This window comes from Leptodactylus fuscus, chromosome 4 (genome assembly GCF_031893055.1).
Source record: "Leptodactylus fuscus isolate aLepFus1 chromosome 4, aLepFus1.hap2, whole genome shotgun sequence".
Classification (NCBI taxonomy): Eukaryota; Metazoa; Chordata; class Amphibia; order Anura; family Leptodactylidae; genus Leptodactylus; species Leptodactylus fuscus.
In genome coordinates, this window is record NC_134268.1 from 88,238,138 (window position 1) to 88,310,226 (window position 72,089).

Consider the following 72,089-nt stretch of genomic DNA (forward strand, 5'->3'; position numbering starts at 1 on the left):
TCTTGGGGATGATGTACGGCTACTGTCATCGCTAAGGCTGAGGCTTCCATCTGCTGAGATGAAATATGATTCATTATTACATAGAATGCCAGGACATACAACTTTATTATATAGAAGAACATTAACAAGAACTGTGTGATATTGTATATATTATATAAAAATGTATATATAGATATATATACATTATATCTATCTACCAATTAGAAAAACATTATCCTTGTTGCCCATAGCAACCGGCCAGAGCTTAGACTCGGCTTCTTAGAATGTTCTGGAACTTTGATAATGATTGTGACTGCTTGCTATGGGCAACAAGGACAGTTTTCATTACTTTTGATAAATAAGGCCTGATATATATATATATATATATATATATACTATATAAGTGGATCCCATTTCACCCGCCCCATCCCTAATATACTGAATTATTTCTGTCTTACCTGGTGACTTGGACCTTCTTAAAGCACCATTTCCATTCACTATTGGTTTGGCATAAGAGAGACGTCTTCTACATTGGACAACCCAGTCTCTGTTGTTTTTGGTTCTCCGCTGGGCTGCCTCTCTTTGCAGATTTAGAGTCTCTTCAGTCTCAGAACTGGAGACAGAGACATGTCTTGGTATTTCCTGGAGAACTTCTTCCATCTCGAACTCTGAGCTGATGATGTTTCTCCGTTTTTTGAGGATTGAGTCTTTGTTGATCCTCCTTCTGCCACGTACCAGTTCTCCGATTTTTCTCATCGTAGCTAGAACGGTCCTTTGAAGATCAGCATCGCTAGAGCGAGATTCTGTAAAGTTCTCCATTTTCCTTTTCTCTGTAAGGATTGCATGTCTCTTGATCTTTCTTGTTTTCTCCAGGTTCTGTCTTTTAGACGCCATTTCTGAGGCGTTATTGTCCATATCCGGTATTTTAGAGTCTTTTCGCCCTAAAGCGAACAGTGGTTTCTGCTCTTCAGTAATTCCTCTCCTCTGTCTGAGAACCCGATCTCTTTGGGCTCTTCTCTTCTCCTCCATTACTTGAGCAGTTTTTGGTTTGCTTTTTTGAACAGCAAATAATTATCAACCTCACTCGCAAAAGTCTGTAAGGAAGTGATTTTCTCCAAGTGGGGACAGTGATATAGAAGGTAGAATGTGATGATGTCACAATGCAGTTACCATGGCGATCTTTCAACTATGATGTCATAACACAGGTGTTCTACATGATGTGTATGTAGATATATTCTGTAAATGTATGTATCCATAGTATAGTTGTATATTAGTTGTATATATGTAGAGAGGATTGAAGTTCATAATTTTTTAATTTAATGTTTAGTAAAATTCCATTACTCCAGAATCATCAAAAGTTATCAAAAATTAGTTTGGGGAATTTTCTTGTAAATCTGAAAAATCGCTGTTACACTTGTAAGCCTTGGAACATCCAAAATAAATTAAAATACAATGAAAAGATGATGCCAGTATAAAACAGACATATGGTAGATAATATTTATTCATGTATTTGGGTGGTATTACTATCTGCCTGAAAAGCAGAAAATTTCACATTTTGAAAATTGCAGGCATGCATGGCAGGGATCAGAGTGGAGAGACCTCATTTTGGAAGTTGCACCCCTCAAAAAATTTATCAAGGGGTATGGTAATAATTTTGATCCCAGAAATGTTTGCTGAAAAGAAATGTGCAGTGGAAAGTACAAAATAAAGATTGAAATTTTCCCAGATATATACTATTTCAGTGCCCGATAATGATGGCCATCTTGTGGCACAGTGAGACGCTCTCTAGATGTTCTGCTGTTTCCTAATTTTGGGAACATGCAACCCAAATATTTTGAATGGAAACATAACAGTGGTTATTTTACACTGTATTGGCAGGTATATGTAGAGGCTCTGAGATAAACTTTTAAAAATGTATCCTCAAAATATAACCCCATTTTAGAAACTACACCCCTCAAAGAATTTATCAAGGGCTATAGTGAGAGTTTTAAATCCAAGAGAGCTTCCTAAAAATGAATGGGAAAATTGAAATTTTTAAAGAAATATACTATTTCAGTTCTCAATATGTTGTGCTCAATTTTTAAGCAGGTTATGCTGTGTACAAAAAAGTTTTATATGTGAGCACACAGCAGGGCTTAAAAGGATGGGGTGCTATGCTTTTTGGCTTCTGGAGTTTTGGACACCATGTCGCATTTGCAGAGCTTCGTTAAGGTGAAATTCTCTAAGAAGAGACCCCATGTTTTAAACTGCAAGGGTCATAATGACCATTAATTTTTGAGATTTTAATGCATAGTGGAAAGTGAAAAGTAAATAAGTAAAATATATAGATTATGTTGGATACACTGGATTCCACACTATTTTCTAAGGGATATGGAGGCATTCAGGGGTTGAAGGGAGATCAGTTCTGGTGTCTTTTTCCATGAGATATCTAAATTTGGGGTGTACCTTGATATATGATTGTACATTTTATACATTTCTGTTCCTGCTGCAGCCAGGGTTGCTATAGAGATTTGGCCTCTTGAGGGCAGTCTATCTGGGACTCCTCCTCGGAGAAGCACTCCTTCAAAACCAGACCTGGCTAGTAGAGTTGGGGACTGCTACAAAATTCCATAATTTAATACAAACCGGCACTACTATGGCATCACATTGAAGTAAAAGATAACTTTTAATAAAACATTAGAAGCCAAAGAAAAAACTAACAAAAAGAAGAAAAAAAAAAAAAAAAACATTTTAAAAAATAGTAGCCTCTATGTTTCAGGGCTATTGAGCCCCATAGTCATAGCGTAATGAAGCATTGACATTGTTTCCCTTAAATACCCTACAACACATTAATCAACTACACATGAAGCAATAAATAGTTAACTCTTTAAGAGAAAAAGAAAACGCCACCTATATACAGTATTGGCACCCCTGCAATCCTGTCAGATTATACTCGTTTTCTTCCAGAAAATGATTGCAAGCACAAACTCTTTGGTATTAATATCTTCATTTATTTTGCTTGCAATGAAAAAAAGAAAGAAAAGTCAAATCATTGATCATTTTACACAAAACTCCAAAAATGGGCCGGACAAAAGTATTGGCACCCTCAGCCTAATACTTGGTAGCACAACCTTTAGACAAAATAACTGCGAACAACCGCTTCTGGTAACCATCAATGAGTTTCTTACAATGCTCTGCTGGAATTTTAGACCATTCTTCTTTGGCAAACTGCTCCAGGTCCCTGAGATTTGAAGGGTGCCTTCTCTAAACTGCCATTCTGAGATCTCTCCACAGGTGTTCTATGGGATTCAGGTCTGGACTCATTGCTGGCCACTTTAGAAGTCTCCAGTGCTTTCTCTCAAACCATTTTCTAGTGCTTTTTGAAGTGTGTTTTGGGTCATTGTCCTGCTGGAAGACCCATGACCTCTGAGGGAGACCCAGCTTTCTCACACTGGGCCCTACATTATGCTGCAAAATTTGTTGGTAGTCTTCAGACTTCATAATGCCATGCACACGGTCAAGTAGTCCAGTGCCAGAGGCAGCAAAGCAGCCCCAAAACATCAGGGAACCTCCGCCATGTTTGACTGTAGGGACCGTGTTCTTTTCTTTGAAGGCCTCTTTTTTTCCTGTAAACTCTATGTTGATGCCTTTTCCCAAAAAGCTCTACTTTTGTCTCATCTGACCAGAGAACATTCTTCCAAAACGTTTTTGGCTTTCTCAGGTAAGTTTTGGCAAACTCCAACCTGGCTTTTTTATGTCTCTGGGTAAGAAGTGGGGTCTTCCTGGGTATCCTACCATACAGTCCCTTTCCATTCAGACACCGACGGATAGTACGGGTTGACACTGATGTACCCTCGGACTGCAGGGCAGCTTGAACTTGTTTGGATGTTAGTCGAGGTTCTTTATCCACCATATGCACAATCTTGCGTTAAAATCTCTTGTCAATTTTTCTTTTACATCTAAGGAGGTTAGCCACAGTGCCATGGGCTTTAAACTTCTTGATGACACTGCGCACGGTAGACACAGGAACATTCAGGTCTTTGGAGCTGGACTTGTAGCCTTGAGATTGCTCATGCATCCTCACAATTTTGCTTCTCAAGTTGGTCTTCTTTCTTTTCTCTACCCTCACCGGCCACTTTATTAGGTACACCTGTCCAACTGCTCGTTAACACTTAATTTCTAATCAGCCAATCACATGGCGGCAACTCAGTGCATTTAGGCATGTAGACATGGTCAAGACAATCTCCTGCAGTTCAAACCGAGCATCAGTATGGGGAAGAAAGGTGATTTGAATGCCTTTGAACGTGGCATGGTTGTTGGTGCGGGAAGGGCTGGTCTGAGTATTTCAGAAACTGCTGATCTACTGGGATTTTCACGCACAACCATCTCTAGGGTTTACAGAGAATGGTCCGAAAAAGAAAAAACATCCAGTGAGCGGCAGTTCTGTGGGCGGAAATGCATTGTTGATGCCAGAGGTCAGAGGAGAATGGCCAGACTGGTTCGAGCTGATAGAAAAGCAACAGTGACTCAAATAGCCACCCGTTACAACCAAGGTAGCCAGAAGAGCATCTCTGAACGCACAGTACGTCGAACTTTGAGGCAGATGGGCTACAGCAGCAGAAGACCACACCGGGTGCCACTCCTTTCAGCTAAGAACAGGAAACTGAGGCTACAATTTGCACAAGCTCATCGAAATTGGACAATTGAAGATTGGAAAAACGTTGCCTGGTCAGATGCGTCTCGATTTCTGCTGCGACGTTCGGATGGTAGGGTCAGAATTTGGCGTCAACAACATGAAAGCATGGATCCATCCTGCCTTGTATTAACGGTTCAGGCTGGTGGTGGTGGTGTCATGGTGTGGGGAATATTTTCTTGGCACTCTTTGGGCCCCTTGGTACCAATTGAGCATTGCTGCAATGCCAAAGCCTACCTGAGTATTGTTGCTGACCATGTCCATCCCTTTATGACCACAATGTACCCAACATCTGATGGCTACTTTCAGCAGGATAATGCGCCATGTCATAAAGCTGGAATCATCTCAGACTGGTTTCTTGAACATGACAATGAGTTCACTGTACTCCAATGGCCTCCACAGTCACCAGATCTCAATCCAATAGAGCATCTTTGGGATGTGGTGGAACGGGAGATTCGCATCATGGATGTGCAGCCGACAAATCTGCGGCAACTGTGTGATGCCATCATGTCAATATGGACCAAAATCTCTGAGGAATGCTTCCAGCACCTTGTTGAATCTATGCCACGAAGAATTGAGGCAGTTCTGAAGGCAAAAGGGGGTCCAACCCGTTACTAGCATGGTGTACCTAATAAAGTGGCCGGTGAGTGTATGCTCAATGTGGTACACACAAGGACACAGGACAGAGGTTGAATCAACTTTAATCCATTTCAACTGTCTGCAAGTGTGATTTAGTTATTGCCACCACCTGTTGGGTGCCTCAGGTAAGTAACAGGTGCTGTTAATTACACAATTAGAGAAGCATCACATGAATTTTCAAACTGTGCCAATACTTTTGTCCACACCCTTTCTTATGTTTGGTGTTGAATTATATCCAATTTGGCTTTTTGACAATTCTTTTTGTGGTTTTCCATTGATGACAAATTAAATGAAGATAATAATACCAAAGAATTTGTGATTGCAGTCATTTTCTGGAAGAAAAGAGTATTATCTGACAGAATTGCAGAATACTTTTGGCCAGCACTGTTTACATAAACATCATAAAGTAGTCAAGAACTACTGGGGGGACAGCTGCTCTCCTTTTGGTAGATCTGGCTTGCTAGCGGAGACAACGCATGGGTCCAAAAGGTGGTATTAACTAGGTACTCCATTGAGTTCTCCTTTTTTCCATCCACTTTGCCTTCTTCCCCAGCTCGAGGGCCAGGTTCAGGCAGTCCCTGCTCTACAACAGCAGGGCATCATTATCCCTATCCCCGCTTGAAGGGGCTCAACCGGGTTGTCCATATCAGCGTATTCCACATGGAGTCCCTGTGGTCAGTGGTGGCAGTCCTGGAAATTAGCATGGTCCCCTTCAGGCTGGCCTCCGCCCCCTGGGTATTTACCAAGGTAATGGCATCCTTTATAACTATCCTCCTGAGGAGTTGCGGTGATTTCATACTTGGATGACCCCCTGATGAGAGTGCCCTCCAAGATGGACTATCTGACCAGCCTATGGATCACTTTGCTAATCACAGGAGGAAAGGAGGGAGAGGAAAAAACAGCCCATATGTTGGAATAGAAAAATAGAAAAAATTCAAGGACTCATTCACATTTTGCTTGTAAATCCGGGTGCACGGATGTAGATTCTGTCGGTCCAGAATGGGTCCTTTGCAGGAAAATAATGAAAGCAGGATCCAGCAACCACAGATTACTAAAATTCCACTTTTATTTGGGGCTACGACTAAAGAGTACGTTCCGATTCACGTCAGTCAGTCAAGCTGGGACGCTTTTCTCATTCATGGAAATTTACTTGCCACACAGTGTTATTTCTTGCGTGTTTGAATTTTAGAATGAACAAATAAAAGTGGAATTTTAGTAATCCGTGGTTGCTGGATCCTGCTTTCATTATCTTCCTGCTATGGATCACCTTGGACTTCCTTCGCCAGTTCGGCTGGCTCATCAATGAGGAAAAGTCTTATCTCGTTCCTTCTCAGCACATGGAATTCCCAAATCCTTGCCCTCCAATCTAGTGTGTCTTGCCTTTAGAGGAACTCTCCATGCTCTCCAATTTCTGTTCTGTGTGTGGGTCCTGGGCATGATGGTCTGAACCTTTGAGGCCGTCTCTTATACTCAATTACACTCACATCCCCTGCAATTAGCGGTTTGGGCCTACTGGGCAAGTCTCCCTCCTTCTTCCTCAGGCTCGCCGAGAGCTTCTTTGGTGGCTTTCCTCCCCAGGGGAAGTCTTTTCTCCCCATCCGGTGGCGGGTGATTTCCACCAACACCAGCCTTTGTACTGGGAAGTGGTTTCCAATGCCAGAAAAGTGGTCAAAGTCAGATTTCTCCGTCCAGATGAACTTGTTGAAACTGAGAGCCATCTTCCTCACTCTGTCTCATTGGACCTATCTCCTCCAAAGGCAAAGTTCAGACCGACAACTCTTGCCTACTTGAAACATCACCTGGAGTTGAGAGGCTAAGCAAGAAGACTACTGCTCTCTTCTTTGGGTGGAGCAACATGTCCCGACCCTGTCGGTAATTCACATTCCAGACATGAACATTTAGTTGGCAGCCTATCTAAATTAAGAAAAGTTTGACCTGGGCCAATGGGCGCTTCATTACCAGATCTTTCTGCAGTTGTGCTCCTGGAGGGGGGGGGGGGGCACGCCAGATGGCGACCTCTTCGACTCCCACCTGAACCACAAGCTTCTCTGCTGCATGGCTAGGTCCCAGGACCCTCGAGCCATTGCAGCAAATCGTCTTGTGATTCCCTGGTCAATGAATCCTATTCTCAAATTTGCCTACAAGCGTTAGATAGCAATTAAGTACCAGGAAGTGGGGTACAAACTCCTGACCAGATGGTACCACATTCCAACCAAATTACATAAATTCTTGCGGTCCACCTCTTCAAGGTGTTGGCGCTGTGGCACGGAGGAGGGCACTTTATTACATATCTTCTGGGAGTGTGCTGGGCTGAGAGACTTTTGCGAAGGGATCCATCGGGTGATTTGTAAAGTATTCCAAGTCACTCCTTGCATGCCAGCTTTCTTTCTGCTCTACCTCTCGGACTACTCTCTTCGCACCTATTGCAAATCTTCCTTACAGCACATGATTAATGGTGTCAGAGCATGCATTCTTGTGCTCAGTAAGTCGCCCAATTCACCCCCTCCTTCACTGGGTCTTCCAGGAGGAGTATATACAGGGCATGGGGGATCTCACCCTGTCTCTTTGGGACATGCATGGGTCTTTCATGGACGCCTAGACCCTCTTCCAGGGTACCCAGGACTATAGAGACCTGGTGGGTTGAATTCTGCTAAGTAGGTCTCACTCACATGGAGTGCTTGCTGGGGCTGTTTGCTTCCCAAACTCTCCCTCCCTCACTCTTTGTTCTTCCACACCCTCCCTTTTTTTGTTCTCTTTTCCTTTCTCTCACTTCTCTTTCTCCTCCGCACAATTTCTCTCTTCTCCTCTTCCCCATACTCTTTCTTTTATTTTCATTTCCTTTTCACCAGCTAAGCCAATGTCACCATGAGTTTAACTGATATGATGTATTATATTGCTTTACTGCTGTTCTCATTTGTTTGAGATGTTTACCAGCCCTTGTTGTTCTGTGCCCATTTCTATATTTTAGTATTGTATGTCTATGTGTTAGTTGATATAAATAAAGGATGTACTTAAAAATTTTTTTTTTAAAAAAGAAATCCCAGTGAACCCACCATTGGAGGAAGACAAACTAGCATACAGCCCACCCCACAAGATCTATATAGTCCTGTGAGCCCTGGAAAGAATCCAGGGCATCCAGGCCGCTATGAAAGCCTGGTATGTATTATGGAGACTTGCGGTGATGTCCTTTATGTTTTGGATATCTTTCACTTTGTGGATCTAGTGGAGGAGCAAAAGGGTAAAGGGGGTGAGGATTTCCAGAGAGCGAGAATGCAAGCCCTGGCCACATTAACTAGGTGTTTTAGGGAAGACATGCGGTAGGCACAGAGAAAGTGATCAGAGAGATAGAGGAGATTGGGACAGGCTGGTCTGGAATACCATAGATATCGGTGGACCCAATCCCAAAAATCCATAAAAACGGCACACTCCCAGAAAATGTGCAGGAGCATCCGTTCCTCCGTGCCACAGCGCCGACATCTCGAAGACGTAATGCTGGGAAGACCAAGGAGATGGTGGTGGACTTTAGTAAACGGAGAGGTGCTCCGACCCCGGTGGAGATCCAAGGAACATGTATTGAGATAGTCAGGACCTATAAGTATCTGGGCGTGCTCCTCAATAATAAACTAGACTGGGCTGATAACCTGGAGGCGCTGCACAGAAAGGGCCACAGCAGACTCTACCTGCTCAGGAGGCTGAGGGCCTTCGGAGTACAGGGGACACTTCTTAGGGCCTTCTTCAACTCTGTGGTTGCCTCAGCCATCTTTTTCGGTGTGGCCTGCTGGGGAAGCAGTATATCAACCAGGGACAGAAATAGACTTGACAGGCTGATCAGGAGGGCCAGCTCTGTCCTGGGGAGCCCCTTGGACCCAGTACAGGTGGTGGGTGACAGAAGGATACTGTCTGTGGTGACCTCCATGCGGGAGAATAAATCCCTCCCCATGTATGGGACCCTGATGGGACTTGGCAGCACTGTAAGTGACCGTCTGCTTCATCCCAAGTGTGAGAAGGAGCGCTATCGCAGGTCCTTCCTTTTAACCGCGACCAGGCTGTATAATCTACATCAGACCAAACGAAGATCACTCCGCACAGAGAACTAATGATTATGACAATGACCATGAGGTCTTCCTCTTTCTCTTCCGTTTTTCCTTAGCTGCCATGGACTCCTAGTATATCTTCTCTTCTCAGCTTATGTGTGCCTACGTCTGTAATATATTACTCTGTATTATCCTGTACCTGTATTACTATGCTGCTGTAACATGCTGAAATTTCCCCAATGTGGGACTATTAAAGGATTATCTTATTTTGCAGAGTTTAGATGGAACATGGTATCAGCTGGTTAACAGTTTGTAGTCTTTATGAGTGAACTGCAGAATTCTGGAACAATGCAAGTCGGACAAGACAAGTTTCAAGTCAACCTCCCACTTGGACAAGAAAACAGGTCTGTGGCTGGAGGAGGGGAAACCAGTAGCAAGTATAAGTCCGAAGGGGAGTGTTGAACTAGAGCAGGAACTCAAACGGAGAGAGTGACCTGCCGAACCCTGCTGAGAAAGGCAGCAAGGACAGGAAGTGACCAAGCTGCTTTATCAAATTACACAGATTTGGAAAAAAAAATTTCAAGAGCTGTTTTGTTTATTCCATGTAAATTTTTTTGGTGCATTGAATCCGAAAATGACCTTCATTTTGTCATAGGACAAAACGTTTCCTGACAATTTAGGTGACTGTTAAAGAGGACCTTTAATCAGATTGGGCACAGGCAGTTCTATATACTGCTGGAAAGCAGACAGTGCTCTGAATTCAGCGCACTGTTGGCTTTCCCAATCTGTGCCCCGGGTAAAGCGCTATCGGTCTCGGTACCGTAGCGCTTTACAGTCAGAAGGGCGTTTCTGACAGTCAGCCAGGGATGCCCTTCTGCCCCGCAGCGCCTACCGCGCTGTACTGTGGAGCGGGGGGAAACCCCCCCCCCTCTCCTGATAATACTCGTCTATGGACAAGCACTGTGAGCAGAGGGAGGGGGCATTCCTCCCCGCTCATACTGAACAGCGCGATAGGCGCTGCTGGGCAGAAGGGCGTCCCTGGCTAACTGTCACGAACGCCCTTCTGACTGTAAAGCACTACGGTACTGGGACCAATAGCGCTTTACCCGGGGCATAGATCGGGAAAGCTGACAGTGCGCTGAATTCAGCGCACTGTCAGCTTTCCAGCAGTATATAGAACTGCCTGTGCCCAATCTGATGAAAGGTCCTCTTTACGTAAGGCAATACCTCAAAATAGGTGGAAATAGACTTATAAAATTAATATTTTATTACCATTTTTTCATGAAAATCCTTTTTTTAACTGAAATGAGCTCAGTAACACACTAACCTCGATTCTTCCATGAGGCTCCTCTTGGTGCATTCACACTTATGAGTAGCATCTGGAAAGTCTCTCTGAAACATTTTCTATTATCTCACTCTGGAAGTTCTTTTCTTTGCGAGTTAAGGTTTTTTGGCATTTTATATCTTAAATGTATTATGTGAATTATTTGATAGTAATTTGGACTTTCAAATGCCAACGGGTTGCTATTCAGAAAAAAGGTCAAGGATCTCATCCCTGGGCCTATGCCTATATGATTCAGGATGGCAAATATCACTACTAAAAATGACATCGCAAATATTGATTTTTTAAATGACATTTTTTTATTAAGAATCTTAATCACATGTTGTAGTACAATATATTCTCTTAAAAGGAATCAACTTTAAAATTTCCTAAGTGCTACAAAGTAAATTATATTTAGGCTGAGGCCCTACGTTGTGGAAACGCAGATTTTTTTGTTGTAGATTATGCTACTTTTGTTTTGTCTTTTTTGAGTCAAAGCTATATCTACTTCTCAATTAACTCCTGGCTTTGGATCAAAAAACCACAGCAAAATCTGTAACAAAAAAAATGCAGCGTTTCTGCAACATGAGACCTCCGCCTTAAAAAGAGTTCCAAGGCCAAATAATTGATGACTTATCCTCAGTGTCCTGAACTGAAGATCAGCAATGACCCAACACCTAGGTCTTATGCTGATCAGCTGTTTGAGGAGTGCAGCCTCTTCTGTACTTAGCAAGCACAGCACCATACATACAGTACTTTTGTTATGTATGTCACTTTTGCACATTTGGTGAAAAACCACTTTGAAGTAATATGCAAATGTACTTGGTGCACTGGGGCCTTCAGCCCTGGGAGCGCTGCTTTTGCTGCTCAAGTAAGATGGGTGATGTTATATTTGTTGGAGGAAGTTGCCCCAGAAAATCAGTATAAGTATAAAAATGACTGGGTGGACCCCATTATGTGGTCTGTGAGTAACCGCTGTTTTAGCAGACTGATTCTCCATGGTTTGGAGAGCTCACGACAAGTGTGAGCTTAGCCTAAGTCATCCTGGCACAATTGATTTGCAAACTTATCTACCCTGACAACTTCAGTGTGATTCTGCATTTTAAAAAGCAACATTAACATAATTTCTGTTTACGTCATTCAATCCTCATTTTTCAATAGATTCTCATAAGAAAATAAAATTGTTTACAAAATATCAATCTATACAAATAATTAGTATTTATTTTACATGTATTTTCCCTTTATTCTTTAAAAAGCACCATGAATTAAAAACCCTTTATTGCTTTTTACTTAATGCAAATTTTATGAGAAACAATTAAGTTGATCAAAAAACTGTGGCATTCTAGTGGTATCGCTTTACCATATAACACATCATGTACGGCAATCCTGAATTGATTTATTGCTACATTTTTGCCAAACTGTAGTTTTTGCTAGAGTTTCACCAAAAAAATTAGCATAAAATATGACAAAATCTCTGTTTATAAATAAGCAATTAGAAGCAATGGAATGTGTATATTAAAACATAAATGTTAATGGAACAGCGAAGAAAAAAAACACACAAACATCACAGCTTTGCCTTCCGTTGGAAAAAACGTTGTATAGCATTGATGGCGTCCTCTGAATTTGCCATGTTGGCAAGAAGCTCAAACTCCTTCTGACAAACCGCATGAAGTTTCTCTTTCTCTAGATTTCGAATCAGTTGTTTGGACAGGGCCAAGCACTAGTGAAAAAAACAATATTATTTATTTCATGTGTTAAATATTTAGTTCTAAAGTCCGATCATTTTAGTTTATGCGTTTCAGAGTTTTAGACAATTTATGTGATGGTTTATATTACAAAGTAGTATCCTATGACAATATACAGGCAATTACTCTACAAAGTAAGGTTCCTACCTGAACAATAATGTATCACTAGTATGGTGACAACATGGTGAGACTTTATGTGACGAGCGATGTGGGAAAAAAAGTGACGCATTTCCGTGGAGCCTTAGCCTAAAGGGTTATTCCCATTCCCAGAAAATTGCTGCTGAAATGGGAATAGCTTCTTGCACTATATGATACTCCAGTACCCTGCAAAAACACATAGTCTGTTTCATTGCATTGGACAAGGTTGTAATTACATCATACAGCCACTATGAAACAGGCCACACTTTATGTAAAAAGTGAAGGGATCACAAAGCAACACAGCCCTTTCAAACAGCTGATCATGCTGGCATCTGTTGGTCCCCCACTGATCTCGTATTGATGACCTATCCTGATAGGTCATCAATAAAAAAAGACTAACTGCATAACTCTTTTAACTGCCAATGAGAAGATTCTGACCCTAGTTCCATAAATCAGTAATACTATCTGATACTGTTTCTCCTACTGCACTCTGGTCTTGGGGTGTGTGAAAATTGGAGGCCATCATAACACAGGATAGGCAGGGTAAAGGGTTAGGTGTCCTATTGCCACAATGCACTTCCTGCAAGTAGCTGTCAACTACTGTCCCCCTGGCTCACCCTACCAGTTCTTAGATCAGTTTGTCTTGTAGCTTCCAAATTTCCTATCCTATGAAATACCTTCCCTCATTATGGGTCATTTTAACATCTGCTATCTCCTATCACTAACCACCTCTCGGTCTGTCACAGCTTACTTCCTCTCCCACACACAAAGATGGTAATATTCTTGATCTGGTCTTTTGTTTCTGTTCTGACTCTAATAACACTAACCTACCAATTTCTGAACACAACCTTCTTTCTTTACTATCAAAGGCTCTTGTCCTTTGCAAAACACGCCAACCTACCGCACACACAGCAATCTATGGGCTGGAATCACACAGCACCTCTACACCCTACACTCATCACTTCTCTATCCTGTCCTGAGCACTACAATAAGACTTAAAACTCCCCTGGATAAAGCAGCACCTTTGACTGTTCAAAAATCCCAACACAGACACCATCAGCCTTGGCACACTCCTCAAACATTTTCCTTTAGCGCTGCTCAAGATGTGCTGAATGTCTGTGGTGAAAATCTAATACATCTACAGATTTTCTTCACTTTAAGTTTATACTCAAAGCGTAAAACTCTACCCTTAAGGGTCCATTCACACGGAGGAAAATGGTGAGGAATTTGGTGTGGAATTTCAGCGCTGAAATAAAGCCTCCCATTGACTTCAATGGGTTACTTTTTCTGCTAGCCTTCTATTGGAAGGCTTTTTTTGAGGCTGATTTTGAGGCGGATTCCTAACCATATTCCTGACCAAAAAACTCTGTGTGCCTCAATCAGGAAATAACTCAAACTCCAAGCAGCATCAGTGCCCTTCCATCTCTTGCTCCTCATTGTGAACTCTTATTCTTTGACCCAGATACAGAAGACAAAGTCTCCCAGCTTCTTTCTTCTTCTCACCCTGCTACTAGCACAACTGATCCTATTCCATCACACCTCCTCCAGTCTCTTTCCCCTGCTGTTACAACTCACTTTACTAAAAATTTAACCCCCTTCACTCTCTCTTCTGGAATCTTTCACTCCTCCTTCAACCATGCTGTCATAACCCCACTACTGAAAAAAACCTTCCTTGATCGATCCTGTGTTGCTAACCATCAATCCGTCTCTAACCTCCCCTTCATCTCTAAACTCCTGGAATGATTGGTCTATTCCAGTCTAATCTGCCATCTCTCTGCTAAGGTCTGGTCCCCTTCTAGACCCCTTACCAAAGCTGCACCAGTGGGCTTTACACTAATCAGATTAATACCAAACTACTACTCAGTTTAGGCAAGCTTATCACACAAAACAGTCCTCACAAAGGTCACCAAGGATCTCCTGACAGCTAAATCTAAAGGCAACTACCTATTTATTCTGGAACTTTCAGCAGTATTTAACACCATGGACAACAAACTCTTCTTCACTATGCTCTACTCTATTGGCTAAAGGGACACTGCTCTCTCTTGGTTTTGTTCCTATCTTTCTGACCACTCATTTAGGGTATCATTCGCAGTTGCAATCTCCTTCCCCTTGCTGTTGGTGTTCCTCAGAGCTCGGTCCTAGACCTTCCTCTTCTCTCTGTACACAGCCTCTATTGGACAAACCAGCAGTAGATTTGACTATCAATACCATCTATAAGATGATGACACCCAGCTATATACCTCATCCCATGATATCGCCCCTGCACTATTAAAGAACACCAATGACTGTCTATGTACTGTCTCTAACATCATGTCTTTTATCATTCTGAAATTGAATGTTTCAAAAACTGAACTTCTTGAGTTCTCTCCATCCACTACTATCCATTTCTGTTTGTGATCTTAGTAGTACACCAAGGCAGCATGCCCACTGTCTTGGGGTTGTACTAGATTCACATCTTACCTTCACCCCACATATTCAGACATTTGCTTGCTGTTGCCATGTGCACCTCAAAAAATCTTTAGAATTCACCATTTTCTCACTGTGGAAACATCAAAAACCCTCATTGCTGCTCTGATTCTCTCTTGTCTTCACTATTGTAATTCTCTTCTAATTGGGCTCTTACTAAACTTTCCCCTCTGCAATCTGTCCTGAATGCAGACGCCGGATTCCTCTTTCTGTCAAACCAGTACACAGATGCATCTATCTTGTGCCAGTCACTATATTGGTTGCCCATCCACCACAGAACACAATATAAAATTATCACACTCACCAGCAAATCCATCCATAGCGCTGCATCTCCCTACATCTACTCCCGTGTTTTCTACCCTAAACATCCTCCATCTTCTGCCACTGACGTTAGACTTGTATCCGCTATTATCCAAACATCCCACTCCCGTCTCCAAGACTTTTCTCAAGCTGCACCAGTGCTCTGGAACGCTTTACTCTGGACACTCAGGGTAATGCCCATCTACAGCAGCTTTACAAGTGCCCTAAAATTACATCTGTTTAGGAGAGGTTATCACAATAACTGATCATATTGTTCTTCACCTCCATACACTACACTTACATTTCTTATCCTATTCTATTCCTCCTCCTCTATTCTATCCTTCCTTAGACCCTGACCCCTCCATTTAGAATTTACCCTGCTCTTCATGCACTTAGTATAGGTATATTTATAGATACCAGCTGGTGACTGAGAAATAAGATCATACAACTCAAGCTGTATGAGTCAAAGATGGCTGGACCATTGTACTAAACAAGCCCTCTGACGTCGTATCTCCTTATTTCCTCATAGAATGCAAGCTCTTGTGAGCAAGGTCCTCAGTTCAACTGTTTGATATGTTAATCTCTTTAGCACATTGTAATGTCTCATATTGTCTGTTCACGTGTCATCTGATTTATAGTGTGCTACGGAATATGTTGGTGCTATATAAATAAAGATAATATTACTACTATAATAAAATTGTACATTTAGGGCACCATATTATTTAGTGCTCCTACCATCTGCAGAACAGCATATACATGGCTTCTCAGCTACTTGTTTGGTAGAACAGCTGTATAATTTGCTTACATTTTTTGGCAAAGTGGCATAATCTCTCAGTCTTGACCAAATTTCTTGCTGGAAAGTAGAGTCAGGAAATACTTCAGTCACTAGGCCTACATTAAAAGCTTCCCGTGCAGTTAACGTCTTGTTGAAGAGTAGTACCTCAACTGCCTGGATGGTGAATATATACAAAGTCAATATGTATTTCCAGAACATGGCAAAAAATAAAACCAAAAAAACATAACTCATGCAAGTACATAAGTAAATGAGAAATACAGAATATATACAGTAGAGAAGTATTGACACTTACCATACTTCTACAATCCAGAAGAGACACAATAAAGGATGATTGTCATATTTGTCTCTACATTCTTACATCTCTACATTTATATCTTATCTATTATATACATGATAACTGCAGAGCGCATGTTATTTTTCTATGCTATGCTTATATGAGAATCAATAGTAACAATATCGTAACTAGGAATAGCAAGGCCCCGTGGTGAACTTGTGACATGAAAAGACCTCCGAGTGTAATAATAGTGTTTGTAAGGCCCGCGGCCTCACTTAACCAATCCCAGCTCCTGCTCAAAGCAGCCTCCACATAAGGAGAAGCGATGGCGGCCATGAGCATGAGCCAGGATTAATAAGTAAATAGGGCCCATTACCTGCTGGAGTTACTTCAGCAGGTAATGGCCTATTAAAAAAAAAAAATGCAGAGATAGCGGCTGTCGCCATGCCCCTTAATGTCCCGGGCCCTGTGGCCGCTACCACTGGTACCTCGGTAGTTATGCCCCTGAATGGTAATTCACAATTGTCTGCTTATCTGCAGGGAGAGTCAGAAGAAGAGCAAAGGGGAATGGAGAAGAATTGATATTTTTGCTTTATTTTCTGCCTCCTACTGAGGTTTCATATACTATGTTGAAGGTTTAGAAACACTGGGGAGTGTCCACACGCAGGAATTTGATGTTGAATTTGTTAAGCAGAAAATTTCTCCTTCAGGAATTTGAAGATTTTTTAGCTGGTCAAAAACAGACTAGGATTTTGATACAGATGAACTGTTCTCTGACCCCTATAAGGACCTATTATAAAATCATTTTGTACCTAATTTGGGATCTACTTGGAACTGAGAAAACAAAACAATATACACAATATAAAGATTTGACAGCGTAAAAACAAAATGGCACGAGTGGAAAGCAGTATGCTATTAAAAAAAAGTTCAAAAATCTATTTGAATTAATATTTCAGGATGCTTTCACTTAACCTTGTGACTTACCTTTGAATAGCCCATAATTTTGGGGAATGTGTAAGAAGAACATCCCTCCGGATGTTGTCCCAACTTACTAAATGGTGTATTAAATGTAGCCTGCATTAGAGAAATAAGATTAGCAGATATCCAAGTGTTTTATATATTGTATATACTTTTCTTAAGGCTTTCCATACTTTTTAAATTCCTTTTACTGATGAAGTACAGAAATTGTGTGCAGTCAATTGCTACAAAATTGTACACAAAGTAAATAAAATCATTTATGCTTCTATTTGTTTGGGCCATCTTAATATAGAATATAGCAATTCCTGACATTGGTACCCCGGTAACCCTCCAGGGGGCTGCAACATTGATTGGGAAGTTGACCGCATGTCTATCATAGAATTCTGTATCTTTAGAACATTTTCTTTATGAAAATATTTTGCAGGGGTGCCCAAAAGGATTTAGTTTTTTTCTTGGGGTGACCCAAGGGTGGGAAACAATGAGTGGCTTTGAAGACAGTTTGGGTTGGCATAAATAATGTATTTTTTTGTTTATTTATATATATTTTTTTTAATATGTCTGTACACATTTTTTCACTGACTTTATCTCCAAAAAGATCATGAACAACCTCTGGGACACATCCAAACATTTTTTTTTATTACTTAGCATTTTTTTGCAGTTTTAAAGCAGCTATCCCAAACGATGCAGAGATAGAATCCACTCCACCCTTACCGTCAAGAGACAGTGGACAGTCGTTAGGGTATTTAGGAGTTTAGTCACACTTTTTCTTGTCTTCTCTAGAAACCGCTGGAGATGCCTTTGAAATGGCCCTTTACTTAGAGAGGGATTTATTTATCTAGGATAGGGGTACTCAAACACTTTTAGCAAAAGGTCTGCTGACCAGGTCATCTGAAAGTGTCCATTTTTTGCAGAATGTTTCCCATCATAAGACATCTGACTATAAGATGCACCGAAGGTTAATATAAGAAAACAAAATTATTATAATACAACCTTCCCTGATGGTCAAATGAAGGGGTCAATGTCACGAACTAGTGATGGGGCACTAATGTAGCATTATACTGTGTGTGGGGAACTAATCTTGGGTTATACCATGTTGGGGCATTAACGTGGCATTTTACTGTGTAAGGGGCACTGATATGGGCTTATAGTGTGTGGGAGGTACTATGGTTTGATTATACTGTGTGGAAGGCACTAAAGTGGGATTATACCATGTGGGGGACACTAAGGAGCATTATACTATGTTTGGGACATTAAAATGGCAAGATACTGTATGTGAGGGGGCATTAAGGAGTTTTGTATTGTGTGGTAGGCACTAATGTGGCATCATGCTGTGTGATAGACACTGACATGGGATTATACTGTGTGTGTGTGTGTGGGGGGCATTAAGGAGCATTATATGATAGGCACTAATGTGACATTATATAGTGTGAGGTACACTAATGTGGCATTATACTGTGTGAGGGTCACTAATATGGGATTATACTGTGTGAGTGTATGTGTGTGTGGGGGAGCAATAAGGAGCATTACACTGTATGATGGGCACCAACATGGCATTATATTGTGTGGGAGGGCATTAAAAAATGGGGTGCCCCTCATGCAGTATAATTCTCTACTAGTGCATCACACCTAGTATAATGCTCATCGGGGTCCCACACGACACACTTCTTTGTTCAGCAGTTGCTTGAGGCACTTATATTCCAACTGCTGCCCCCTAAACCCTAATTGCCAATCCCTGCTGCTACTGTTTTCAGCTATCGGGGCCACGGTCAGAGACTAGCATTTCTCTCGGCTGCTGTCCTAATACAAGGGGTCTGAAAAGCCATCAGCTGCAATCTGAGTTTGGACTGTGGTCCGCCAGTTGAGTATCCCTGGTCTAAGATTATGTAGGCAGAGATTTAGCTGTAAATCAGAAGTGAATGCCATACAATTACATTTTTCACATAGGAATAATGGCACCATAATAACAATCACAAACACCTTAAGTGGGACTGTAGACTGCTAAGTAACCTAATAGTTCAGGAAAGATGTGGCAGGTGAAGAAGAATTTTATGTCTGCAGACAGACATAAGGCTGAGAAGATTTAATAGCACCCAATGCATTTCTTGCTCGCTACATTCTGATGAACTACTGAATAAATTAAAACTCACGACAGTTTCTGGGTACAACCTGGCGTGGATTTCCATTCTGGCACCAGGACTTCTGACAGTTCTCTCGGTCTCTGCCATTTATTAAGACTGGCGTTTGATATCACAGTTTTAATTAATTTGCCCCAGTGTTTGGCATCTGGCATTATATTGGAGAACGATGATACCTGTCATTACACACTTAGCTGCCTGGTGAACTAGAATCAACTATAAAGGATATATACACACAACATATATAATATATATCACATATCACATTATCTTTTTCTTGAACAAAAGCCTACCTTATCAGAAGCGTACACAAGGTCAAACAGGCCAAGAATAGTTGTGGCTATCCCAATTGCAGGTCCATTTACCACAGCTACAAGAGGTTTTGGAAAATCAATGACTTTGTGCACCAAATCCCTAGTAAGAGCAATCATATAGAATTTTTCAGAATAAAGGTAAACATGACCACTCTCTATGATATATGTACACCTTAAAATGATGTTCAATGATATTAAATCATGTTGTATGGCTTATATTAGGCATTCTAGAGTTAATACCTTACTACTCCTGTGCCTTCTTTCACCATTTCTTCAGCACCTCCTGTGAAAGGCTGGAGGGCATTATTTAGGTCATTGCCACTGCTAAAGTAGTCACCTTGTCCTGTACAAACACAATATGAATATATTTAGTTCTATATATCCCTTTATTTACTCCGTTGAGCCAGTCTACTTGTAGTGAAAGGGGTTATCCAGTTTCTAATATTAATTGCCTATCTTTAGGAAAGGCCATCAATATTACATCCGCAAAAGTCTGACGGTCAAAACCCACACAGATCTGTTTGGAGACAGTGTGACCCCCGGTAATGTTTACATACTGAGAGCCATGCTGCTTCCTTTTCATACCTTTTATAGCAGCAGCTTTAGATACTGCAGCACTGCCTCGTATGCTTCACAATTCCCAGGAACCACAGCGTCCCGAAACAGCAAATCTAATTTTGGAGGAATTTCAGGTGTTGAACCTTCGCAGATTTAGATGTGCTCTAACTACTTAGATGAACAGTTTGATCACAGCATCTAAGGCAGGGGTCTCAAACTCAATTTACGCGGGGGCCGCTGGAGGTAAAGTCTGGGTGAGGCTGGGCCGCATCAGGTTTTCCACAAGCTATGCTCGCCGCAGCAAATTTAGCTCCGCCCAATTTTATGATGACTCCACCCATTCTTATTCATTTTCCATGTGCCCCCACACAGTATAATCCTCCTACAGTCACCCATACACTATATGTCCCCACATTATAATGTTCCCTTCCAACTGCCCCACAGTATTAGGTCCCTCTCCTGGTGCCCCAGTTTAAACTGGGGGAAACTAGAGGGGACATGAAACTGGGGCAGCTAAAGTGGGACATTAAACTCAGGAGGCTAGAAGCAGACATTAAACTGTAGGGGTAGGTGGACAGTGACAATAAACTGGGGACAACTAGAGGCAGACAGGTCCCCCTCCAGCTACTCCCACGGTTTAATGCCCCCTCCAGTTGTCCCCAGTTTAAGTGCCCCCCTTCATCTACCCTCAGTTTCATCTCCCCCCACCATTTCTCCCCCAGTTTGATATCCCCCTTCATTTGCCCCATTTTATGTCCCCCCTCCATCTGTCCCCAGTTTCATATTCCCCTCCATCTGCCCCAATTTCAGATACCCCCTTCATCTGCCCCCATTTTCATGCTCCCCCTTCCATCTGTGACCCCAGGTTCATGTCCCCCCCTCCATCTCTGCCCCTAGGTTACTGACACACACACACACACACACACACACACACAATCTCACATTACTCTCAGTACTACATCTCTTCATCTTTCGGCCAGCACACTAAGACACGCCTCCAATAGTCAGGTGACGTCTGACGTCACACACAGGTCCTTTAGTCTTAAACTTCAGCAGTACTAGCTTTCCACTGTTATAACAGCAATAAAAGCGATGGGTGATCAGTGGAAAGCTAGTACTGCTGCAGTTTAAGACTCAAGGACCTGTGTGTGATGTCAAACGTCATGTGACTATTGGAGGCGTGTCTTTGTGTGCCGGCCGAAAGATGACTATAGAGGGAAATGCAGGGAGCTGCGCGGGGGCCGCAAACTTTCGTCCCGAGGGCCGCAGTTGGCCCGCGGGCCGCAAGTTTGAGACCCTTTAGATTCTAAGGGGTTACTACAATAGTGGAAAAGGATAGACAGCCTTCCAAATTATTTCTTTGATCTTGCTTATTTATTACAACATATAAGAATCCATGCAAGAAATTAAGATGCGTTGTAATGCGTTGTAAACTTTACATGAACATAGAATTCGAGAACTGAGCAACATTTTGAGCCAAGGAAATCCTTGATCAGGCTCAGGGAAAGAATCAATAGAGCTAGGGATACAAGGATGAGATATGATCTATAGAAGACAACCCTATATGGTCCTAGGTGATAGTATCAGAGCAGCTGTAGCCTAGGACATTTTAGGGTGGTCTTCTATGGAACCTTTTGGAGGATAATGATGAGTTGGGGCACTCCTGACCCACTGCCTAGGACAGAAAATGCAGGACTGTGCCACGGGGGCCCCCACTAACATAGGGCCAGGTGCAAGTGCAGCATCAGAGCAAAGGATGTCTCCTGTCAGACATACATTATATAATTGGCAATGAAAGTGTTAACAGTCCATTCTCTGTATTGCTGCAGCAGTCTGGCTCAGCACAGACATTTTGCCTTACTCCTATTTATGATTTCTACCACTATCTGCTTGTAAATGATTAAATCTGACTAAACTTTGTTCTACTTCTAGTCCTATCATTCTTGAGCTCTATTGCAAGTTTAGCTGTGTATTGTTTAAGAAAATGGGACAATTGCTTTGGATAATGCAGAGTGAAAGTCCAAGATACAGCAATAAGTGGACAGTGTAAAACTTAAGTTTTAGTTCACTATACTAAAATACATAATAGACATAAAAAAAGTAATTTGTATAGATACCTACTCACACAGAATTACTACCAATTGACAGGTAAAGCAACTAATAACCTGCCTTCAAGTGTAAAACCATCACCAGTGCCGAATAAAGGAACAATTTTGCCCTAGTCACATGGGTGGGCACATTGTGGAACAACCAAGAAAGTCTTCCTTCCGGTATACAGCCAGAAAAGGTATATCCCTTTTGAGAAGGAGACAGGCAGAGTGCTGGAGTCCCGATATATATATCCCAGATTCCTGACCTATTTGTAGTCCAGGGCGGACTTGAGTAGGCCTTAGCCCCAGGTGTGGGTCCTTGGTTCTTTACTGGCCTACAAAAGACTACAGAGCCTAGACTTCAGGGCAGATCCTAGGATTTAGTGGAGGTGCCTGGGTCTGTCCTGGAGAGTTTTGGTGAGACCAAAATGGGACTTCTGTTTTGTTTGATCATGTGGCCAGAAATAAACCACACGTATAGTTAGCCTGATTCTGTATTAGTTAGAGCTCGGATGAGCAGAAGTTTTGTTTTGTCTGATGTTAAGACTAGGGTTGAGCGATCGTGTTCAGAAAAAATCGGATTCTGATCGTCGATCAAGAAAAATTCACGATCGCGATCGGAATCCCGAACACAATCTTTTTAGGTGGGATCGAGATCGGTGATCATTTCCCACAATGCTTTGCTAGCTAGTCTCCCATTCATTCTAATGGGAGACTAGCTAACATCTCTAGTAGCTACTTACCTTAAGAGATGGCTGGTCCAGTGCCTGGTCTTCTCGTTCTTCTTCGCATCACTGTCCCCTGCCTCCCAAGTTAGGAGAGTGTGGGCTGGTACTGGGAGGGGAGACGTCACAGCTCCCCGCCCTGTTCCCGCCCACACTCTCCTAAGCTACAAGCCCCGCCTTCCTAGGTCTTTAAACACTAACCTGGGAGGCGGGGGCAGCGAGGCAAAGAAGACCGAGAACACTGAGCACGGGACAAGCCATCTCTTCAGGTAAGTGGACACTAGGGGGCAGGGGCGGATCCAGGGCCGGGCAACCGCCCGGGGCCCCGCGCTTAGCGGGGCCCTGCGGCCCGGCCCTAACAAAATGGTCCCATCAGCTCGGCATAGTCGGGCAAGTGCCGGGGCCCACAGAGCCTCTGGGGGCCCCCCGGCACTTGCCTGTCACGATTTCAGCTCATCGGCGTCCGTCCGCCGATGAGCTGAATCGCAATTAAAGCAGGAGCTGTGAGCTCAGCTCCTGCTTTAAAGCTCCGGCCCGGCTTGCGTGTGTAGGCGCGATGACGTCATCACATCACGCTTACACACGCAAGCTGGGCCGCAGCTAAGCAGGAGCTGAGGTCACAGCTCCTGCATCGTATGTGACTGGAGTGAGAGAGAGGAGCGTCGGGGGAACGATGGAAGGTGAGTGTGTTTGTTTTGTATTAAATATTAAGGTGGAACATAATGAAGGGGGCCCATGAAACTGGGGGGCAAATGAAGGGGAGGGGGGGAATGGCATGACACTGGGGAAGATGAAGGGGGTGGGGAGAGTACGGCATGAAACTGGGGACAGAGATGGAGGGGGCCCAATGAAACTGGGGGGCAAATGAAGGGGAGGGGGGAACGGCATGACACTGGGGAAGATGAAGGGGGTGGGGAGAGAACGGCATGAAACTGGGGACAGAGATGGAGGGGGCCCAATGAAACTGGGGGGCAAATAAAGGGGAGGGGGGAACAGCATGACACTGGGGAAGATGAAGGGGGTGGGGAGAGAATGGCATGAAACTGGGGACAGAGATGGAGGGGGCCCAAAGAAACTGGGGGGCAAATGAAGGGGAGGGGGGAACGGCATGACACTGGGGCAGATGGGGGGTGGAACAGCATGACACTGGGGCAGAGACGGGGGACATGAAACTGTGAGCAGATGAAGGGGGAGAACGTGATGAAACTGGGGACAGAGATGGAGGGGGGACATGAAACTGGGGGCAGAGGAAGGGTGTATATGATACTGGGGGAGAGATGTAGGGGGGGCATATAATTTACGGGTGACTGTAGGAGGATTATACTGTGTGGGAGCACATGATAAATGAATGAGAATGGGTGGAATCAACATAAAAGTGGATGGAGCCAAATTTGCCGCGGCGCACAGAGCCGTACATTTTACCCCTCTTTCTACTCTTTAAAAATTGGGAGGTATGGCGTTAGTTTAGCGTTAGTGATGCCACACTCCTGCATGATGTCACTCGCTTCATCTGCGACGCACAGTGTCTCGACTCCCCCCGCCTCCTTTACAAGGGGGCTCACTGAGGCTCTGTTGCTCAAGGGCCCATAAAAACCTGGAGCCGGCCCTGGGTCAGCATGTCCCCTCCTACGGACGCTGATGAGCTGAATACATAGGCGTTTAAAGCAGGAGCTGTCACAGCTCAGCTCCTGTTTTAACGCTGAGCTCCGGCATTTGTAGTCGCGATGTGATGACGTCACATCGCGCCTACAATATGTGTATGAGGGAGAGAGCTGTGAGGGAACGAGGGAAGGTGAGTGTGTGTGAGAACAGTATGACGCTGGGGCAGATGGAGGGGGAGAGAACAGTATGACACTGGGGCAGATGAAGGGGGGAGAACAGCATGACACTGGGGCAGATGGAGGGGGGGAGAACAGCATGACACTGGGGCAGAGACGGGGGGGGGACATGAAACTGTGGACAGATAAAGGGGGAGAATGGCATGAAACTGGGGACAGAGATAGAAGGGGGGGACATGAAACTAGGGGTAGATGAAGGGTGTATATGAAAATGGGGAGAGATGGAGGGGGGACATATAATTTACAGGTGACTGTAGGAGGATTATACTGTGTGGAATCACATGAAAAATGAATGAGAATGGGCGGAGTCAACATAAAAGTGGGCGGGGCCTAATTTGCTGCTGCGCGTAGGGCCCCGCCAAAGTCAATTGCCCAGGGCCCCGCAAACCCTGGATCCGCCACTGCCAGGGGGGACTAAGTAGCCAGAGGATTAAAAAAAAATACTTAGTAATTTAAAAAAAAGTTCTTTTAAAGTGTTAAATTGTTAGATTCCATGCTGTATAGTGAATAGGATTGCTTTTAATATCCGATCTCCGATTAGTAAAAAAACCCCATTGACTTGCATTGGGATCGGAAATGGGATCAAGATCGGGTTCGAATGAAAAATGATCGGAAATAGGATTTCAAAATCGATCCTGAAAAGTCAAGATCGGCTCAACCCTAGTTAAGACTGTATTTTATTTTGCTTATTTTATACCTGATGTGAAGATTTATTTATTTGATTTATTTATTTATTTTGAATAAACCTGCTGCACCAGATTTTGTGTCCCTGTTTCTGACTGGTTGGGTCCACACCATTCCTGCTACCGAGCTACCTTCCCCACACCCTATAAACACTGTGCCCACAAGTATACAACCCACAAGTGACTCCCTCCATGACAAGGGCAGCACCAATACTGCACCCTATAAACTCCCTATGGGGTATCTCTTATTAGTCCCCCACATGTTCGCCCACATACCCCCCCCCCCCCCCCAGTCATAGTCACCTTTCCTTCCCTCTTTTGGGCCCCTTTGCAGTGTCCAACATCCTTTTTCATTTTCAAAAGTATAATAAAATATGACAGTATGTGTAAGCAAATTGTTAATTTCCACTGCCTCTCTATCAAATTTTCACATAGATATGATACATTACTTTGCTGGGGTTTGCCTTATAGAGCTAGACATTAGCTACATAGGGTCCTAGGAGCCCTGAAAGTATCATACACTATGTTTAAATTCAGATTTGGAATAAATTTATTTGTATCGGCCAAACTGGAAACAAAACTTGAGAGGTGCACCCAACTCTACTGAATACCAGTTTGGATGTCATGTCTTGATAAATATCTACTAAAAATACTAAAAAATAACAAGTTTCAATACCTGTTAGTACTGTTAAAACAGAATCATCTTGTCCAGCCTCATCCAGTGCAGAAGTCACTTCTCTGTACATCTGAAATTAGAGGTAGAAAAAATTGTAAAGGGATGGTTACGACTCACCATATATCACAATGGAAGGCTTCGGAGTGTGACGACCTGGCTTTAGGACTGGTAAAGCTGAATGAACATGGAGAGAACAAAAGGATGGGCGTCTCCACTACCTGGCTTCCATAAAACTTAGCGTTTATTTCATAGTAAAATTAAAAAAATATATATATACAACATAGTGCAAAAAGATAGAAAATTGCAAAGTGAAGAAGATTTAAAACCACATCTAACGCGTTTCGGGATAGGTCATCCCTTAATCATAGCATTGCTGAAAAAGCATATACTTTTTTTTTTTTCAGCAATGCTATGATTAAGGGATGACACATCCCGAAACGCGTTAGATGCGGTTTTAAATCTTCTTCACTTTGCAATTTTCTATCTTTTTGCACTATGTTGTATATATATATATTTTCATTTTACTATGAAATAAACGCTAAGTTTTATGGAAGCCGGGTAGTGGAGACGCCCATCCTTTTGTTCTCTCCATCTGAAATTAGAGGTTTTTTTAGGATTTAGGATTTTGTGCAAATTCCTGAAAAGACAAATCTGATATTCATCATTGGCAATTGAAAATAATTTTTTCTATAACTAGATCATCTTCTATAGCCTAATTGAACATGCTACATATAACCAAAATTGGACATTGCTATAGCTGGTGCTACTGATAAAGTAAAGGAATGCGTAAAGAACAGGGTTAGTAGGCAGTTTTTACATCCTATTTTTTGTTGTGCATGTTCTCATTAATGCATCTTCCTTTGGTGGTCAACTGAATCACTCTCTCCAGTGTGTGTGGGCACTAATCACAGGCATTAACGCTGGGTCTCTGCTGTATAATACAGCAGGCGCCTGGCGGCTATGGTGGCCGCTGAGCTTCTGAGCGGCTGCCATATCTAAATATCTGACATCAGCTATACTACTGTTGGGAAGGGGTTAATGTATGGGTCGCCAACATCAATCACGTAATTCATGCACAACTTACTTGATGAAATAAAAATAAATAAATAAAATGTGTACTATATGACCATGGTTATGATAATATTGCTAAAAATATACTTAGGTTATAGAAATAATATATATTACATATAGTATTGTCCAGTCATTCATATCAAAATGGGTAACAATAGCCAAAACATTACCTGGAAGCTGAAAGCATTTTTTTTCTGTGGCCGATTCAGTACTATTTTAGTGATGTTATCTAGATAGACAACTTTAATGGTTTCATATTTTGAATTACTGTTTTTCCATGACGGTTTTGCGGCCTCAGAAGACACCATACGTGTTATCAGAGAGACATTCTGCTTTCCCTGAATGAAAATAAACAAAAAATGAATGTTATAAAGATATCTCCAATTATTTATACTTCTTTTAGTTGTTGTTGTTTTGAATACTGTTCAGCGCTGTTATCACTACAGAGCAAAGTCGGCACCAGGTTTTGCCAGGCCCTTGGGAGAGAGTGACAGTGGGCTTCATGTAAGTCATGGTAAGAAGTAAAATCTATTAAATTAAGGGAATGTTGATTTTGTAATGGTGATAGGATCACATTTGAAGGTACAACATACAAGTCACTCATTAAGTACTTTATTCCATGGACCCACTTGGCCCAGATGTCTTTGCATGGTGTAGACAGTGTAAGCAGAGGAGATTTGCATCCATACACTATAATGGGGTTTGCCGGCTTTCTGACCAATAATTGCATTATTTAAGCAGGTTTTGGGCCCTCAAACAGAATGTAAGCACAGGTGTGAACTGAGTCAGTCTGGGAAATTTGTTTGTTTTGTTTTAAATTTGGTTTTTATTGAGTACAAAGTATAATATGCATACAATTTCTAGAAGTCACTATTGCATACAGTCAATAAACATAATATTAGTAACAAGAAGTACAGGGGTATAAAAGTGGTAGAAAAACTTACAACTCAATGGTTAACAATAAGTAACAGGTTAAACATTATGACGAATGTCAGGTTATGAATGGTAAGGGTATTGGTACATGGTGTAAAAATTGCTCAGACTATGTCAGAGTAGGGATAGTTACATTCTGCAATTGTGCGAGGGTCTTGTCATGGTCCAGGTGTACAGGAAAGTATTCCTGGTCAGTTTAGTCCAGTGCACCAAGTTCTCCATTCAGCATATATCATTACCTTTGGAGATCCATTGGTGCAAGGAAGGGGGTGAAGTAGCTCTCCGGTGGGCTGAAATAAGGAGCTTTGTTGCAGTTATGAGGTGGGTGGCTAGATTTTCCAGTTTGGGGTGGAAATCGGAGCGGGGTAGTCGCAGCAAGACATGTTCAGGAGATGAGAGAATCTGGACAACACATACTCTCTCGATGTCACAATGATTTCTTCCCAAAAGGAACGAATAAGTGCCTGCTTTTATGTTACTTTAGGGAAGAAATCAATGCGACTATATGTCTGCTTATTCGCTCATTTAGGGAAGAAATCATTGCGACTATAGAGAGAGTGTGTGTTGTCCAGATTTCCCCATCTCCTGAAGTCTGGGAAATTTATACATTACTATTACTATATTACTATGCATGTGTGCTCTTGCCTAACCTTTTAAAACTGTTTGTATGCCATCTTTATCTATATGATACTATAAGGAAAATGTTTGTTCTCGTACCATGTTAGCCAGTGGGTTGGAAATATAAAAAAACAAAAAAACTTGATAGTCTTCAGTAGTTGATACCTTTTTAATGGCTAACTCATAATGATGACAAATTACAACGTTTCGGAACATTTCCTTTCTCAAGTAAATTTAAAGCCATTTCTGAAGGAGCAGATTTATATACAAAAAAGGGGGTTAGAATTCCAGGAGGAAGAGGGGTAGGGAGTTGTTAGTAATTGGTAGAGACAACCAGGGGCACCCGAAAACAATCGGGTGCCCCTGGTTGTCTCTACCAATTACTAACAACCCCCTACCCCTCTTCCTCCTGGAATTCTAACCCCCTTTTTGTATATAAATCTGCTCCTTCAGAAATGGCTTTACATTTACTTGAGAAAGGAACCTAGACGTTCCGAAACGTTGTAATCTGTCATCATTATGAGTTAGCCATGAAAAAGGTATCAACTACTGAAGACTATCAAGTTTTTTTGTTTTTTTTATATTTCTATATGATACTGGAAGAGAAGAAATAGAGGGATAAAATAATAATGTTCTTTTTTTTAAAAAAAATAAAAAATCTGCTGATTCTGAAAAGAATATCTTTTCCGCTTAAAACTATAAAACAAGGTGCAAGAAAGTTTAATATATTCTGTATGTATGAAGGCAGCACACGGGTAATGGAAAGCTTCACGGGTGCTGGTTCTGTGAGGGGTTGACCACCTCCCCACCATAATGTAAATCCAGATACAATAGTATAGAAGCATACTCCAAAACCTAGCTATGCTTCAAATAATTTTTCTTTATTAATAAACGTTTCGGGTAAAAACCCTTCATCAGGTATATAAACACATAAGGAAAATGGAGTGGCTGTGATTAGCCAAACAACAGCTGAATCCCACACGGTGAGGTGGGGATGCCAACTATGACATGCTGCATGGTCAGTATGGACGCAAGGTCAGGTAAGTAATGTAGCCAAGGACTGATTTTTACCCGAAACGTTTATGAATAAAGAATGATTGTTTGAAGTATAACTACATTTTGGAATGCGGTTCTATATTATTGTATCTGGAAGAAAGTTTCAATCTCATTTTTAGCACTGCAGTGAAAAGTGGTAGATGCAAACAGAAGGTGTTCCATCTGTATCTGTCATTCTGTCTGAGCATAAAACTGTACAGTGTCAGCTTAGATGTACTCATATAATAATGCAAGCATTGGTTGGATGTATACTTAAATACAATTACCTTACTTATGAAACATTAATTGTAGTCTCCATGTACAACCTTTACTGCAAAAAAAAAACCATTTCAAGGCTCTGTTCATATCTGCATTGTGACTTCTGTTATAAATGTAAACCACAACATAGTGTCAGCCAGGGGCGGATCCAGGGCCGGGCAACCGCCTGGGGCCCCGCGCTTAGCGGGGCCCCGCGGCGCGGCCGGGACCTAACAAAATGGTCCCGGTCGGCATGTCCCGATTCCAACTGAGCTCAGCGTTAAAACAGGAGCTGTCAGCTCCTGCTTTAAACGCCTATGTATTCAGCTCGTCGGCGGTAGGACGCCAATGAGCTGAATACATAGGTGTTTAAAGCAGGAGCTGTCACAGTTCAGCTCCTGCTTTAACGCTGAGCTCCGGCATTTGTAGCCGCGATGTGATGACGTCACATCGCGCCTACAATATGTGTATGAGGGAGAGAGCTGCGGGGGAACGAGGAATGGTGAGTGTGTGTGTGTGTGTGTGTGTGAGAACGTGAGAACGGCATGGCACTGGGACAGATAGAGGGGGAGAGAACAGCATGACACTGGGGCAGATGGAGGGGGGAGAACGGCATGACACTGGGGCAGATGAAGGGGGGGAGAACAGCATGACACTGGGGCAAATGAAGGGGGAGAGAACAGCATGACACTGGGGCAGATGAAGGGGGGAGAATGGCATGACACTGGGGCAGATGAAGGGGGGAGAATGGCATGATACTGGGGCAGATGAAGGGGGGGATGGCATGACACTGGGGCAGATGAAGGGGGGGGAGAATGGCATGACATTGGGGCAGATGAAGGGGGGAGAATGGCATGACACTGGGGCAGATGAAGGGGGGAGAATGGCATGACACTGGGGCAGAGACGGGGGGGAAATGAAACTGTGGGCAGATAAAGGGGGAGAATGGCATGAAACTGGGGACAGAGATAGGGGGGGGACATGAAACTAGGGGTAGATGAAGGGTGTATATGAAAATGGGGGAGAGAAATGGGGGGACATATAATTTACGAGTGACTGTAGGAGGATTATACTGTGTGGAATCACATGAAAATTGAATGAGAATGGGTGGAGTCAACATAAAAGTGGGCGAGGCCTAATTTGCTGTGGCGCGCTGCGCGCGCCACACGTTTTGTTCCCTCTTTCCAGTCTTCAACAGTTGGGAAGTACAGGTTAGAAGTGCAAGACCCCCCAGTAAGTAGGGCCCCGCCAAAGTCAATTGCCCAGGGCCCCGCAAACCCTGGATCCGCCACTGGTGTCAGCCTTGTCTCATAGCAGACACCATCTTTACCCTAGGTGTTAAGGGAGTGAGTTTTAGCATTTCATGCTTTTACACTGGATATTTGTTGTAATGACCCCTCATTACTAGATATATACACACTCACTAATATTAAACAGCTATATAATAAGGATGAGGTACTACAAATCTCAGGGCAGAAAAATACGAATAGTGAATTAGCAAACATGATTAAAACTTTCACTACTTATATATCACTTATACTGATCACTCACAAACCTTCTGTCCAGTGTCTGTAGGTCATTTATAGACCATATTATATATGTACTATATATCAATTGGAAAAGACAGGAGCAAGAGGTCAGAGAAAGGAAACTTAGACAGGGTTGCAGCAAGACAGTTGGCAGAAAATTTTGTAAGGTAAGAGACTGCCTATATAGCTGTTTTGTAAATAAAACTGCCGTTTTCATTTCTCAGTTGAGCTATGGGCCCCCTTTAGCCCAGTGGGCCCTGATATCTGCCTGGGTTTGCCAGGTGTTGTCGCAAGCCCTGCTACAGCAACCTGTTCAAACAGTTGATGGGTGGGGATGCCAAGAACAGCCACTGACCTAATATTGATTGGAGACCCTGCAAATGGAAGTAATGGCCACCATGATATCAATCTTCCAGGACAGAAGGCAAAGAGAAATCTCCCTCAGAGTCTTGAAAGGAGGAACTTGAAGCACCTTAAGGACGAGGTTAAGATCCCACAGATCCAAAGGCAGCCGATAAGGGGGAATGCAATGCACCACACCCTGGAGGAAGGGCTTCACCTGAGGGAAGAAGGCCAGAGTCTTCTGAAAGAGGAAAGAAAGGGCAGAAACCTGACCCTTAAGAGAAGGAGAGTGGATGACAATCGTTACTCTCACACCAGCAGACGTAAGCTTTCCATATATGATGGTAGATGTTTGCCAACTGTTTCCAGGCCTTGAGCATGGTGTGGATAAGAGCCTCCAAAAGCCCACGATGCCTCAGAACCTCGGCTTCAACCGCCATGCCTTTAAACGCAGCTGATGTAAGGTGGAATGGAATAGCGACCCTTGAGAAAGAAAGTCTATCTGCAGGACAAGAGGCCAAGGAGTGCTTGCGAGCAGGAACATGAGATCCCCATATCAGGCCCAGCCAGGCCAATCCAGAGCCACCAAGATGGCTGGAACCCCCTTGGTCTCGAGTTTCTTGAGGACCCCAGGGAGAAGGGGAAGAGGAGGAAACAGGTACAGAAGGAGGAAACAGGTACAGAAGGCGGACATCTCGGGGGAGCAACACGGTGGCTCAGTGGTTAGCACTGCAGCCTTGCAGCGCTGGAGTCCTGGGTCCATATCCCACCAGGAACAACATCTGCAAGGAGTTTGTATGTTCTCCCCGTGTTTGCGTGGATTTCCTCCCATTCTAAACAGACATACTGATAAGAACAACAAAAAAAAGTACATTGTGATCCCTATATGGGGCTCACAATCTACATTAAAAAAAAAAAAGAAGAAAAAACGTGGACGTCTAACCAGGGAATCACAAGAGCTGTGGCTGTGAGTGCTCGAGGGTCCAAGGATCTGACCACATAGAGGGGGACCTTGTGGTTCATTAGGGAGGTGAAGAGGTCAACATCTGGGGGACCCCGCCGGCACAGCTGGAAGAAGATTTCTTGATGAAGAGACCACTCGCCTGGGTTGAGTCTATCTCGGCTTAGGTAGTCTGCCACCCAGTTGTCATGCCTGGAATGCGGACTGCTGAAAGAGCTGAAACGTGAAGCTCTGCCCACATAAGAGAGCAAGAGGCCTCCAGAAAGACCGCACGGCTCCCGGTGCCACCCTGGTGATTCAGGTAGGCAACCACAGAGGAAGGAATAATCACCCATGTTCTAATACTCACCCTGCCTGACATCTTAAGTCACGACAGGGTCACTCCCTCGGTGGAACCTTGCACATGGGAATGGGGTCACCAGAAAATTTGGCCACTGATGCAGCAAGCAGATGGTGGGGACTGGGTGAATGGCGAGGTGCTCGCAGGGGGTACAACTAGTGTGGCGTAAACGCTGAAGACCCCCCTGCAGCTGAAAGAAAAGAAAAAATAAAATTGATGCAAGACAGAAAGACCTGGCTTAGTACACTGTTTGTGAGAGGGTATAAACTATGAGGTGGAGTCGACAGCTTTTCATTCTCCTAGTTCAGCCTCCTAGTGGCCAGGTCTATACCAATGGTGCTGTGTACCCCAGTGAAATAAGCAAGAAAATAAATAAAAATCCTTACTATTTTATCATTTTTTGACATTTTTAAGTTTCTTATTTACATGTAACATCACATATTCAAAAATGTTAAATATTGTTATACCTAAAATAAAGGATTGACTATAATACTAGACTTTAGACTTTGTTATGTTTTACCATGGTGTTCAAAGGTGAACATGTGCTTTGCAGAAAATGACATGGAGAGTCTGTAGGCAGACGATTATCTATATACAGTCCTATGAAAAAGTTTGGGTACCCCTATTAATCTTAATCATTTTTAGTTCTAAATATTTTGGTGTTTGCAGCAGCCATTTCAGTTTGATATATCTAATAACTGATGGACACAGTAATATTTCAGGATTGAAATGAGGTTTATTGTACTAACAGAAAATGTGCAATATGCATTAAACCAAAATTTGACCAGTGCAAAAGTATGGGCACCTCAACAGAAAAGTGACATTAATATTTAGTAGATCCTCCTTTTGCAAAGATAACAGCCTCTAGTCGCTTCCTGTAGCTTTTAATCAGTTCCTGGATCCTGGATGAAGGGATTTTGGACCATTCCTCTTTACAAAACAATTCAAGTTCAGTTAAGTTTGATGGTCGCCGAGCATGGACAGCCTGCTTTAAATCATCCCACAGATGTTCAATGATATTCAGGTCTGGGGACTGGGATGGCCATTCCAGAACATTGTAATTGTTCCTCTGCATGAATGCCTGAGTTGATTTGGAGCAGTGTTTTGGATCATTGTCTTGCTGAAATATCTATCCCCGGCGTAACTTCAACTTCGTCACTGATTCTTGAACATTATTTTCAAGAATCTGCTGATACTGAGTGGAATCCATGCGGCCCTCAACTTTAACAAGATTCCCGGTGCCGGCATTGGCTACACAGCCCCAAAGCATGATGGAACTTCCACCAAATTTTACAGTGGGTAGCAAGTGTTTTTCTTGGAATGCTGTTTTTTTTTGGACGCCATGCATAACGCCTTTTTGTATGACCAAACAACTCAATCTTTGGTTCAACAGTCCACAGGCTTGTCCAAATGTGCTTTTACATACCTAAGGGGGCTCTGTTTGTGGCGTGGTTGCAGAAACAGCTTCTTTCTCATCAATCTCCCATACAGCTTCTCCTTGTGCAAAGTGCGCTGTATTGCTGACCGATGCACAGTGACACCATCTGCAGAAAGATGATGCTGCAGCTCTTTGGAGATGGTTTGTGGATTGTCCTTGACTGTTCTCACTATTCTTCTTCTCTGCCTTTCTGATATTTTTCTTGGCCTGCCACTTCTGGGCTTAACAAGAACTGTCCCTGTGGTCTTCCATTTCCTTACTATGTTCCTCACAGTGGAAACTGACAGGTTAAATCTCTGAGACAACTTTTTGTATCCTTCCCCTGAACAACTATGTTGAACAATCTTTGTTTTCAGATAATTTGAGAGCGGGCTGTCCATGCGCGGCCACCATCAAACTTAACTGAACTTGAATTGTTTTGTAAAGAGGAATGGTCCAAAATCCCTTCATCCAGGATCCAGGAACTGATTAAAAGCTACAGGAAGCGACTAGAGGCTGGTATCTTTGCAAAAGGAGGATCTACTAAATATTAATGTCACTTTTCTGTTGAGGTGCCCATACTTTTGCACCGGTCAAATTTTGGTTTAATGCATATTGCACATTTTCTGTTAGTACAATAAACCTCATTTCAATCCTGAAATAGTACTGTGTCCATCAGTTATTAGATATATCAAACTGAAATGGCTGCTGCAAACACCAAAATATTTAGAACTAAAAATGATTAAAATTAATAGGGGTGCCCAAACTTTTTCATAGGACTGTATAAGTTTGCCGGACTTGTATTTCAAGTAAAGTATCCATAAATCATTGCTCATATTTTAGTACAGCCTGTGACATATAGGTTGTAAAATAGATGTGCTATGACACTACTACTACAAAAAAACAAACAAACCTGTTTTCCTTACATATTCATTCTGAACAATAAACTGTAAAGTGTGAACCTAATCTTATTTGTAACCAAATAGTAATGGATATAATAAAAGCAAAACCACATGAAAAAGCAAAAAAAAAAAAGGAAAAAAAAAAGAAATACATAACATACACTATATGGACAAACGTATTGTAATGCATATACATTACACCGATAGGAGCTTTTATAACACATATGCATTAATATGGAGTTGGTCCCTACCTGAAGCTAAAGCAGCTTGACCGCCTCTGGGAAGGCTTTCTACAGATGTGTCTGGGAATTTTGGCACATTCACCCAGAAGTGAATTTGTGAGGTCAGACACTGATGTTGGAGGAGAAGGCTTGACTAGAAATCAATATTCTAGTTTAATACAAAGGTGTTTTATGGGTTGAAATCAGAACTCTGAGTGGGCCAGTCAAGCTCATCCATAACAAACTTACTCATCTGTACCATGTAGTCAGGGCTCTAAATTGTTCTAAAAAAAGACGGAAGTGTGCAATTGTCCAAGATTTCTTTCTAGCATTAAGATATCCCTTCATTGTAACTAAGGGTCCTTGATTAACCCTTAAAAGACAGTCTTGTAGTATTATCCCTCTTTGACCAAGATTTACAATAGGCACAATACAGTTCGGCAGATAACATTCTCCTAACAGTTGCCAAAGCCAGACTTGTCTATCACACTTACAGACAGGTGTGAATTGTCTTGCCATAGAACTTTTCCTCTTTTCCAGAGTCCAATGATGGTACGCTTTATACCACGCCATCCAATGCTTAATATTGTGCATGAAAACCCATGTCATGAAGCTTCCAGGTGGGGCACAGCTATTGTGCTGATCTCAATGCCAGAGGGGTTTTGAAACTCTGCAGTCATTGAGTCAATAGAGCGTAGGAGACCATTATGTACTTTCAGGAGCCGAAATTAATTTTCTGCCCGTTGTTATGAACAAATGCATTAATTTTATGTTATTTAGAAAAGGATTAGCTTTTGTCTTGTCATAGCGCATAACATTCGAAAAGGTAAGGAATGACACACCTGGGGAACTAGTTTCTTACCTTTGAAAAACAGTTTATGGAGTTTCTCAATGAACGCTGAAGTTCTGTCATTTTTCTATGAGGGCTTTCACGCTGACTCCTTAGTGCCCTAAACTCAGAGAGTTCACATATTAATAAATAGCGTTCACAGTAGCTTAGATTTTACAGACATTGATCAGAGATCAAAGTTTACAGGTTCTACATGTAATATTTAACTTACATAGAATATTATATTATAATCGTGTTAAAAATCTGATAAGAGATGTTGCTGAGTGTAGCCCCTGTTTCAGTAATGATCTGCTGTCATGTGTGCCATGTGAATGTCAGAGATGTGTGCAAATGTGAGGGGGTTTCTAACGTCCACACCAAAATCAGAAGGTAGTCGCAGCATGTATTGGGGTGTGTGGACTGTGTTGGGGTGTGATTTGCAGGCTGATTAAAGGGTGAATGCAAGACTAAGTAAGTGGAATGAATTACCCCAGCAGCAGCCATGTCCACTTGCTAGGATGGTGTGTTGTGACATATGTCTTCATTCACCTAATGGAGACCAAAACTCCTTTGGTGTCTATGGGTTAGCCTACCGTTTATTCTTTACTATATAGGAAAGTGCATCAGACAATGAGACAAGTGAGAAAGCAGAATATTAAAAATTTATACTGTGTATTATCTGCACCACAGGTCAACTAATTTTTTCACAGAATTTGGATGGTTTCTTAAATTCTCATTCACTTTCCTACTTGTATTACATATTTTTGCCTATAAAAATCTGGGCATATAATCTTTACTCACTGCAAACATGAAAATGTTATATACAATACAAACTCTGAGTGATCGTGATATACAACGAGAAACAATGTGTCATTTTGCCATATATACAAGTATGCTACTGAAACTATAAGGCCACATCAGCCTGCAATTTTAGGGTAAGGCTGTGACAATGCGCTAAAATATGGCTGCAAAATGAGTGGGAATGTATGCAGCTACTCTTTTTTTTAATAGATTGCTTGATTTTTTTTGTTTATAGCTTATTCACTGTTAATAGCCAAGACTGGGTAATAGAAGTACAGGACATTTTGAACAAGATTTTAGAGAACAGGTTCACAGCTGCGTGTTTGGCGTTACCCTTAAGAAGGTTTACTTTGAAGTATTTTCAATTCTAAGAACTATAAGAAGGGATCCCTATGATTATTAAAACTTCAACATTTATTGCCACAGTTAAAAAAGTAAGATTACGAGTCCCAAAACCAAAACAAAATCCATAAAATATGGAACGTTCTTACCATATAGGTTGTCTAAAGAGATACAAAGGTGGAACTATCCTTAAAAATAGAATCACTGTGGGGGTGTGAGAGGGATTTGACCCTAATGTCTCCCTAGACCCCAAAGTAACAAGACCCTGGCCCTAACAAGGCTGGTTCCACATCAATCCCTATCAAATGCTATTTAACTCTCTTCCCGATGTGTTTTGTACCCACTTGGTGGGTGCTTTTCAGAGAATTTGTTAGAGACAAGAGACCTCCTACTCCGCTCTGCTCTTATCCGCTCTTCACACAACCGTCTCCAAGATTTCTCCCATGCATCCCCCATACTCTGGAACTCGTTACCAAGACATAAGACTGACCCCACAATCACAGGCTTCAAGAAGGCCCTGAAGACTCACCTATTCAGGAAGGCCTACAACCTCCAATAACACTATGGTCACCACACCACCCTCTGAACAGTCTATACCCTCACTTACTGTCTCTATCCCTCTTCCCTCATAGATTATAAGGCCACACGGGCAGGGCCCTCTATTACACTGTGCTAGTCGGTCACTGTTAGTATTATATGTGTTTGTATATTTTGTGTACCATATATAAACCCTCAAATGTAAAGCACCATGGAATTAATGGTGCTATATAAATAAGCAAAAATAATAATGCCTTTGACCTAATCTCCCACTGCCTCCTCAACCAGAAGGAGCTCTTCCTTCACTTTGCTCTAAATTTGATCTTCACATGACCGCCTCCAAGACTTCTCCCGTAGATCCCCCATACTCTGGAAATCACTACCACGATTCATAAGACTGAATAAATAAATTATAGGTTTTCAGTTCTTAATCCTAATTTTCGTCTACGTTTCTTATGTGATGCTTCCAACATTTTGCACCATGATTATAAATGTTCTTAAAAGACTGTGTTTATATAGGTTAATAAATTGTATCAAGCACCACACAACACATCTAATGTGTATATCTGAAATTATAAACATATCTGCAACCCAGTCTTGTCTAGCTTACCTGGCAACAAATCTAGAATTCCTTAAATATCTAATAGGAAATGCAGCGATTGTAATGTCCTGAATAAAAACTGGCGAATGATCAGATCTTGTGACTTCAGTTTGCAACACAGTTTTCCTCTGACTACATAAATAACACATCTATTTAGAAGGAACAGAAGTGAATTCCTTTCACAATGCTGTATAGAGAACTTCAGGAAGCTAGTCATTCTTCTGTGCATTACATAGAAACATCCATTTTGTCAGCAGAAGTTTGTAGTTTGCAGATATAAATGTGTCTTACCTTTGCCTTCGCTTTTCTGTGTGTGCAGTGAACTCATAGTGTGATGTTTGCCCTGCAGCTGAGACTCATGAGAGGGGAGGAGACATCTGTACTCATGTAACAGGCAGTGCGGCCTTCATTTAAGGGGACATGCATGCACTAAGATGTTACCACAAGTGTAATGTTATACAAGAGCCACAATATACAACAGAGTTATGTTACTATCGTAAAGAAATACTGTTTTTATAATAACGTTATTAAATGTTTAGAACAAAAACACAATTTAAGTTAAAATCACATATAAACAATAGAGTGTCATTATGTTATTCCAGATATGTTTATGCTACGCATAGAGGACACTAAAAGTATATCAATTCTACAAACAAATAATTACATTGACATACCTCCCAACCGTCTCGGATTGTGGGTCCTGTAGTGTAGTAGGGGAGTAGTGATACCTAAAATCCGCTCGGTTTATGTAACTATGGATGGATTAGAATGTGGCAATCTGTAAACTGGCCCACACTACCACCAATGCACTACTAGACTAGTTTGTCTTTTTTATGACTGATCCCTGGACACCATACTATAGTACTCTTTAGCCTTTAGTTACCTGATATAGTAGCAAAAATAATATTGATCCTATGGATTTTGTGTCTATATAGTATTGGCATAACATAGGATCCATTGCTATTATTATTATCCAGCCTATATTTCATTTTAAGTGGATTGGTTGGATATATTTGTGGTTTACATTATACTTACCTCTTGTTCAAATTAGTGGCGGATATATGTGTCATTGATATAAGGGAGATAGCACCAGTGATTGACAGATTTTGATGCCTTCATTGGCATATCAAGAGATAAATCAAATTATATTACCCTAATACAATGGTTGTTATCTCACTACTTTGGCTACATATACAAAGAGAAAGGGGGTAGTTATTGGGTACATATGGAGGAGGTTACATATCTGTATCGGTGGGGTCCTAGGAAATTTGGACCATTTTACCCCAGATATACATCATTGACCAGCCATTATTTCCTAGTGTCCACTTTTTTTTACTATTTTTTGGTGTATTTACACATGTTGATCAAGTCTATACAATTTTTACTGCCCTGAAAAAGGTTATATTTTAATAGTAGTTGTGCTTTATTATTATTATAGGTCATTTATTGCCAACAGGTATAGTGGGTAGTGAATGTTTATTGACATGACATTCATGATTGTCAATTTTGTTGACAGTTTATGGTACATGTACATGCATTGCTCACACATGGGACCAGTACCACCACACCAGGGAACATGTCATCAGGTTTGAGTCTCTTAACTCCCTATAAGTCATTCAAATTGCTAAAACTCTCCTGAAAGTGTCACTTTTTTATTGCAGATTTTAAGTTTATGGCTCAAATAAATATTATTGACTAATAATTCCAGTCCCATATGTGTATTTTAACCCTTTAGCGATTCAATACATTTAAGCCTTAAACCAGTAACTTTTTATCTTTCTCTGCATTCCCACATTTATAATATTTATATACACACATGGACAACATTGTTGCTACCCCTCGTTTAATGAAAGAAAAACCCACAATGGTCACAGAAATAACTTGGATCTGATCAAGGTAAAAATAAATAAAAATTCTATGAAAATGAACAAATGAAAGTCAGACATTGCTTTTCGCTTCAACAGAATTAAAAAAAAAAAAATAAATCTGATGAAACAGGCCTGGAGAGACATGACGGTTCCCTTAACTTAATATTTTGTTGCAGAACCTTTTGAGGCAATCGCTGCAATCACAAGATTCCTGCAAGTGTCAATGAGACTTCTGCACCTCTCAGCAGGTATTTTGTGCCTCTCCTCATAGACAAACTGCTCCAGTTGTCTCAGGTTTGTAGGGTGCCTTTTCCAGACGGCATGTTTCAGCTCCTTCCAAAGGCGCTCAATAGGATTTAGGTCAGGGCTCATAGAAGGCCACTTCAGAATAGTCCAATGTTTTCCTCTTAGCCATTCTTGGGTGTTTTTAGCTGTGTGTTTTGGGTCATTATCCTGTTGTAAGACCCATGACCTGCGAATGAGACCAAGCTTTCTGACACTGAGCAACACATTTCTCTCTAGATTCCCTTCATAGTCTTGAGATTTCATTGTAGCCTGCACAGATCCAAGACACCATGTGTCAGATGCAGCAAAGCAGCCCCAGAACATAGAACAAAGCCTCCTCCATGTTTCACAGTAGGGACCATTTTCTTTTCAAGATTTGCTTCATTTTTCCATCTGTAAACATAGAGCTGATGTGCCTTGCCAAAAAGTTAGATTTTTGTCTCATCTGTCCATAGGACATTTTCTCAGAAGCTTTGTGGCTTGTCAACATGTAGTTTGGCTTATTCCACTCTGGCTTTTTTATGATTTGTTTTCAACAATGGTGTCCTTCTTGGTCGGCTCCCATGAAGTCCACTTTGGCTCAAACAATGACGGATGGTGCGATCTGACACTGATGTTCCTTGAGCTTGAAGTTCACCTTTAATCTCTTTAGAAGTTTTCCTGGGCTCTTTTGTTACCATTCGGATTATCCGTCTCTTTGATTTGTCATCAATTTTCCTCCTGTGGCCACATCCAGGGAGATTGGCTTCAGTCCCTTGGATCTTAAATCTCTGAATAATATGTGCAACTGTAGTCACAGGAACATCAAGCTGCTTGGAAATGGTCTTATAACTTTTACCTTTAACATGCTTGTCTACAATTTTCTTTCTAAAGGCCAGTTCACATTAGCGTTCGGCTTCCGTCCGGAAGGAGTCGGCATGAGGGCAAGGCAGTGTGCGGCAAACACACGGATCCCATTATAGTCTATGGGGTCCGTGTGCTTAACTGCACAACGCTTGCATTAGCGTTGGTATTCCATTCAGGGGGCGGTCCTCATATGGACTCCTTCCGGACGTAAGCCGAATGCTAATGTGAACTGGGCATAAGCTCCTGACAGAACGCTTTCCTTTGCTTCCTCTGGTCCTTGTTGAGTGTGGTCCACACCATGTCACCAAACAGCACAGCAAGTATCTGTAGCCCTATATACATGTCACCAAACAGCACAGCGAGTATCTGTAGCCCTATATACATGTCACCAAACAGCACAGTGAGTATCTGTAGCCCTATATACATGTCACCAAACAGCACAGTGAGTATCTGTAGCCCCTATATACAGGTCACCAAACAGCACAGTATCTGTAGCCCTATATACAGGTCACCAAACAGCACAGTGAGTATCTGTAGCCCTATATACAGGTCACCAAACAGCACAGTGAGTATCTGTAGCCCTATATACATGTCACCAAACAGCACAGTGAGTATCTGTAGCCCTATATACATGTCACCAAACAGCACAGTGAGTATCTGTAGCCCTATATACATGTCACCAAACAGCACAGTGAGTATCTGTAGTCCTATATACATGTCACCAAACAGCAAAGTGAGTATCTGTAGCCCTATATACATGTCACCAAACAGCACAGTGAGTATCTGTAGCCCCTATATACAGGTCACCAAACAGCACAGTATCTGTAGCCCTATATACAGGTCACCAAACAGCACAGTGAGTATCTGTAGCCCTATATACATGTCACCAAACAGCACAGTGAGTATCTGTAGCTCTATATACAGGTCACCAAACAGCACAGTGAGTATCTGTAGCTCTATATACAGGTCACCAAACAGCAAAGTGAGTATCTGTAGCTCTATATACATGTCACCAAACAGCACAGCGAGTATCTGTAGCCCTATATACATGTCACCAAACAGCACAGCGAGTATCTGTAGCCCTATATACATGTCACCAAACAGCACAGCGAGTATCTGTAGCCCTATATACAGGTCACCATATGTCAGGACCCCAGGGAGGGCGGCATTTTTGATTACCTAAGCCAGTCCAGGACAAGCTGTCCTGGACTGGCTTAGCACCCAGCGGTGGTTTGGGGAGGCCACTGGAGCAGCACTGCTCCAGCAGCCTCCCCTCACGCTCAGGCAGAGAGCAGGTCATCTCCGTGCCCCTTCGCTCCGCCCCCTCCTCCCGGGGGGGGCTTTCTGTAGTTCACCTCGGGCTGCAAAAGGGGTAGGTTCACCCCTGCTGTAGCCCTATATACATGTCACCAAACAGCACAGTGAGTATCTGTAGCCCTATATACATGTCACCAAACAGCACAGCGAGTATCTGTAGCCCTATATACAGGTAACTGACTGAGTACAAGATTGTAGAGACCTGTGATGTTAATTAGTGGACACACCAAAATGTAACATGTCCCTTTGGTCACATTATTTGCAGGGGAACCATCATTTCTGTCCAGGCCTGTTTCATAAGTTATATATATATATTTTTTTTTTTTAAATTCTGTTGAAGCAGGGTTGAAAAGCAATGTCTGACTTTCATTTGTTCATTTTCATAAATATTTTTTATTTATTATTACTTTTGTCAGATTGAAGTTATTTCTGTGACCATTGTGGGTTTTTCTTTCATTAAATGATGGGTACCAACAATTTTGTCCACGCGTGTATTTGTAATATTCAATGTAGTTTTACAAGACCTTGTATTTTGTGGGTACATAAGACCTTTTGATCAGTTTTTATTCCTTTTTTTGTTTTTGAGAGGTGAGATGATTAGAAAATATCAATTTTGGCATCTGAATTGTAAGGTTTATGTTACTTATGTAGAATAAATAACATCCTATTTTATTTGAGAGTTATTACAGATGTGGTTATGATGTGTTTTCTTTATTTTTTTATTAACAAGGGAGGGAAAAGTTTATTTTTCCTTTTTGTTTGAAAAACGACTGCAGCATATAAATAAAAAACAAAAGAGACACCGAGCAAACTATATAGTGTAGAATGTCTGATAAATTTTGGTGGAAATAACCAGAAGATTTAAAAGGACCAAATGGCCTCTCACCTGATGAGGTTGTGACAATCGCTCACAACTACGTTTGGGGTTTACCGTCAGGTGGAGGAGGCAGCACGTCTGATGGACACCGGGTGCATCATTGTCTTATTGAATAAAATCCTGTTGTGACCTGAGAGCGCCGTCTTTCCATTTAATTGAAAACGCTGCAGCATATAAAGGATTACATGACAAGTATGTTTTCTAATTGATAGTGGGAAGGGGGAGGGGATGATATCATGAACAAAAGTCCATGGTATCCCCCCCTTCCCTGTACTGTATTTTATTGTGTGTAAAGCAGTGAATTGGCTGAGCTACAGGATACGGATTTCTGATACCCATAAAAGATATTGAGCCAAAAAAACATATCCAAAATGAAATTATTTTATTAGTTGATAGAAATAATTAATAAAGTTATGAAATTATACATCTATTAGAACCTGAAGACCACTGCAGAAATCATAACTTTGCTTTCTTTTGGAAGAAACTAATAATTGCATTCATGCACTCCTCCGATAACCAGCGTTCTTTGAGGCGCTCACATTCTTGAACATTTACGACATGTAGTTTTTCCTTTTCAGTCTCCCGAATCAGCTGCTTGGAGTATGCCAAGGACTACAGGAAAATATTAGACACGAAAATATATTAGGTTATATAAATGAATTAACCAAGTACAATAAAGTATGGATTTAGAACCTTTCCCGACATGTTGGGTATTTTAATATTGTGACCACTCAGGAGCTGAATTGCTATAACCCCATGGCAATGCCTGCAATCAGTGCAGCATTGACCTACCTAAAGCCTCAGTCAAGGCTGACCAAGGCGCCATTTTCCTGAGGGCACATGGGACCCGCTATTTTGGGGTAGATCACTGGCCCCAGTATTGAGATTGGGGGTCGGCAATCTGTTTCTAAGACAGCCGAAAGCTCTCTCACCAGTCTATGAAGGTATTTTCTGTTATGGGATGTACAGAATGATTCTAAACTACAAACCACTACATCAGCAATATGAAGAGTCATGTGAATACCACACATCCCAAATCTAATGTATATTTATATACCTCTACAGTGTAATGTGATAATTTGAGATTACACAAAGAACAATGTGAACATATATAACCCCCTGATATTTCTGATATGTCACAGGACTTGAATCTGACATGTGTATTATGTCGAAGTCATACCTTAAAGGCCGTTCATGTGCATAAAACAGTTATGTACTCTGTGTATTTTCAATACAGATAAGTAGTCAGTAGTATGATACATATACAGTATATCCTTTAGAACCCTTTATGACTGCCATAGTCTTTAACATCAGCGATTTGCTGGCTTTTTAAAGAAACCACTGAAAAGAATCTTGCAGCACAATCCAGATGCCGAGGCTGTTACCAAACAGCATCCTTGGCCAATGATCTGGTCTTTAATTGTTTAACCCCATCTAAGGTCAGCATCTTCCCCATATAATGTAACCAGGGGCATGACTATGATATCCAGGGCTGCTATATGCATTTGACTCTAAGGTCGTGCCAGATCATAGCCCAGAATCTACTAGAAAGTGAAAGACAAAATAAAAATAGAACTCTGTTACTTGAACTCATTGAAACAGAACAGACTTTCACACAGTGAGTATTTGTTTTCCAAATTGTATGCAGTGATATCATAGACGACACTCCATAGCACACAGATATATGTTCTACATGTATTATCTAACTTTTGATCGCTAGATATAGATCTTTCACTTACATTCTTGGGTAATTCACCATACGCCTTCAATCTGCTCCAAACCTCCTTCTGGAAAGTGCTATCTGGAAAAACTTCAGTGACAAGTCCAAGCTTGCAAGCTTCATTAGCAGTCAGCAACTTGTTAAAGAGAAGTACTTCTACGGCCTGTGACAAACAGAGTGGAAACTTGCATTAAAGAGGGCATATATGAATGGTGAAACCCAACACTGGATAAAGGAAGTAAAGCTCTGAAGTTTAAAAGGGAGTTGGTCAGGAAAATTGCAATAAAAATAACCCCAGTACCTTGTAGGGCTCCTTACACACTTTCCAAACATGCCTTTGTTATTAGGCATTGCAGCGCCATTACTGAGAAAATCACTGTTTTATTCATATTCAAATTAGGTGCGAAGGGCTTTTGGGGCATTTCTTATCTTCCTCTGGCTTTGCAATTTAGAATGCCCAGTAAGAGTTCAGCGGCAGTTCGAGGAGGGGATCTACAGTGCAGAGTGAAGGCCGGAGAAGATAAGCACAGCCCCAAAAGCTATTTGCACCTAATTTGCGTATGAATAAAACAGCAATTTTCTCCGTAATGCAGCTGCAATACTGAATAACACAGGCATATTTGGAAAGTGTGTAAGGAGCACTGCAAGGCACTGGGAACTTCTCTGCGCATGTGCATAGAAGAATGAAGAAGGAAAACCAGATTGCAAAACATCCACAAGCTGATTACTATCCGTTGGTAATAAGTTTGTGTCCGCCTTACATAGATCTCAATGTTTAAAAAATAAATAAGTAAAAATATAAAAATAATAATAAATGGATTTGTTGCTGTTCATAGTGCAAGTCCAACTTTTGTTTTCGGCCAAAATAGTGGATCCACAGTGGAAATGCTCCAAATGCACATCTGCAGATGGTTTTAAAAACCCATTAACATTAATTTTTTTTACTAATTTTTTTGCTAGGAGTTTCTATATATTTTGCACCACTGGATGCCAGGGCAATTTTCATAATTTTCAGATGGACAAATAAAACCTTAATTGCAAAGTTAAAAAAAACATATTAACCCTCTGATTTTGATGACATAAAATTAGGACTTATGGTTGACCATCCTAAAATTGCGACTTTATACCTACTCCCCAAAATTCATAAGAACAGCAAGATTCCACCTGGCTGACCAATTGTGTCTGGCATCGGGCGTTTGTGTGAAAATGTTAGTAGATTTGTGGACTACTAGTTACAAAAATGTGTGGAGACTTTGCCTTCGTTTATTAGGGATGTTTGGCTTGTTACTTGTGATGTTGAGTCCTTATACACCGGCATCTGCCACGACCATGGAGTACGTGTGTCGAAGTCCTTCTTACTTATGACTAATTTAGAGCATTCGTTGACTGAGTTTATTTTGGAACTTCAGCAATTTGTTTTAACTCATAATTATTTTTTGTTTAAGGACCGTCTCTTCCTGCAGCTCCAGGGAACGATGGGGGCAACTCGTGCGCCCTCTTACACCAATCTTTTCCTGGGGCTGTGGGAGAGGGGGGATCGTTCCTTTTGTTTTGGGCTTCGACGCCGTACTCCACTGGTCAAGGTACATTGACGACATATTTTTTATTTGGCAGGGCTCGGAGTCACAATTAGAACTATTTTTGCAGGTTTTGAACATTAATGATAAGAATATACATTTGACTTGGCAATACAGTAAGATTCGAGTGGAATTTTTAGATCTTAATATCTTTTCTGATCCAACAGGTTATATCCACACTGATGTCTATACAAAAAAAACACCTCCGTTAATGCTCTCCTACATGCTACTTCCTCACACCACCACAAAGTTAAAGAAGCCATACTGGTTGGTCAGTTTTTACGTCTTAGACAAATTTGTTCTAATGATGAGGACTTTGAAATACAAGCAGCAGATGTGGCTGCTCGTTTTCAAGAGGTTACAGCAGAAAATCAATTAAATAGGGATATCATCGTGCTAAATATTCATCCCGCGATTCGTTACGGGTGAGTCGTAAGAAACCAAAAGATACACAAGATGAGTCACATAATCTGAAGTATATTACATCATTTAATTCTAGATGGCGTGAAGTACAAAATGTGTTACGTTCACATTGGCCTATTCCACTTACCAATAATGAGATCTCTCCCCATTTGACACAATTCCCTAGCATTACTTGGAGACGACCAAGAAATCTTCGCATTCTTTTGAAGTCACTAGAGGCCCTCCAAATGGATTTTTTCCATGTAAAAATTACACTATGTGTACGTATATGGTCTGGATGACAGATTTTGTTGATACATCTGGTACTAACAGATATACAATTCGGTCACACATAACTTGCAACACTTCTTCAGTCATCAATCATGCCACATGCCCTTGTGGCAAAATTTGCATTGGCATGACTTCAAGGGTTCCTAAAACTCGCATTTCAGAACATGTGAACAAAATCAAAGCTGCGGTTTCATCTCTTGAGCTTGAAAGACTTCAACCAATCCCCCGTCACTTTGAGGAACATCAGAATTGTAATCTACAGGGTTCAAAGTTTGTGGAATTGAACATATTTCTCAGGGATCACGTGGGGGTGTGTTAGGATTGTGCAGAGACTGCGGCCATGATATGGGCATCACTGTCTGTTCCTCTGCAAAATCCAGGGTTGCAAGGGTTAACCTGCCTTGCAACAGCCGGGCGTGGTCGACTGGTTGAGCGACATGTGTGTCAACAAATGGACGCTCGGTTTGGGCAGCTGGGCTATTTGCTGGTGACCGCCCCTTGCCTATATAAGGGGGCTGGTCTGGACACCCGGCGCTCTATGGTCACATTTGAAACCTGAAATGATGTGTGTGTGTGCATGTATGGGTTCCAGCCTGTAAAACTGAATTGACCCTAGCTAGTAAATGACCCCTGAGATAGCAATGCCACTGTTAGTCAGGCAGCATGCTGCCTTGTATGTTTGTGGTGCAATTCTGTAGGGGCAGCTAGCAATACTTCCCAGACAGGGTGACTGGGAGTGGGCTTGGCAGTAGTTGCCTGGGTGGTTGGGTGGAACTGCACACAGGGTTTACTTGGTCTCTGGCTAGTCCTGGAGTTCAGGCTAGGCAGTTTGTTTATTTGTGCGGATGCTCTGACTGTACAGGGCTCTGTGAATTGCAACAGAGCACACCTGGTCATTTAATTTAGCTGCAGTGACAGGAACTGTTAGCCTTTGTTCACACCAGGTTGGTTAGTAGTCAGTGGCCCAGAGGGCTCCGTGGGGTTTTCATTTAAGTTTTTTTTAATAAACCCTGCTGACCATAACAGGGTGACATTAAAAAGGTTCTCCTCCAGAGGGAGACTAGGTGGATTACCACTCTTAACACTGTGTCTCCCTCTGGTTTAAACAAAGCAATCAACTTCAGCTCCTTTTTATAGTTAAACAGGAGTTTTTTCTGTATTGTTTTTATTTATCACAGCAGTTTTTTGTTGTTGTTGAATGTAAATGTTTTTGTTTTCTTGTTTACTCAGTTGTCCATCATTGATGCATCTTCCTTTTACGTCTTCCCGGCTCCATACGATTGAAGAGTTCATCAGGAACCACATATAGCAAAGAATAAATTCCTTCAAATTCTTTTTTTTTGTTTGTTTGTTTTGAAATACATTTTTAAATATCTTAGGTGTGACTTAATCATAATATTTTTGACACTGTTTACTTTGCACTTTTTCTCACTATATTATAGTCTAGTGCCATTTTTTTGTGCACCTTAAAGGTATCCTATCAGTCAGAAACAATTTTTTCTACGTACCACATCGGAATAGCCTTAAGAAAGGCTAGTCTTCTCCTACCTTTCGTCGTCTTCTCCGCATCGCCGTTCGCCTACAATCTCGATTCTTATCGGTATGCAAATTAGCTCTCTCGCAACACTGGGGGCGGGCCCCATCGCTCGGACAGCACTGGGGGCATCCCCAATGCTGCCAGAGAACTCTCTCCAGCGCCACCTCCATCTTCTTCAGCTGCGTCATCTTCAGCCTCTTTTCCAGCAGTGGCTTGTAACTTCTAAGCCTCGGGCAGAGCAGACTGCGCATGCCCACAGGCCACGAGAAAATGGCAGTTTACAAATACGGTGCAAGCGGCCATTTGCTTGACTCGAGTATAAGCCGAGGGGGGCTTTTTCAGGTCAAAAACTGTGTTGAAAAACTCAGCTTATACTCGAGTATATATGGTACTTGTTTATTCCATTGTGGACTTAGTGATATGGTATAGGCATAACATACTAGTATATATGGCTTGGCTTTGCACAAGCATTTACGTGCATCCATGTGCAGGTTTTGATGACTGATTATAAAAATATGTGATCTTTCATTGTATTTCATGTATTTTATGCACTGGTTCTAAATATATTTGTAATTCAGCCCTAGGACACTTTGCCCTGTGTTTTTGTGTCTGTTCCGGCATTTCCATCTTGCCTTGCTGTAGACTCTTGTTTTTTTATATCTATTTTGTAATTTATGTCAATAAAGTTATATTTATTTTACTTTTTTGGAGTGACTTATATTTATTATAATATGTTGGTTTTGTTTTTTGGTTCTTCAAAAATGGAAACCAAACATAAAAGTTATATGCACCAAACCTCCTAAAAACAAGAGATCAACATGTGCAGAGTTCATTCATATCACTAAGGCCTACACCCGCATGTATATGTCTTCAGAAAATCACCAGAACTGGAAGGAACTAAAATCTGCTTTAAAGCTGGAAATGTTAAAAATGTATCATCCTATAAAATGTATGGATTACGCACCATGAAAAGCAAATGAAACCCTGAACCCAATATATTTCTTGAAAGTAAACAACCTGAAGATTACATGTGTTGCTATGGGTTATCAATAGCCATATTCACCTTCACGTAACTCAAAAAAAAAAGTTTGTTAGAAAATCATATATTTGCACCTAAAACTCCTAATCATTCTTACATTCACAAACAAAACACATTTACAAAAATAGATCAATGTGTACATAATTTATATATACTGCAAGCTCCAGGTCCGGGATCCCATTGCCATGACAGTGGGGAGCCTTATGAAGGCTCCCCGGCCTATCATTTACTGGCTTCTATTGCAGGCTACTCTATGTAGCTTGCAATAGAAGCCCTGATATTTTACAATGCATTGCAATAAAATAGCATTGTAATGCATTGCATTAGTGATTAGACTCCCTGGGGTTCAAGACCCCTAGGGGGTCTAATAAATGCATAATTTTTATTTATTTTTTAAAGTAGAAAAAAAACTATAAAAAATAATAAAAATTCAACTCACCCCCCTTTCCCTAGAACACATATAAACGTACTGAAATACTGTGAAACACATACATGTTAGGTATGCTTGTGTCCAAAAAGGCCCGCTCTACAAAGATATAAAAATATTTTTTCTGTACGGTAAGGAAGAAAAAAGACAAAAGTGCCAAACCACCGTTTTTTCACTGTTTTGCCTCTGATAAAAATTTGAATAAAAAGTGATCAAAGCAATAGCCATTCCCCCAAATGGTATAACTGAAAAGTATACCTGACACCACAAAAACAGACAGCCTATGCATCCCCGTACACGGAAGTATAAAAAAAAAAAAAAAAAGTTATGGTTGTCAGAATATGGTGACCTTTAGAAAAAAAAAAATTGCCACAGTTTTGGATTTTTGTTAAGGGGTTAAAATTTAAGTAAAACCATATAAATTTGATATCCCCGGAATCGAACAGAAATATAGAATACAGGTGACATATCATTTTGGCTGCACAGTGAACGCCGTAAAAACAAAGCCCGTAAGAAAATCGCACAAATACACTTTCTCTTCAAATCTCCCCATTCTGATTTTTTTTTCCAGCTTACCAGTACATTATGCAGAATAGTTAATGGCAGCATCATCAAGAAAAATTAGTCCTGCAAACATTAAGACTTCATATGGCTCTGATAGCGGAAAAATAAAAAAAAGTTATGTGATTTGGAAGGGGGAGTCAAAAATTAAAAATCAAAAAATGCCGTCGGCGGGAACGGGTTAAGGCAAACAGGATTATGTTCAACTATTATATTAATCTGCTGCATGTGGCAACTGCGACCATGAAGTGCATGAAAGTCTTCAGCTGATTCATTTCATAAGAAAGATTAACTGATTATGACCAAGATCATGGCGCCTCCATTCTTTAATCTGACTGTAATATCCATATTCATTAACAGTCAGGGTTCCAACTGAAAACCTTAAAATGAAAATTTACCATGATTTACACACAATCACTGGCAAATCCCTGTCTTCTTGTGCCAAGTTATTTTGACTATACTATTCTCTTCTCATTAACACTGCTACTCACCTTACTTAGGCCCATAATACGTGGGAATGTATATGAGGAACAACCCTCGGGGCTTTGTCCTAGTTGGCTAAACGGTGTGTGAAAAGTTGCCTGCCAAAATAAAACCCACTTTGAAGTAAAGAACATAATAAAATACATAAATATAAAACTAAAAAGACTAAATTAAGGATCACAATCACACAACAGGTATCCATAGCATTTTGAATTACATTGTATGAATGCATTTAAAAAAATTATATCTATCTATGTATCTATAATATTGTTATTATTATTAATAAAAACACTGATCTGTATGTAAAAGGATTTCGACTTTTTCCATTTCGTTATTTGAATGGAGTCTTAGACACATTATGAGTTGTCATGGTGAAATTCACACAAACTGGACCACCCTGTGATTTAAATGTGTTACTTTAATTTTGGGCGATTTGGAATCCAGCCCGCAAATGGTTGAAGATTTTATTTTCTGTCAGCCTCCAATATCTCGTTTTGTTCTCAAGGATCTGCACAATTTCTGTTACTAAAGATTTAACTTGAATATTTCCTTTACAAAGATCTGATGTGTGGTTTAAATATACCCTTACATTTTTTGAGCAGCATATTTCAAGGTAAATTTTCAAATGCTTTTGAAATGCCCATCATGACCGTAATAAAAACATATATAACTCACCCTGTCAGTGGCGTAGACAATATCAAACAATCCTAATATGGTCACTGAGATACCGACTGCCGGTCCATTTACAACAGCAATGAGAGGCTTAGGAAAATCAATAAATTTGCTGACGAAAGCTCTAAAAATTAAAAATAATTATAACAAAAAAGAGTTTACAAATAATACCGTTCCTGGACAAAAGTTTCTTTATTTTGAATATTTCAAAACCTTTGCCACACTTTTTTTTCTACAAAAAGTTTACAAGGGAATGAATCATGAGAAAATTACCTTTTTAACCCCTTCCCGCCGATGGCACTTTTTGACTTTCTGACCAAGCTCGATTTTTCAAAACTGACGTGTCACTTTATGTGGCAATAACTTTGGAACGCTTTAACTTACCAAAGTGATTTTGAGATTGTTTTTTCATAACACATTGTACTTCATGTTAGTAGTAAATTTTGGTTTTGTGTTTAATTATGAAAAAATAGGAAATTTGGTGGAAATTTTTAAAAATATGCATTTTATAAAGTTTGAAATGATGTGCATTGCATACAGTCAGACCGCCAAAATTATATCCTAAATCTCATGTCCCAGATCTCTGCTTTATGTCGGCATCAAACTTTAGTCACCCTTTTATTTTTTACGGACAATATAAGATTTACAAGTGAAACAACAATATTCAAAATTTTCAAGAAATTTCCAAAACCCATTTTTTAAAGGGACTAATCCAGTTATGAAGGGGTTTTGAAAGACCCTTGTATTAAAACCCCCCATAAATCACCCCATTTTCAAAACTGCACCCCTTAAATAAGTCAAAACAACATATACCTAGTAATTTAACCCTATAAGTGCTTAACAGGAATTAATACAAAATGGAGGTGAAATTTTCAAATTTGATTTTATTTTACTAATATTTTTGTTTAGCCCTAGAATTTGCACATTCACAAGGGGTTAAAGGAGAAAACGCATCCCACAATTTGTTATGCAAGTTCTCCCGACTACCATAGTACCCCACTTGTGGGTGTAAACTAATATATGGACTCACAGCGAGATGCAGAAGGGAAGGCGCACCAAGGAGCTTTTAGAGGGCAGATCTGGCTGTGATCAGTTTCAGGAACCATGTCACATTTACAAAGCCCTTGAGGAGTCAAAACAGTGGTAACCTCTAGAAAGTGACCCCATTTTGAAAACTGCACCCCTCAAAGAATTTATCAAGTGATGTAGTGAGCATTAGTAACCCTGAAGTGAATATGTAAGCTGTGCGGAATAAATTGGGTACACCAAATCCCATTCTATTTTCCCACTAGCTCCTATGACACGGACGGGGAAGAGGAGCATTCTGGGGGGTCAGCGCTGGTGTATTATCTCTCATAAGCTCTAAATATGGGGTGTCCCCTGAAAACGCTCGCACAGCTTATACATTTCCTTCTAGTCGCAGCCACTTATGTCCTAATGATTGGCGACTTTTGGGTTTTTTGTCTTCACATTGTACAAACTAGATTTTTATTTTTATTTTCTAGCAATGTGGCCATAGGAGCACTTAGTGTTTGCGGTATTAGATGTACTTTTCAATGCCAACATTTTGGGGCCTGTAACTTATTGACTACATTTTATTAACTCTTTCTGGGTGGGGTGTAAAAGGAAACAATTCTGGCATTACTTTTTAGCATTTTTTTTTCCCGTGCAGCGTACACTATAAGTAACATGTTACCTTTATTTTTTATTGTGGTTTTCATCTGACCATTTGATTACTTTTTATTGAATATTTTGTAAGGGAAAGGTGGTGAATAATCATTATTTTGTGCGGTCGGTTTTCTAATTTTTTTTTTTATGACGTTCACCGTTCAGGTTAAATAATGTTTTAATTTTATTTTTCAGGTTATTACGGACGCGGTGATACCAAATATGTAATGTTTTTTCTATTTTTCTTTATTTTACATAAAACATTTTATATGGGAAAAAAGGGATTTTGGGAGCTTTATTTCTAATTTATTTTAAACTTATTTAAACTTTTTTATTTTTACTTTTTTCACTTTTTTTTTTTTCTGTCCCCATGGGGGATTGAAGCAGTGATCTGCTGATCACTGCTTCACTAGATATACGCTGCAATACACGTGTTACACGTGTATTGCAGTGTAGAGGAAGCTGTCAGCCTGTGTAGACGCACAGGGCTGCTAGCTTCCTTTTGGGCAGGATCAACCAGGTACATGGAGGGGGAAAGTGATGGGGCAGACCCGGGGTCACTGATCAGACCCCGGGCTGCCCCCTACGAACATCGGCACCCCCCCGAGACCGCCGCGGGGGTGCCGATCGGAACCATAGTATACTGAAACCCCGGAGATGCCGGCGGTCATGTTTGACCACCGGCATCTCAGGGGTTAACACCCCTGATCGGACCCGGTTGCGACCACGGGTGTTACAGGGTATTGTGCGGGTGTTACTGGGCAGTTTCTGTGTGCGCACCATGCAGCCGCCATACTAGTACGGCGGTTCCTTCCCGGCAGCGTCGTACTATTACGGCGGATGTCGGGAAGGGGTTAAAGGTGTTGTCCCATGAAAAGCATCCTATCTATACTGCTAGTTTATGTGGATTTCAGACTTTTCCTAAATACATTGCTTTATCAAAACTGCTTTGTTTGGCCGCTATCTTAATTTATTTACTTCATTGTTGACACTGCGTTTCTATGGCCACTGGGCTTATCTGCTCATTTCCCAAGTGACTAGCTGCCTGCTCTCAGGGAGGGGGGGGGGCTGACAAGCAACGGAGCTCCTCAGATAGGGGAGTGGGAGGTGAGAGCTCTGGGATTACTGTGCTGTCTATCTTCAGCTTTTGCATTTATCAGCTGGTTTAATTGAATTTGGCTGATCAGGGCTGAGATAAGGAGTCACTGCCTCTGTATGTAATGCAAGCTGACTCAAATCCAGCTCTGCTACATCAGTTTCCACATCAGCTTTATACTGTAGTAATGCATTTACAACCAATCCCTTATTACTGACTGCAAACATAGCAGATAGCAGAGCAAGTGAAACCCTGCCCACCAATTTGCCGAGAAATCCAGGAAGTGAAGAGAGCACAGAGCCCTGCAGGCAGCAGAACAAGAGTTATGGAAATACCCCTTTAAATCAAATTTTATGTTTAATATATATTTAAAGAATTTACATTTATAAGTTTATGTTTTAGGGAATATTGTCACTCCTTAGGTAGAGACAACCATATAGGTGTGTGGAGACTTATTAAGCCATTTGTGCTTCACTGTGAGGGATCATGGGAAGAATATGCATAGCTGTCTCCCATAATGTTAATATAGGGAGACCGTGCCTCAGTCATGCAGCCCACTAGGGGGCACTCTCTTTAACAGCATGCCCGACCTTCCCAGAGGCCTTTGCTGCAATGATGTGGGATTTTACCTAGTCAGTCTTTCAGCTGAGGACAGCTGTTTCGATCTGTTTGGATCTCTTCAGCCTGGCGTAGAGAAGACTGACTTGACAGAGGAGCGCCCCCTAATGGGCTGCATGACTGAGGCACTGTCTCCCTATATTAACATCATGGGAGACAGATATACATATTTTTTCTAAGTTTATGTCTATGTTATCAAAAAAATCCTAAATATTTTGCAGTTCTAAATCTGGCCACTAAACCAAGGAAAAGGCTGAGACTTCCTATTTTCTGTAGGAGATTTCTTTGCAGCTACTATGTATATAAGTTGCAAATCCATTAGTCACAATAGGTGATTTCACAGCTTAGTTACTCTTCTTCTGAACAGGTCAAAGGGCATTTTTAGAAGTCTCCCTACAGAAGGCTCAATTCCAAGACAGAAAATCACAAAGAATTGGAATTGCTAAATTTTTAGGATTTTTTTTAATATAGGTAATAAAATTATATTATATTATTATAATATAATAACGTTAAATACAACATCACCAAAAATTGTAAAAAAAAAGGTTTAATACAAAAATGTGATTTAACACTAAGTCATTTTGTGGTGACTAACATTTCACCAACTCAGTCATTTTATAGGAGGACTATATAATTTTATCATTTGACTAAATAATGAAACACCTCTGAATGCATAATAAACTACACAAGGGTTTTCAGCTGGTGACATGTTATGTATACTTGAAGTATACATTTCTTTATATACATTTTAAGATTTTAAATCTTTAATAAATAAAAGACGACTGGAAGGAAAACATTTGTACAAGCTTCTGTATTTGCATATTTTAAAACTTACTCCAAAATGACTGCAGAATCGTTAGCCATCTTCTCTTTGCCTTCAGGTGGAATATTGGTAAAATTATTCAAGTCATTGCCGCTGCAAAAGTAATCACCATGCCCTATAAATTATGTTTAAAAAATAATATTTTTTTTTTTAGAATGGTTGTCTAATTAATTTGTCAAATGAATGGATTATCATGTAATACATATACACATAGTTCGACTGAGTCTGCCAGAGCAGAAGCCTGCAGATTCTGCTCTCACTTAGGCTTTGTTCACATATTCACATAATGTAAGCTGTAATGTTGTGTGGGATCTCTTATATGAACATTTCCAAAGGCGAACAAAAAGATCCCTCTTGGTCTGTCAAGATTCTATTGTGATTTTCACAGTAAAAATACAGCCGCATGCTGTGCTATTCTTGCAATCACATCTCAAGAAATATGATTTTGAAAAGGGAGAATAGGACATCCTTATACGTTAAGAGAGCAGAAAGAAAGGTATTGTCTTAATGGGACATTAAAGAGGTTGTCCAGGATTAGGCTGAGGAAGGTGAAAAAAATAACCAAACACATGAAAAAAACAAACATTGGTGCCTTCCAATGGGTCAAGTCCTGCTGCTCTGGTGTTTTGCTTGCAAGTCCCTTCTGCATTGTGACATCCAGGGTCAATCAGCGGCCTAAGGAAAGGCACCCCAGATGTCACAGGTAGTACACGTGTGACAGGGACTTCCGCCAGAGGAAACACCACAGCAGCAGGACTGGACCCATTGGAAGACACCAAAACACCAGGAAAACGTAAGTATGTTTGTTTGTTTTTTTCCACCTTCCCTGGCCTAGTATATATATAAAAAAAATAAAAAAAATAAAATTATCATTGACAACCCCTTTAGGTTAATGAGATTTAGGTCATGTACACATTAGAGATGAGCGAACATCAGCTGATCCGACCAGCACGCTCCCATAGAAATGAATGGAAGCACCTGGCACGCAGACTTTGCCGGCGGCCGGCCGCTTAACCCCCCGCGTGCCGGCCGCTTCCATTCATTTCTATGGGAGTGTGCTGTTCAGAACGGCTATTCCGAACAGTGTTCGCTCATCCCTAGTACACATATTTGAGGGAAGGGTAGCTAGAGTATAAAACTACTGCAAAATAAGTACATGTCGGGTTTTGCTGTCCGCTTGAAAAGTTGGACATCTTTGGGAACGGACAGTAAAAGAGCGCACCCGATGTCCATTTAAATCAATGCAAAACGTCACGGACACAGCTAGTGTCCGATGCTAATGTCCACACAAGATTTTGCAACGGACATTAGCAGCAGACACTAGCTGTCGGACACCAACGGTAGTGTGAACGCTCCCTAACAGTTATTAACATTGAAAAATACATGAACAAATTAAAAATACATACCAGTCAATACAGTAATAACAGAGTCATCTTTAGCAGCTTCATCTAAAGCCAGACCAATTTCCTTGTACATCTGAAAGAATTTAAGTAAAAAAAAAAAATAGAATGTCAACAACAAGTGTTTAAGAAAGATTAAAGGGATATTACAGTATTTAGTTCCCCCAGGTTTTATTGAAGATGAATTATGGGTTTCAGAGTTGGTTCTGACCCCCAGTCACTACCTCTCCTCCCTCTTCTAGTTACCTGTTCTATGCAGGCTGGCTTTATCATTATAATGATGCATTAAACCAGACCTCAAAATGCAGATAACTACCTGTGAACAAATGTCAGAAGGGAAGAGGCGGAGCAACTCAGGGGCCAGGTGCTATTCCTGACCCAGATTTGGAGTCCACAATAGAAACCGGGAAACGTACAAACTGAAAGCCTTTTTTGGAGAACCCCTAAAAAAAGGTATTTTCTGGTGTTTTCTACAGAGATCGGTGGAGATCAGACACCTCACAACCATGCTGAGCAGATATATGAATAGGCCACAGCAGTCAAGCAAACACAGTTTTCTCCTTACAGATCAGTCACTGGATATGAATGGGACTGAAGTACAGTATCAAGGGCAGCACATATACAGTGTATGCTGCTGTGCTTAGCATGCAGAGAATAGGATGCAGAGCTCATCTAAACACGGTGGCCTCTGATATTGAGGACCAATATAATATTTCAAATCTTTCCTAAAGATAGGCCATCAATATCCTAGTCCAGTCCTCCAGATTATTGGGCCTTCTCTATGAAGAGTCTAACTCAGGGGACTCAAAAGCTGAATTAGATGCGGAATGCGGGACAAGATAGAACTGGACAATAATTTTTCCAGTATACTGCTCTGATCACAGCGTAAACCACTTCAAAATCAGAAACAGATTCTGCTCTGTAGGTTTCAGGATAAAAATACTTAGGACCTATCCTAAGGAAAAGTTATTAATATCAGACCAAAGGGAGGTCTAACTTGAACTACCAGAACTGATTACCTCTTCTCTGCTGCTGATACACACACAGTAGAGCAGGAAGAGTTGGAACCCCACTGATCTGATAAAAAATAACCTAGATTTTTATCCTATAAACCCCTTTAATGTATTTAGATTATTTAGAGTTATTTTATGTTAGTGATTGCATGTAATTGGCAATAGATTTCTAGAGTTATCTCTCAAAGCGTAACTAAAATTTCAAAAAAATTTTATATGCATAACATATAGACCCAACCTCCAGAGAAATAACAGTGTTACCGCGTTTTCGGTTAATATACCCTAATATGCACCAACATGTGTATGAAACCTCGTGACAGAGTCTCATCTTTTTTACCTGCAACGTGATGGCATTTTTCTTGTCTGGTCTGTTCAGAAATATCTTCGTTATATTGTCTTCACTAACAACTTGTAATGTATCATAGTTCTGACCACTGCCCGAGGATGATGCATCTTTTGCGGGGACTTCAGAAGAGACCAAACTACTAACCAGATCTACGTAAGAATTTCTGGCTTCATCCTGAAAAGAAACGTCAAAAACAACAACAAAAACCATCACGTTTAGCAACTTTGTATCGCATGCAGGAATAGATCATGACAGAGTAACCTTTAGTTTTAGACAACCTTAGGGTATGTTCACACAGAGGAAAATGAAGAGGAATTTGAGGTGGACCTCCATCTAGGATTCCTCTACATTTTCCACCCAATGGGTGAAGCACTGAAGCAAAGTATTGGCATTCTGTTGCTATTTTCTGCCCCGATTAAGCCCAGATGAATCAGCCTAATCAGTGGGGAGTCTTCAGCCACAGAATCCACAGCAAAATTGAGAAGGACACTTTTTTTTTCAGTGTCTTGCTGCAACCTCTGCCTTTCATTGAAAAGACTAAGAGGCAGATCCAAGGTAGGATCTGCTGAAAAATCAGTGGCTCCATCATGTGAAAGGGCCTTAAAATGGACTTCCAGCAAGTGGTCTCAAAAAAAAAAAAAAAAAAGCACTGGAGGTGCCACCGACAGTCAACCCCTCAGCGCATCAGGGGACAGCTATTAGTTTCCATAACAGCCAGGAGTCTACGGTAACAGGTTAGGAAGAGAGTTATCACACAGAAAGTGGCTTAGGCAAGAGTAGGCCAAGTATTCCAAGGGTTTGACGATGAAGCAGAGAATAAAAGTCAGGTCGGCAGTTGGATCAATGGAAGAATTTTATAGTAAGTAAGTTTAAAAGAGGAAAGATTTTATAAGGCAGAAGTCAAATATTTTTTTATGAGACAAGTAGTGATAGTTGATAACAAGCAACTAGACAAGGTGTGAGGGAATAAGGGCATTAATATAGCTGTACCCTCGTTGTATATTTTTAGGTGGTTCCCATTCGTTGTGTCATGTATAGAGATGAGAGTACTATTCGAAACGGTAGTTTCGAATAGCACGCTCCCATAGGAATGAAAGAGAGCGGCCAGCACGCAGGGGGCTAAGTGGCAGGACGCCGGCCCCGGCTGCGTCCTGTCATTCCTATGGGAGCGTGCTAATCGAAACTACAGTTTTGAATAGTATTCGCTCATCTCTAGTCATCTATGTTACTATTACATTTCTAATTAACACTCAGTGCCGTAATAGTATGGTGTTGTAATGCTGTGGGTACAGCAGCGTTACTTCCGGTACTCAGCTGTGTTAGACAGCTGGGGCCCGTAATTAGCCACCAGAGTCAGAAGATACTCCGACTAATTAGCCCCTTGGATGCTGTGATCAATAGCAACAAGGCATCCAGAGAGCTCAGGGGCAATATCGCGCTACCCATTCATTTGGATCTAATCAGGAGCGGGATGCCACACCAAAAAAAACCACACGGTAGAAAACTTTTCCGCCGTGTGAACGAGCCCTTACATATCTCTATCAACAAAACAGAACAAAAAAAGTTATAGGTGTCAGAATACGGTGACCTCAGGAAACTCATTCATTTCCCAAAAGTGAAATTTGGAAAAGTGGTAAAACAAGACCAAACCAATGTAAGGGTGCATTCACACTGAGTAAACGCTAGCTTATTTTGTAGAGTAAAATTACACTTGTAAATTTTGCTATCCCATTGACTTCAATGACATTTTACAGGCGTATTTATACAGGCGTATTTTTTACAGGCGTATTTTTTACAGGCGTATTTTTACACTTGTAAAAAAATATCATTGAAGTCAATGGGATAGCAAAATTTACAAGTGTAATTTTACTCTACAAAATAAGCTAGCGTTTACTCAGTGTGAATGCACCCTAAATGTGATATCGCTATAATTGTAATGACCCGCCAGACAAAGTCTCCACGTCATTTTTTACAGCGTTCACTTGGCAATAAAAACAAAATGCAAAAAAGGATAGAATTGTGGCTTTTTCACATGGACTCAAAAACATTATATGTAGCCCGAAATTGTCCCAAATGAAAGTTCAACTAATCACTTAAAGAATAAGCCCTGACATAGCTATGTCCACAGCAAAATAAAAAAAAGTTATTATTATGTATTTTGGAAGGCGGGGAAGGAAAATATGAATAAAGTCGCTGAGTATTTACTCGGTACTACAATCTACCCTATGTCCTTAATCGGTTAATCCTCCTAGAAATGCATGAAAAAAATGATGGTAGGAATAACACAAGAATGCCACAGAATATAGGTATGAGAAACGCTGATCCCGAATTGCTATATCATGAGGAATATAATTATTCTCTAAAACAGACATATAAGGAGAGGTGACAGATACAGAATGTTTATGACGAGGTCTGTGCGACTCTCACCAGTGGTCAGGAAGGAATTTTTTGTCCATTTTATGGAAAATTCTCTGTTACAACTCAGGGTTATAAGCAAACTGTTGAGATTAGTAAATCAAAGTACCGGTAAGTTGAAAAGACTTATGTCAATAGCAGACATTATATAAAATATTGCCCAATTTACAGAAACACATTATTAAAAACTTTACAAAAGATTACCACACAGGGAAAACTAAAAGGTTACATCACACATTTAATAAAGATAATGATACAATTTAAGCATTATGTTAGAAATCTTTGGACTTGATCTTCAACAATACTTAAGCTTATTAAAACTCAGTTCTCACCCATGAAATGGTTCTCATAATACATATTCAGGTATTTTATTAATTAAACAATGGCCTCAAGAAATTGCATTTGATGTAGACTTTCAAGTTACAGACAGAATTATCCCAGGATTTCCTAGAAACAATTGTTTTCAGCTTTTCAGAACTTCAGCATTTAGGTCTCAGAGGTATATTAGGGCAATGATAGTGAAACTTTTAAGGTAAGTTCACACAGGGTTTTTTGGTCCGGAACCTGAGGCGGAGGCCGCCTCAGGTTTTGGACCAAAATTCGGGTAGCTGCGACTGGATGCTGGTGCAGTGCACCGGCATCCAGTTTTGCACTCTGCTCCGGATTAGGCCCAAATGAATGGGCCTGGTCGGGAGTGTCTTCAAACGGCTCAAACAGAAAAAAACGGCTCCTGGAAAAAAGAACTGAACAGCTCCCATTGATTTCAATGAGAGCAGTCTTTTTGGTCAGGATTTTGAGGCAGATACAGCCTCAAAATCCTGACCAAAATACCCCGTGTGAACTTACCCTTAGAGACAGAGTGCCCAAACTGCAACCCAAATCCCACTAATTTATTGCAAAGCGCCAACAAGGAAATTTAATATTAATACTCTGATATTATATCTACATTATTATATAATATTAATACTACACAAAACACGGTCGTGTAAATGGGACTTTACAGATCTTTCAATGATGCAGGCAACTTTGTACTGAAAGGTAAAGGTCACTGCTTTTGGTACTTGGGACAATTAATGTTGACTACTTACATTGCACAGGATCTGTTTTATAGTGACAGTGCAATGTTATTACAGCCTGTACTAATATCACAGCTGCTACGGTATAAAACAGATACTGTGTGATATAAATAGTGAAGGCCCCCCACACAGTATAATATGCTCTTGTACTTACCTACAATCCCACAAACAGCAGCCAGACCACCTCCTTTTTCCATCATTGTGCCTGCATCGGGGCAGAGGCCACAATCTTCTGTCAGAGTAAGCTGCGGACCCACGACCTACACTGACAGTTTTCAGGTGTATATGCATTTGCAAATACACCTGAAAGAAGCGATGCTCACTGGGGATCTGGTACAATTGTCCTGGAATCCCTGTGAGCGAGCAATCGAGGGGCCTGGCTGGGGCTCTGAGTGCTCCATCTGGCATGCGTACCATAGTCCATAGTATTCAAAGAACATGACAAAAACACTTGTTAAACGAAATGTACTAAATGAGTTGCAGGACGAATCAAGTCTGTATGTCACATTAAGACATTGGAGCACTTAAGGCTATGTTATATGGAGGCAGTAGGACATCATAGAGATATATAGATTCTTACCGTTGATAAGCTTCCAAGTGACTTCCATGCATCCCACTTTGCTTTATTTACAAAATCCAGCATGCCAGGTTTAGGAGTATTGCAAGAGCCTTGTGTTGCCTTTGAAAAAAAAAGGAAAAATATTGTACTTAAGAGAGTAAACCAGAGGTGTAAAATTAAAAATCTCTACCGTAGAAATGCGAGAGCTTTTGAGGCATGTAAAATATCAGACACAGCATTAATATCTGCTTATTTCAGATTTAGCATTTCAAGGGGCCCATCTTCTAAACACAAAGCCAACTTTTTGTTGACGGTAGACATTCTTGCCCTCTTACCAGCTATTCCCCTGCCTGCTAAACTACTCTTTTCTCTACTCAGATCTGCTTTCACCGAAGACATGCTGCCATATAGAGTGGTCTATAGAGAGTGGATTGGGATGGAAACGAGGAAGAGGAAAGGGAATGAGTGAGATGCAGAGACACACAGACATCATGGCCAGATTACAGTAAAGTTTCGATCTCACCAGCTTTATACAAATCTATACTGCACAGCACAGTTAAAAACTGCTGGAAAACAACTAGAAATGTTCTAAATGCTTAGAGTATATCTACCAGCCAGAATCTGGTGTTGATTTTGAGGTTCCACTTCAAAATCAGCAGCAGTTTCATACTGATTCTGCCTCCCATTGTTTCTTTAACACAAAGATTTCGAGGAATATACTTCTGATGGGTATACAGTGGCATCTTTGGCCCATAGGCTTCCAACATAAAAAAAGAAAGTATACCATAAAGTTATACATACACCATTTTGACAAAGACTAAAAGGAGAGTCCTCAGGTGAACCGGGGCCTATGGATCCATGTGATACACTGAGAAGCACAGCAAGCAGGCAGTGCAAACCACAATGTGAGAGTAGCCTTACTAAAGCTACAACCTTGTATAAAGTGTAGAGATTTACCTGTTTAAAGAGTGCATATAATTTCAATTTTACTTCATTGCCAGGATCCTTTTTCAGGGTCTTCAAGTCATTCTGCGCTTTTTCAAAGTCTTGCTGACTGGCTTGCATACGACCTGCTGTTGTGTATATACTGAGTGCAGGAACACCGCACCACCTGGTTCTAGTTCAGAGACACCAACAAGACACCGTGTTACCGCCAGGTAAAGCATTGCTATGCTAAGTACTGCTTGCATCTGACATTTAATTTTCATTATTTTCCTATTAATTGCCCAGCCTTAGTTCAGAATATACATGAGTATCCATGAGAGCAAACACTTAGTGACAACTGAACATGCTAAGGATATGCCCCAGTCACAAGCCATAATAGCCAAGAGATAAGACAATAAGACAGCATGGTGGTTTAATGGTTAACACTGTAGTCTTGCAGAATTCTTAGTTTGAATTTGACCAAGGGCAATAACTACATGGAGTTTGTATGTTCTCCTTGGGTTTCTTCTCACCCTTCAAAAGCATTCTGATAAATGAAGCGCATCCTTGAGAGGGGCAGAAAGTGGTGATAATCTGTGTACAAGAATATGGAATGCATATATAAGGCTTGTCTCACACTGGGGCAAATTTATCATGCCTTGTCAATCATGTCAATTTTCCAGTATATAATGCATTAAAAAAAAAGTCTCATTTTTGTGCAAAAAGATTGCAACTTGTTGGCACTTTCCACAATACCCTCCCTTTATTATAAACTGGTAGAAGTCCCTGGCTGGGGTATATTAAAGCAAATATATTTCGCTTGATATGAACAGAACCTCCTGAGAATTAGAAGTCTGGAGCCTCTTAACTGTGGCACAATTCATGCCAGCAGAGGGAACAACTGGTACACAAAAAGCCGCTCTTAAAGGGGCGGTCTGATCACAGCAAGTTGCCCCACTCCTGGGACCCCCACCGTTCACACCACTAGATTCATTTCAGTGGGGTCCATCCAGTGCCCAATCTGCGCCAATGTCTGTCTTGTACGCAGCAGGAACGTTCCCAGCACACATGGCTGTTATTTGGGTCAATATGCTTTCATATACCAATTTTTCAGCATGACTTAGTTCTGCAGCCTGTATTACATACAATGAAGGAGTATACAACTGGAGAATAAATAGTAATACAATATAGAGAGAAGATGTGGAAATGTAGACAAAGGAAGAAGCACAGTCATATGAGAAACAGGGAAGGGAAGACACAGACGTCAAGGTGAGGTCAGGCTAATCTGCGGTCCACACGACTTCCATCTTCCTGGAGAAGCGACCTTAAGGGTCACTCGCAGTATGGCTCCGTTCAGACAGCAGTCACATGTATAACGGGAGCGGTACCGCTACGTGAGGTCTGCGCTCACCTGACTGCTCTATGGAACGGGAGCCGCAAGGCGTTCTGTGCCAGGAGTAAGGAGGCAGCCATGGGGCACCGAGTGACCGTCAGTGTACAGCGCTAGTGACAAAGTACAAGCCCTCCTCTTCCTCCCGACATGTAAGGCCCGCTCCGATTAGCCACACTACCGGATTTCACATAATGGTGTAGCAGCGCCCTCTGCTGGTAATAGAGAGGTATTACTGGTACATTAATGTGGGTCTGAACACTTACAGCAAGTGGGAAAGCTATTATTTTGAAGAAAAAATAAATCATTTTTAGCATTACATTTTTTTTTTGCCTTGTATTGGACTTTTTGGTTAAATCAAATGTACTTTTATAAATATCAGCAGCAGCAAGCCTTGGGTTATAGCTCAGAGGCTTAACAAAGGAGTTGTTTGGGCTAAAAGTATAGTTGTGTCTAAAAAGTAGTAGTTTGTAGAATGTTATGTGACGTGTAAGGTAAGCCAAAAACAAGTGACCTAGTACTCCAATGAAGTTGTATATTAAAGCCTTACCTCCCAACTTTCAAAGGACAGAAAGAGGGCCAAAATATGTGGCTCTACCCACTTCTATGTTGGCTCTGCTCATTCTCACCCATTTTCCTTTGTGCCCTCACACAATCTAATGCCCCTACAGTCACCCTAACATTATATGCCCCCACATTATAATGTTCCTCTCCGATTGCCCCACAGTATGAAGTCCCTCTCCTCATGTCCCTGTTTAAATTGGGGCAAACAGAAGGGCATAATGAACTGGGGGCAAATAGAGACAGACATGTCCCCTTTCAGCTACCCCCACGGATTAATGTCCTCCTCCAGTTGCCCCCAATTTAATATCACTCTCCATCTGCCCTCCAGTTTAATATTCACTCCGACATCTGTCCCCAGTTTATTGACTCCCCTTCATCTGCCACCAATTTAATGTCCCCCTTCATCTACCACTAGCTTAATGCCCACTTCATCGGCCACCAGTTTAATGTGCCCCTCCATTTGTCCCCAGTTTAATGTTCCCATTCATCTGCCACCAATTTAATGCCCCCCCTTCATCTGCCACCAACTTAATGCCCCCTTCATCTGCCATCAGCTGAATGTCCCCCTTCATCTGCCACCAGTTTAATGTTCCCCTTCATATGCCACTGGTTTAATTGACCCCCTTCATCTGCCCACAGGTTTAATTGTCCCTCATCTGCCCCGGTTTAATGTCCCTTTAATCTCCCCCCCCCCCCAGGTTAATGCCCCCTTCATTTGCTCACAGTCTAATTGCCCCCTCATCTTCCCCAGTTTAATTGTCCCCTCATCTGACCCCAGTTTAATTGCTCTACATCTGCCACCAGTTTAATGTCCCGTTCATCTGCCACCAGCTTAATTAACCCCTTCATCTGCTCCCAGTTTAATTTTCCCCGATCTGCCCCAGTTTAATTGTCCCCTCATCTTCCCCCAGTTCAATTGCCCCTTCATCTGCCACCAGCTTAATTGTTCCCCTTCATCTGCCCCAATTTAATGTCTCACCAAGTTTAACATAATAAATTGACTGATACTCAAACACTAATACTTCACCTGCCCCAAGTTTAATTGTCCCCTCATCTACCCCCAGTTTAATTGCCCTACATCTACCACCAGTTTAATGTCCCGTTCATCTGCCACCAGCTTAATTAACCCCTTCATCTGCTCCCAGTTTAATTTCCCCCAATCTGCCCCAGTTTAATTGTCCCCTCATCTTCCCCCAGTTCAATTGCCCCTTCATCTGCCACCAGCTTAATTGTTCCCCTTCATCTGTCCCAATTTAATGTCTCCTCAAGTTTAACATAATAAATTGACTGATACTCAAACACTAATACTTCACCTGCCCCAGTTTAATTGTCCCCTCATCTACCCCCAGTTTAATTGCCCCCCCTGTATCTGCCACCAGTTCAATGTCCCCTTCATCTGCCCCCAGTTTAAGACCCCCTTCATCTGCCCCCAGTTTAATTGCCCCTTCATCTGCCCCCAGTTTAATTGTCCCCTCATCTGCCCCCAGTTTAATTGCCCCTGCATCTTCCACCAGTTTAATGTCTCCTTCATCTTCCCCCAGTTCATTTGTCCCCCTTCATCACTCCCCTGTTTAATGTCAGCCTTTATCTCTCCCGCCTAATGTCTCCTCAAAAGTTTAACATAATAAATTCACTGATACTCAACTGTCGTCGTTTCCTGGAGTGTTCAGGGAGCTGTAAGGATGATGTGAGTGATGAGGCCACACGGTGGCTCAGTGGTTAGCACTGCAGCCTTGCAGCACTGCAGTCCTGGGTTTGGATCCTCCCAAGGGCAAAAAAACATCTGCAAGGAGTTTGTATCTTCTCCCCGTGTTTGCATGGATTTCCATCCCATACTCCAAAGACATACTGATAGGGAAAAATGTACATTGTGAGACCTCACAATGTGTGCGGGGCTCACAATCTACATTAAAAAAAGAAAAAAAAAAGGATGATGTGAGTGATGTCATCACATTGTGCTTGCAGCTCCCGAGGCCGGAGCATTGGGAGGGGAACAGTGGTGAAGCAAGAGCTCTCCATGGACTGCTCCTGTATCACCATTGTATTCAACTTATCTGCATCCTGTCCGGACACAGATGAATTGAATCCGGAACATACCTCCCGCCGACTTGACATGCTGCTATTTGCAAAAAGGCAAGCGTTATTCCAATTGCAGCATTTCCATTGCGGATTATTCTCTGCAATTTCTGGATGCGATTAGCAAGAATTCCATCCACTTTGCAGGGGCTGTAAAATGCTGCAGTTTTTGCAAATGCATTTACACTACATCGGGCCATGGCCTAAGTCTACATTCACATGGCTGATTTTTTTTATCCTGCGTGGTGCCTTCAGGGATCACGGAGTATTTAAAAAATGGATGTGGGGGCATGTCTTGCCACGCTGCTGTGGGTGTGACGATCTGGCTTTAGAGGTCCTTCAGAATCAGCCATTCGAATGGGCAATTAATCTTTTTTTTTTTCATTTGAGGCACTCAAAAAGGATCTGTGCGAGGGAGTAACCTAACCCCCCATCTGCCCAAGGGGCTATTTGGGTGTGATTGCCCTGCCAAGTCTCTCCAAAATCTCCTCCCTACAACTACATAGATGGCTGAGGTTGGATTTCTGCCCAACAGCCTTGTGGGGAGGTAGAGACTGTACCTGTGTCTCTGATACCCTCTGGCACTTTGTGCATAGCGTCATCATCATTATATGCATCAATAGCTCCTTTCCTGTGGCTACTGTGGTGCAGGACCTCTGGCGGAGGCCTCACGCTGCATGCTGGATGGGACAGACATGGCAGACATCAGAGCCCTAAGGACGAGTAAGTCTGATTGTGTTACCTTCCCTGGCCACCTCTGGGATTTTTGAAATTCTTGGACAACCCTTTTAAGGAAGAGATTCTTATGGTAACCATAAACAACCCAGCTGTAAGCTATGAGGGCTACACTCTCCAGAAACTACCAACCTCCTCAGGCATACTCTCACCATAAGAACAGCACTCCACCCTCTCAGTTCCATCCTCAAAGAATGTAATTTACCATTCAGGTTTTCCATTTGCCTTGCAATTATGACACAATGTTCAATCTCTCTTATCCCTAGAATGCTTGCCTTCCTTTATTGAACAACTAGAATTGCCAACCACTTCCCTACAGTGTTGGCCAAAAGTATTGGCACCCCTGCAATTCTGTCAGATAATACTCGTTTTCTTCCAGAAAATGATTGCAAGCACAAACTCTTTGGTAGTAATATCTTCATTTCTTTTGCTTGCAATGAAAAAACACAAAAGAGAATGAAGAAAAAAAGTCAAATCATTGATCATTTTATACAAAACTCCAAAAATTGGCCGGACAAAAGTATTGGCACCCTCAGCCTGATACTTGGTAGCACAACCTTTAGACAAAATAACTGTGAACAACCGCTTCCGGTAACCATCAATGAGTTTCTTACAATGCTCTGCTGGAATTTTAGACCATTCTTCTTTGGCAAACTACTCCAGGTCCCTGAGATGTGAAGGGGGCCTTCTCCAAACTGCCATTCTGAGATCTCTCCACAGGTGTTCTATGGGATTCAGGTCTGGACTCATTGCTGGCCACTTTAGAAGTCTCCAGTGCTTTCTCTCAAACCATTTTCTAGTGCTTTTTGAAGTGTGTTTTGGGTCATTGTCCTGCGGGAAGACCCATGACCTCTGAGAGAGACCCAGCTTTCTCACACTGGGCCCTACATTATGCTGCAAAATTTGTTGGTAGTCTTCAGACTTCATAATGCCATGCACACGGTCAAGCAGTCCAGTGCCAGAGGCAGCAAAGCAACCGCAAAACATCAGGGAACCTCCGCCATGTTTGACTGTAGGGACCATGTTCTTTTCTTTGAAGGCCTCTTTTTTTTCCTGTAAACTCTATGTTGATGCCTTTTCCCAAAAAGCTCTACTTTTGTCTCATCTGACCAGAGAACATTCTTCCAAAACATTTTTGGCTTTCTCAGGTAAGTTTTGGCAAACTCCAGCCTGGCTTTTTTATGTCTCTGGGTAAGAAGTGGGGTCTTCCTGGGTATCCTACCATACAGTCCCTTTTCATTCAGACGCCGACGGATAGTACGGGTTGACACTGTTGTACCCTTGGACTGCAGGGCAGCTTGAACTTGTTTGGATGTTAGTCGAGGTTCTTTAACCACCATATGCACAATCTTGCGCTAAAATCTCTTGTCAATTTTTCTTTTCCGTCTACATCTAGGGAGGTTAGCCACAGTGCCATGGGCTTTAAAATTCTTGATGACATTGCGCATGGTAGACACAGGAACATTCAGGTCTTTGGAGATGGACTTGTAGCCTTGAGATTGCTCATGCTTCCTCACAATTTTGCTTCTCAAGTTCGCAGACAGTTCTTTGGTCTTCTTTCTTTTCTCCATGCTCAATGTGGTACACACAAGGACACAGGACAGAGGTTGAGTCAACTTTAATCCATTTCAACTGGCTGCAAGTGTGATTTAGTTATTGCCACCACCTGTTAGGTGCTTCAGGTAAGTAACAGGTGCTGTTAATTACACAAAATAGAGAAGCATCACATGATTTTTCTAACAGTGCCAATACTTTTGTCCACCCCCTTTTTTATGTTTGCTGAAAAGACTCCTGAGTATAATAATAATTTTTGTTGGACCTGTGACGTCACTTACCGATCCTGACCTCTGCTAGGATCGGTAAGTAAAGAGGGCCTATTAAGAAAAAAAATGCAGCGGTAGCGGCTGTCACCGGGCCCCTAATGTCCCGGGCCCTGTGGCAACCGCTACCCCTGCTACCCCAGTAGATATGCCCCTGCGGCCACCCTAAACAATTAAAATGCCCCCATTTCCAGTGATTAAATCTGGTTGTAACCGCAACTCTATCTGTTCCACTCCCTAGGCAGAGTCCGAAAATCTCCAGAGGAATCCACGCTATTTGTGTGATGAAACGCATAGAGACAGGCTGCTAGACTGACGATCTTGTATACTGGAGCCAAACCTGACTGGGAGAGGGGGAGGTGAATTAAACAGGGGCCATTGCTTGAAGCTATACTGGCTTGGGCTGACACTTTAATATCAAGGCCGAGACCTATTACATATATCTAGCTCAAGATTCATATTAGTTTGAGCCCTACATCCCATTTAACTCCCAGTGTTCACTCCATACAAATGTGGTACTTCTTATTATCCACCTTACTGTGTCTATAGGTGAGCTGGAGTGTGAT

At 41.5% G+C, this 72,089-nt stretch overlaps 2 protein-coding genes across 2 annotated transcripts; both read right to left on the bottom strand.

The window, feature by feature from the left end:
• Positions 1–11,008: 11,008 nt before the first annotated feature.
• Positions 11,009–39,433, bottom strand: LOC142201339 (enoyl-CoA delta isomerase 2-like). The gene is made up of 9 exons (XM_075272178.1): positions 39,390–39,433; positions 36,851–36,938; positions 27,603–27,770; positions 26,362–26,431; positions 20,032–20,134; positions 19,771–19,891; positions 17,349–17,438; positions 16,100–16,243; positions 11,009–12,365 (listed from the first exon to the last, which is right to left on the bottom strand). The coding sequence occupies exons 2-9, from the start codon at positions 36,899–36,901 to the stop codon at positions 12,210–12,212; spliced, it is 903 nt and encodes a 300-aa protein (XP_075128279.1). The 5' UTR covers positions 36,902–36,938; positions 39,390–39,433; the 3' UTR covers positions 11,009–12,209.
• Positions 39,434–44,696: 5,263 nt separating this feature from the next.
• On the bottom strand, positions 44,697–66,450 carry ECI2 (enoyl-CoA delta isomerase 2). Its single transcript, XM_075272179.1, has 10 exons — positions 66,350–66,450; positions 64,972–65,131; positions 64,036–64,134; positions 59,956–60,138; positions 58,612–58,681; positions 57,218–57,320; positions 53,004–53,124; positions 52,337–52,426; positions 46,031–46,174; positions 44,697–44,903 (listed from the first exon to the last, which is right to left on the bottom strand). Exons 1-10 carry the CDS (start codon positions 66,409–66,411, stop codon positions 44,748–44,750), a joined length of 1,188 nt encoding a protein of 395 aa, XP_075128280.1. The 5' UTR covers positions 66,412–66,450; the 3' UTR covers positions 44,697–44,747.
• Between the last annotated feature and the right edge of the window lie 5,639 nt (positions 66,451–72,089).

Bases quoted from the DNA above. Each gene is read 5' to 3' on its own strand.
- ECI2 (XM_075272179.1), bottom strand. From the start codon at position 66,411: ATGGCTGCCTCCTTACTCCTGGCACAGAACGCCTTGCGGCTCCCGTTC. The intron at 65,132-66,349 runs GTGAGCGCAGAC...TCTCTGAACTAG, and splicing joins CCGTTCCATAGAGCAGTCAG to AACCAGGTGGTGCGGTGTTC. The intron at 57,321-58,611 runs GTATGTATTTTT...CATAATTTATAG, and splicing joins TGTTATTACTGTATTGACTG to GGCATGGTGATTACTTTTGC.
- LOC142201339 (XM_075272178.1), bottom strand. From the start codon at position 36,901: ATGACAGAACTTCAGCGTTCATTGAGAAACTCCATAAACTGTTTTTCA. The intron at 19,892-20,031 runs GTATTAACTCTA...TGCTCTTACTAG, and splicing joins GAAGGCACAGGAGTAGTAAG to GGATTTGGTGCACAAAGTCA. The intron at 17,439-19,770 runs GTAGGCTTTTGT...TCTCTAATGCAG, and splicing joins TTGTGTACGCTTCTGATAAG to GCTACATTTAATACACCATT.